The sequence below is a fragment of the Sebastes fasciatus genome, chromosome 11 (genome assembly GCF_043250625.1).
Source record: "Sebastes fasciatus isolate fSebFas1 chromosome 11, fSebFas1.pri, whole genome shotgun sequence".
NCBI classification, from domain to species: Eukaryota; Metazoa; Chordata; class Actinopteri; order Perciformes; family Sebastidae; genus Sebastes; species Sebastes fasciatus.
Window position 1 is genome coordinate 9,327,909 of NC_133805.1, and position 58,839 is coordinate 9,386,747.

At 40.3% G+C, this 58,839-nt stretch overlaps 5 protein-coding genes across 5 annotated transcripts; all 5 read left to right on the plus strand.

Annotated features, from left to right (window-relative positions):
* The first annotated feature begins 4,115 nt into the window (after window positions 1–4,115).
* Window positions 4,116–9,384, plus strand: LOC141776660 (solute carrier family 22 member 13-like). The gene is made up of 10 exons (XM_074650397.1): window positions 4,116–4,329; window positions 4,431–4,534; window positions 4,680–4,834; window positions 5,700–5,868; window positions 5,954–6,074; window positions 6,346–6,440; window positions 6,558–6,772; window positions 7,121–7,229; window positions 7,511–7,717; window positions 8,825–9,384. The coding sequence occupies exons 1-10, from the start codon at window positions 4,207–4,209 to the stop codon at window positions 8,892–8,894; spliced, it is 1,368 nt and encodes a 455-aa protein (XP_074506498.1). The 5' UTR covers window positions 4,116–4,206; the 3' UTR covers window positions 8,895–9,384.
* Window positions 9,385–14,365: 4,981 nt separating this feature from the next.
* Window positions 14,366–19,634, plus strand: LOC141776647 (solute carrier family 22 member 13-like). The gene is made up of 10 exons (XM_074650372.1): window positions 14,366–14,579; window positions 14,681–14,784; window positions 14,930–15,084; window positions 15,950–16,118; window positions 16,204–16,324; window positions 16,596–16,690; window positions 16,808–17,022; window positions 17,371–17,479; window positions 17,761–17,967; window positions 19,075–19,634. Exons 1-10 carry the CDS (start codon window positions 14,457–14,459, stop codon window positions 19,142–19,144), a joined length of 1,368 nt encoding a protein of 455 aa, XP_074506473.1. The 5' UTR covers window positions 14,366–14,456; the 3' UTR covers window positions 19,145–19,634.
* Window positions 19,635–24,081: 4,447 nt separating this feature from the next.
* Window positions 24,082–29,351, plus strand: LOC141776648 (solute carrier family 22 member 13-like). The gene is made up of 10 exons (XM_074650373.1): window positions 24,082–24,295; window positions 24,397–24,500; window positions 24,646–24,800; window positions 25,666–25,834; window positions 25,920–26,040; window positions 26,312–26,406; window positions 26,524–26,738; window positions 27,088–27,196; window positions 27,478–27,684; window positions 28,792–29,351. The coding sequence occupies exons 1-10, from the start codon at window positions 24,173–24,175 to the stop codon at window positions 28,859–28,861; spliced, it is 1,368 nt and encodes a 455-aa protein (XP_074506474.1). The 5' UTR covers window positions 24,082–24,172; the 3' UTR covers window positions 28,862–29,351.
* Window positions 29,352–38,753: 9,402 nt separating this feature from the next.
* Window positions 38,754–45,551, plus strand: LOC141776664 (solute carrier family 22 member 13-like). Its single transcript, XM_074650405.1, has 11 exons — window positions 38,754–39,383; window positions 39,471–39,574; window positions 39,683–39,837; window positions 40,097–40,265; window positions 41,379–41,505; window positions 41,889–41,983; window positions 42,108–42,322; window positions 42,642–42,750; window positions 43,249–43,455; window positions 43,900–45,169; window positions 45,386–45,551. Exons 1-10 carry the CDS (start codon window positions 39,009–39,011, stop codon window positions 43,976–43,978), a joined length of 1,635 nt encoding a protein of 544 aa, XP_074506506.1. The 5' UTR covers window positions 38,754–39,008; the 3' UTR covers window positions 43,979–45,169; window positions 45,386–45,551.
* A 199-nt stretch (window positions 45,552–45,750) lies between these two features.
* On the plus strand, window positions 45,751–54,885 carry LOC141776665 (solute carrier family 22 member 13-like). The gene is made up of 10 exons (XM_074650406.1): window positions 45,751–46,487; window positions 46,576–46,679; window positions 48,404–48,558; window positions 48,941–49,109; window positions 49,192–49,306; window positions 51,811–51,905; window positions 52,198–52,412; window positions 52,505–52,613; window positions 53,618–53,824; window positions 53,945–54,885. Exons 1-10 carry the CDS (start codon window positions 46,113–46,115, stop codon window positions 53,997–53,999), a joined length of 1,599 nt encoding a protein of 532 aa, XP_074506507.1. The 5' UTR covers window positions 45,751–46,112; the 3' UTR covers window positions 54,000–54,885.
* The last annotated feature ends 3,954 nt before the right edge of the window (window positions 54,886–58,839 follow it).

Here is a 58,839-nt window from a genome sequence, read left to right on the forward strand (position 1 = left end):
TTGACATAACTATACAAGTAAAGTAAAATTTAAGCATCACAAGATCTTGACTGTTACAGTAAACACATCTACAGATATGTTTATTTTGATATTTTTTGCCGATCTCGTGAACGTGATATCTCAGGAACGCCTGGTGGGAATTTCTTCAAATTTTTACACATTCTTGGACTCGAGGTTGATTAGATTTTGGTGGTCAAAGGTCAAGTCACTGTGACCTCACGTCCGTTGTTAAGAAGGTTTGCAGTTCACCTGGGGTACGTCCCAAAGCTCTTAATTTTCGTTTCCTCGCTCCTCGATCCTCGCTTGAACCGGAAGTAGTTCTGGTGCGCCATCTTGAAGACCGTCCCAAAGCCCTTATTTGTGCATCGAGGAGCGAGGATCGAGGATCGAGGAGGCTTGCCGGAGGAGCTATGAGCGAGGATACACTAGTGTATCCTGCACGGAAGTCTTTTACCGACCGACACGCCCCCTTATTGGATATCAGTTACTGATTGGACGCTGCTGATCAGATTGATCTGATAACTTTACCTCTCAACATCACTGGAGTTTTATACCGGAGTGAAAACAGATCACAGAGTAACGTTTTATAGTTTAGTTGTCTTCTGATTCACCATCTAGTTATAATCTGTGTTAACTGAAGCTCTGAGCAGCAGCAGAAGGACCTGCAGTAGCTCTCCTTCACACACCGTCAGTGAAGCAGCCTGACAGTCAGAGGGGTTTATAAGACCTGACAAACTGACTTAAAATCACTCTGCATTTTTTAGAATGATTTTTCTTTTCATGATCTGTTATTTCCCCCGTTTACTTTATTAATGAAACTATTAAAGTCAGAGAGAAAAGGAGAATATGTCTGTCAGCAACAAACACCTTTTACATCATTTATCCTCATTCAGTCACATGAGGCTGATGATTCCTGAATGTCGGGTTTGATATGAGTTACATCATTTACATTTTCCCTTTAGCCTAATAAATAATGTCCAGTGTTCAAAAAACACCACAGTCATATTCTGGGTTATGAAATAATTAACTCACAATCAGAATATCAATAACTACAGACGCTAATAATGAATAAATAATATAAAGTTATTGATCCAGTAGAGATGGTTCCTGAGCCTCTAAGCAGTCCACAGCAGAAATACAGACTGCAGCTTGCACTTGTCTTTATTAGTATTAGTACAGTTCAGACACAAACAGCTGTTAAAGCTGACTGACAGCTGATCCAGATGTGATCAGCTGCTGCTGTCATCAGAAACGGACGTCGCTTCACGTGACGCTTCAGAGGAAACGACCGTCTCATGTCTCTTAAATCGTATTTCCTCGTTTCCTCTCTCCTCGCATGGTTTCCTTGCGTCTCTCCATGCTTCCCTGGTGGGAGGGACTAAGACGCAAGGAAAAGACGCAAGTGAGGGAAACAGGGATGCAATTAAGAGCTTTGGGATGCAGCCCTGGGCTGCGTTCCAAAGCTCTTAATTTTCGTTTCCTCGCTCCTCGATCCTCGCTTGAACCGGAAGTTGTTCTGGTGCGCCATCTTGAAGACCGTCCCAAAGCTCTTATTTGTGCATCGAGGAGCGAGGATCGAGGATCGAGGAGGCTTGCCGGAGGAGCTATGAGCGAGGATACACCAGTGTATCCTGCACGGAAGTCTTTTACCGACCGACACGCCCCCTTATTGGAGATCAGTTACTGATTGGACGCTGCTGCCGATCAGACTGATCTGATAACTTTACCTCTCAACATCACTGAGTTTCATACCGGAGTGAAAACAGATCACAGATTAAACGTTTTATATTTTAGTTGTCTTCTGATTCACCATCTAGTTATAATCTGTGTTAACTGAAGCTCTGAGCAGCAGCAGAAGGACCTGCAGTATCTCTCCTTCACACACCGTCAGTGAAGCAGCCTGACAGTCAGAGGGGTTTATAATCAGCTGCTGCTGTCATCAGAAACGGACGTCGCTTCACGTGACGCTTCAGAGGAAACGACCGTCCCATGTCGCTTAAATCGTATTTCCTCGTTTCCTCTGGACTGAAGGCCACTTCATCACTCTAGATACTGTAGATTTAACAGATACCTGCTGTCTTCAGGTGGCTGTAAAGGAAAGGCCTTCAGTACAGTTCTATTGTCATGACAGACAGAGCTTTATTCTGTCTAGCTGGCATTAATGTCATAACCACTGGTTGAAAAATCAGCATTATCATGATGTCGAACAAATTAACTAAATTACATATTATACCAAATAGACTAGAAATTATTGAAAAGCCTCATAAACCACCAAAAAGAATACAGAAAGTTAGTGATTTCAGTTTTTTAGTGAACTGTTGGATTTATTATGTACAAAAGTGCTTACAATGACCTGAAATAACCTGCTTATAAGGGAAGCTGAAAACTGTTGTATTGTTTCATGATTGCTCAATAACTGTCTCTCAATTATTAGCTTCTCAGGGCATAACTCAGGGTGAAGGAATGAAGGACTTGGGGCTGTTCAGTTGTTGTTGCACTGTTTTGTTCCTTGAGGAGGTGATTCGGTGATTGTAGATTTCTATATAGTCACATTGTAATAATCTTGTAAAGGCTTTGAACTACTCAAGGGCGAGGACAGGGGGGAGGCACACAGGACTGCATGTTCTGTTCTTTTCACAAGGTCACGGGAGGATGGAGTCAGAAGAAGAAACAAAAAAGAAGATATGCAGCAAAAACATCACGTGCCATAAGCTCATGACTATTGATATTGTGTAAACCATAAAAACGCTGGATCAGGGATAGCTCGGGGTTCAGACTTCGCGAACTGACCCATGCATTGTATGTTGTCAGGGACACGTTGATTGGATCCAGAATTCTGTAAACTCTGTTATCTTACTTATGCAACATTAATTGTTCGGAATAAATTGTATTATTATGCTTTAACCCGTCTGTTTGGAAAATCTCTTTGTCACACAAGATTAACCAACACGTAACTGTGCCCTGACCTCTTGGAGGTAGAGGGCCGGTTCCTTCAGAACTCAGGCTGATTAATCCTCATATTAGACTATGATGTCTGAAGGTTGGCAAACATGCTGATCAACCATACTTCTCTATCATTGACCATGTTTATTGACTTGACTTTTCATCTATAAATGCGTCAAAATTGAAAATTTGACTGAAAAGAAAATCCGTGGGGATTGAGGAGTGGTGACCTCTGACCCCTACGGTGGGTAACGTCACAGAAGGCCCACTCATAAAATGCACTGACTTCACTGGTACCGAATCTCCCTCCAAACTAAATTGTAAAGCTGACGGCCCCTCAATATGAACTGATCAATACAATCAAACTTTATTGTCCACCAGGGTGGATTTTTCTCTTCGGCTCACAAAACACAGAAAACAACAGACAGCAGTTAGTAAAAAACAGAGACAGGTTATGTTACACATTAAAAACAGTTCATGTCAGTGTCTGTGGCTCAGCTCTGCTCAGTCACTGTGTTGAGTTAAGAGTATTGATGGCATTTGGGATGAAAGACTTTTTAAACACATGTATAGTTGCCAGAGGGGCTCTATAGCGCCTCCCGACTGGCTGCAGAGAGGATGGGAGCTCTCTGCCAGGATGCTCCTCGCCTTCTTCCTCGTCCTTTCTGTAAAAAGTTGAGTCAAGGGCTTTTGGGGTTTACCACCTATTTTGCCTGCCATTGACACGATCCTAGACAGTTTATTCTTCTATCTACAGTGTAGGTGACCGTACCAGGCAGGAAGGTTAAAGGTTAAAATCCTCTCAACAATAGTTTTGTACACTAATTCTAAAATCTGCCGGCTGACACCGAGGCCACTGAGTTTCCTTAGAAGATAAAGTCGCTGTGAGCATCTCTTGAAGATATACTCTGTATTTTCAGAGAAGCTCACCTGGGTGTCCAGGACTGTACCGAGGTATTTAAAGTGTTCCACAGTTTCAACATGTTGGCCATCAAGTGAAACTGGCTCTGTGATCAAATGTTGTTTTGTGCAGCACATGATTAATTCTTTCGTCTCGGCCACATTGATTTCTAGCTGGTTAGTGTGACACCGTGTTTGAAGGGCTGTAGTGTGGGCCAGATAGGCAGCTTCACCTAGTGGGTCTGTTTCCTGTAAAAGACCAACTAAGACTGGATCCTTCAGGCTGACTCTAACCTGACCACAGAGGAGCAGCTGAACCTGACTCTGCCCCGGGAGGAGGATGGGACCTTCAGCAGGTGTCGGATGTTTGTCCCTGTGGACTGGGACATTGGTGCCATCAGGGAGTACGGACTCAATGAGACCACAGGGTGCCAGAATGGATGGGTGTACTTCAACACGCTGTATGAAGCCACCATAGCCACTGATGTAAGTCATAGACCTGTCTCATAGTCATTTATAATATACAAATATCAAATCATCTTTATAAAATTCTCCTTTACTAACCATTTTGTTTCATATTTCTACAGTTTGATCTAGTTTGTGACCGGGCTAATTTGTTGGAAGTGGCACGAGCCATGTTGATGGCTGGCATTCTTCTTGGTTGTCTCTTATTTGGACCTTTTGCTGAATCGTAAGTATACTTGACATTGTACAGAATATGTGTTCTTGACGTTGCATCATGTTGTTCAAACAAAATCCCATCACACACTTCCACTCAGAAAAAGGAGGTTATAGGCTATCACATATGCTGATCGGAGGGGTTTTATCTGTTACAGGTTTGGTCGTAAACGAGCAGCTCAGATTCCAGTCATTTTGATGCTCATATTTAGTTTAACAACTGGATTATGTCCAAACGTCTATTTATATTTTGCATCCCAGTTCATGGTGGGAATTGGCTACGGAGGTTATCGGCTGAACTCCGTCATATTGGGTACAGTATGCTCCTTCATCTCACTCTCCTTCAACTTTTACAACAATTCAGGGTTTTATGATTCATAATTTGAGATGTTCATTATAGATTTTGATATTAATTAATGATTGATTATTAAAGCTGAAGTAGGTGAGATTGGAACAAATATGATTTTAAAAAAGTTATTTTTATAAAACGGTCGCTATATCCTGACGGTAGTGCATGGGAAAGGGTAACCTGAAAAAAAATCATGTGCCTCTGTGTCCTCCGGTGCTCCTAATGGCGTCTGCAAGATTTCACAGGCCGGAGGAAAACAAGCAGTCAGAGCTGATCTGAGATCTGCTCTCTATGAGAGCCAGCTGTCAATCACTCACGAATTCCGACCAAACGGTCAAACTAGGCAGCGCTGATCAAATATGAATCAATATTCTGTTACTGCCTATTTCTCGCCTCAAATGTTTTCAGAAACATCTTGTAGTGTACGGTTTAGCTGTAAAATGAGAAAGTTTGTGACCCGACAGCCATGTTGAGATATCTTGAAGGAACGCCAAGCATGGGTCACATGACAATAGGAACGCTCTCTCAATGAAATTACCTGTGATTGGTCAAAGTCTTCCATCACGGGCTAGATTTTCTAAAGCCTGAAAACAGAGCAATGAGGAGGTGCAGAAGTCTAGTTTTCTCTCAGAACACTTAAATTACAATATGCAGAAAGATTATTATGGAATTTTACTATTATAATTTATTGATGTGTTCAGGTTTCTTTTTTTTTTACTTGTCTAATAACCTTTTACAATGTTTTGTAAATTTTGGGCCACCATAATTCTTGGTAGGGATGTTCGTGTACGGAATTCAGGGTTAACTGTCATCGATTTCCTGTTTCTAGCCACTGAGTGGACCGGAACGTCCAAAAGATCATGGGGATCATGTGTGGCTCAGCTATTTGGTGCACTTGGACAGTGCGTCCTCGCTGGTGTGATCTACTTCATCAGAGACTGGAGAATGGCTCAACTAATCGCAGCAGCTCCTCTTGCAGTTACTGCTATTTACATATGGTGTGTGCATTGACTCTCTTTTTATTAGCCTCCTTTGTTTTAAAAGTAAATTATTGATAAGTGTCACTGCCCTTGCCTCTGACAGGTTTATTCCAGAGTCAGCCAGGTGGTTGTTGGACAGAGGAAGGACAGAAGAGGCAAAACAGCTGATTACCAAAGTGGCAGCCATAAACAAACGCACTGTTCCAGAGTCTCTGCTGGAAAAGGTACTGATTCTACACAAACATTTTTATATTTTATATTTATGGTGAAAATATTATTACATAAGAAACACTACAACCAATTGACTGTGTAAGTTTTTAGGACAACATTACAAAACAACTTACATGAAGAGTTAACAATATAACAGAGTTCATCACCTTTCTGACACAGTGTGAACAAAAACTGAATACTTTTTGAAAGGCTGTTGGATGACATGATTTGCAAATACAAGATAATGTAAGCATGATATTGTGTCCGCCCCCCTGTGCATTACAGATTGTTGAGAAAGAAACTGAGAAAAGGGGAGGCATAATAAGTCTTATGCAATCATCTGTGCTTAGGAAGTATTTCTTTACCCTAACATTGGCATGGTAAGTTACGTTTTATGATACACATAACAACTCTGAGCCTATAAATTATGCATTGAGATGCTTAAGTAATAATACATTTTGCAATTCATATTTCAAATTGTTTTTGTTTTTCTTCAGGTTCTCACTGAATGTTGCCTACTTCTGCATTTCATTCAATGTGGGAAATTTTGGCTTGGACATCTTCCTGACGCAGTTTATGTTTGGTCTGACTGAACTACCAGCTCATATACTTTGCATCTGGCTGTTAGAAGCAGTGGGGAGAAAAGTGTCACTGATGTCAACTCTTCTGATTGGGGGCTTCGTGTGCATCTCAATCCTAGCTGTTCCTAAAGGTAAAGCACTTCAGATGGTGTTTCTCTGGTTTCTGTCTGTTTTTAGATACAACAGCAGCTAGTGGCTAGGGAGGCAACGGTTGTTAGTTAGTTAACGGATTGGTTTGCCTTAAAATGTAGTACAGATATTCATGTTTACCAGATGGTGTATGCTAATGATGTAAGTGGCATCCTCATTTTTCTTCTAGCTCAACTAGTAGGTTGACATTTTTTGGTTCAGAGTAAAATCTCAAAAAATATGGATGGATTGCCTAATTCTAAAAACAACCTCACAGGGTCGCTAGCATGTTTGCTTGTTCTACAGTATTTTTTTTTTTATTTATCCGACACTGTGTTGTTCTCTTCAAGGTAATGCTGTTGCTGTTACCACGTTAGCAATCTCAGGACGTTTTTTCTTAAACTGGGCAGGATCCGTATGCAATGTGTACGTTCAGGAGCTGTTCCCAACATCTTTTCGGTAAGCCGTCCCCATCTCCATCCAACACGTTTCTATTCAAGATAAAAGCATTGATTAATGGCAATACAACCACTATTGTATGTTTGTGAAGATTCTCAGTCATCCAGGTCACGGTATCCGAGTAAGGATGAGAAGTGAAACGTCTTGAAGTCCAGTTGCTGCTGATTTAACCCTTACTCGAACCCCTATTGTACACTTTTATTATTTGTACTGTACTTAAACTTATTTTAACTATGAAGGTTTATGAGATTTAATTAAGTTTAGTATGATACATGTTTCAGACAAACAGCGTCTGGTTTGGGCTCCATTGCGAGCAGAGCTGGTGGTTTGATGTCCCCGTTGCTCAACATGTTGGCCGTGTACCACTGGTCCATACCCACCATCGTTTTCAGCAGCCTTACACTGATCAGTGGAGCTCTGAGCTTCGTGCTTCCTGAGACCAGGAGAAAAGAGCTTCCCGATTCAACCGAAGAGGCCGAGGGCAACAGGTAAAGCTGCATGCGTGACTTAGATAAATCAAGACAGCATTTAGTGTAGGTTTTAAATGAAAAGGTGAAAATGACAAATATTTTGTAGGAATTGAGATTTTTTTATTTTTAGTTCAGTATGAATAACTGTCTGTTGACATTTCAAAATTAGAACAGAGCTACTTTTAATCAATCTTAAAGGTGCAGTGTGTAGGATCTGGCGGCATCTAGTGGCGAGGTTGCAAGCGTGCAGGAGAACTATTCGGTGGCCGAAGTGGAAACATGAAAATGCGAATGGCCCCATCTAGAGCCGGTGTTTGGTTCATCCGTTCTGGGCTACTGTAGAAACATGGCGGCCGGCTCTGTGAAGAGGACCAAGGCCCCAGGAAGAGCGCCGGTCGTTGAGCCCAATTTTCGTAGTGGCCAAACGGCGGTACTGGAACTTCCGTGTCCGTCACGTGAGGCCATTGGGCCCAAAAATACTTTTTCCCATAGACTTACATTGGGAAAGAGACGTCTGTAACTCAGAGGATAATTTCTTTTGAGGTCAATCAATTTCCCAGTTGTAAAACGCACTAATAGCCGAATCCAGAGTTATTTCCCTTCCTCCGTTCATGTGAATGAGACCCAGACCGAGGCTGGAGCGAGGGCTGGGAGGTGGAGTTAGCAAGCCGTGACAACAGCGTGACGGCTGCGACCCCATGACCAAGCGGACGCTACTCACCTGCTCCATGGGCCCAATGGATGTATAAGATCGCCGGAAGATCCAGGGACTTTTCCAGTTGGAAATCGAGCCATTTTGGCATCATGCGCCACTGAGCAACTTTCATAGGAATGAACGGGGCCCCACCTCCAAATACATCTTCGAATAGATCCCCCTAAATGTTACACACTGTTCCTTTAAGTCATCGAAAATGAAAACTTGAACCAGATTCCCTTTTATCATTTGGGCTCAAGAAGGACGGTCAAACAACTCATTTTGTTTCCGTAGTTTTTTTTATAAATAAAAAAGTTACTTTGACAAACAAAATACATTACAGAAAAGGTAACATGTAACAAAACGCCCCACATTGGGACACCAATCCAACTGAACTAACATACTCTTCTGTGTATTCCTTTCTCCCACAGAAACAAGACAAGCCTGAAGAACCAAAGTGAATTAAACAAGCCTGCACAAAGCAAATCTACCAAACTGTAGTCTGAATACTTCAATTACTTAACGTTCGTTGTTGCTCTGTTAGCAGCAGAGACTCAGGATAGTAAATGTTTATTGGTCAGCTGGTCTGTCGGTCCACTTTGGTCCATCATCATCACACATTGCTGTAGATATTCATGTTTTGGTGCCTCCATTTTGTACACAAGAAATATCAAATTCTAATTGGAAGATTGGCATGAAACTTACGAGTACTTTCATGCTTTCCATTTTGGACACTCCATTGGTTTTCTTGTTGTGCCACCTACATGCCAAATGTCAGCACACAAGATATCTCAAATCTTAAGAGCTGATAGCTGTGGAAGTTACCGACAAGGTAACAAAACCCTTTTATTTTTAATGAAATGATGTCTTTACCTCTTGTGCCAGACTCAGGACAAAGTAGCATGTTACTTAAAATATTTGCTGTTTTCTGAGATCAACTTTCTACTGAAATACGATTGCAGAAGCTGTCAATAAAAAAATCTTCACACTGATGGTCTGTGGATTTTTCTGAATGAGAGAAAATCATACTATTATTGAGTTTCCCAAATGTAATCGTTTAATCCTTTTGGGAGGCACAAACCAAATACCATTCACCTGTTGTATTAGGATGACGGAAGAGGTCTAAACAGCGGAAATCTGAAACATCTGCAAATAAAATGGAAACTATCTGCAAGGAGGTAAATGGTAAAATGTGTTTTTTTGTGAACCAAACAGCTGCTAAGAGCTTGATTCAAGCGGAATAGTACAAGTCTATTTTAAAGAGAGTTGACAGCAACCTGAACTATTTGAAATGCTACTGCGATAGCACCACCTCCTGGTCCGTTGACATAACTATACAAGTAAAGTAAAATTTAAGCATCACAAGATCTTGACTGTTACAGTAAACACATCTACAGATATGTTTATTTTGATATTTTTTGCCGATCTCGTGAACGTGATATCTCAGGAACGCCTGGTGGGAATTTCTTCAAATTTTTACACATTCTTGGACTCGAGGTTGATTAGATTTTGGTGGTCAAAGGTCAAGTCACTGTGACCTCACGTCCGTTGTTAAGAAGGTTTGCAGTTCACCTGGGGTACGTCCCAAAGCTCTTAATTTTCGTTTCCTCGCTCCTCGATCCTCGCTTGAACCGGAAGTAGTTCTGGTGCGCCATCTTGAAGACCGTCCCAAAGCCCTTATTTGTGCATCGAGGAGCGAGGATCGAGGATCGAGGAGGCTTGCCGGAGGAGCTATGAGCGAGGATACACTAGTGTATCCTGCACGGAAGTCTTTTACCGACCGACACGCCCCCTTATTGGATATCAGTTACTGATTGGACGCTGCTGATCAGATTGATCTGATAACTTTACCTCTCAACATCACTGGAGTTTTATACCGGAGTGAAAACAGATCACAGAGTAACGTTTTATAGTTTAGTTGTCTTCTGATTCACCATCTAGTTATAATCTGTGTTAACTGAAGCTCTGAGCAGCAGCAGAAGGACCTGCAGTAGCTCTCCTTCACACACCGTCAGTGAAGCAGCCTGACAGTCAGAGGGGTTTATAAGACCTGACAAACTGACTTTAAATCACTCTGCATTTTTTAGAATGATTTTTCTTTTCATGATCTGTTATTTCCCCCGTTTACTTTATTAATGAAACTATTAAAGTCAGAGAGAAAAGGAGAATATGTCTGTCAGCAACAAACACCTTTTACATCATTTATCCTCATTCAGTCACATGAGGCTGATGATTCCTGAATGTCGGGTTTGATATGAGTTACATCATTTACATTTTCCCTTTAGCCTAATAAATAATGTCCAGTGTTCAAAAAACACCACAGTCATATTCTGGGTTATGAAATAATTAACTCACAATCAGAATATCAATAACTACAGACGCTAATAATGAATAAATAATATAAAGTTATTGATCCAGTAGAGATGGTTCCTGAGCCTCTAAGCAGTCCACAGCAGAAATACAGACTGCAGCTTGCACTTGTCTTTATTAGTATTAGTACAGTTCAGACACAAACAGCTGTTAAAGCTGACTGACAGCTGATCCAGATGTGATCAGCTGCTGCTGTCATCAGAAACGGACGTCGCTTCACGTGACGCTTCAGAGGAAACGACCGTCTCATGTCTCTTAAATCGTATTTCCTCGTTTCCTCTCTCCTCGCATGGTTTCCTTGCGTCTCTCCATGCTTCCCTGGTGGGAGGGACTAAGACGCAAGGATGAGACGCAAGTGAGGGAAACAGGGATGCAATTAAGAGCTTTGGGATGCAGCCCTGGGCTGCGTTCCAAAGCTCTTAATTTTCGTTTCCTCGCTCCTCGATCCTCGCTTGAACCGGAAGTTGTTCTGGTGCGCCATCTTGAAGACCGTCCCAAAGCTCTTATTTGTGCATCGAGGAGCGAGGATCGAGGATCGAGGAGGCTTGCCGGAGGAGCTATGAGCGAGGATACACCAGTGTATCCTGCACGGAAGTCTTTTACCGACCGACACGCCCCCTTATTGGAGATCAGTTACTGATTGGACGCTGCTGCCGATCAGACTGATCTGATAACTTTACCTCTCAACATCACTGAGTTTCATACCGGAGTGAAAACAGATCACAGATTAAACGTTTTATATTTTAGTTGTCTTCTGATTCACCATCTAGTTATAATCTGTGTTAACTGAAGCTCTGAGCAGCAGCAGAAGGACCTGCAGTATCTCTCCTTCACACACCGTCAGTGAAGCAGCCTGACAGTCAGAGGGGTTTATAATACCTGACAAACTGACTTAAAATAACTTTATTTATTTATTAGAATGATTTGTCTTTTCATGATCTGTTATTTCCCCCGTTAACTTTTATTAATGAAACTATTAAAGTCAGAGCGAAAAGGAGAGTCTGTCTGTCTGTCAGCAACAAACACCTTTTACATCATTTATCCTCATTTCCATTCAGTCACATGAGGCTGATGATTCCTGAACGTCGGTTTGATATGAGTTACATCATTTACATTTTCCCTTTAGCCTAATAAATAATGTCCAGTGTTCAAAAAACACCACAGTCATATTCTGGGTTATGAAATAATTAACTCACAATCAGAATATCAATAACTACAGACGCTAATAATAAATAAATAATATAAAGTTATTGATCCAGTAGAGATGGTTCCTGGGCCTCTAAGCAGTCCACAGTAGAAATACAGGCTGCAGCTTGCACTTGTCTTTATTAGTATTAGTACAGTTCAGACACAAACAGCTGTTAAAGCTGACTGACAGCTGATCCAGATGTGATCAGCTGCTGCTGTCATCAGAAACGGACGTCGCTTCACGTGACGCTTCAGAGGAAACGACCGTCCCATGTCGCTTAAATCGTATTTCCTCGTTTCCTCTGGACTGAAGGCCACTTCATCACTCTAGATACTGTAGATTTAACAGATACCTGCTGTCTTCAGGTGGCTGTAAAGAGTCACCCGAGTAAAGGAAAGGCCTTCAGTACAGTTCTATTGTCATGACAGACAGAGCTTTATTCTGTCTAGCTGGCATTAATGTCATAACCACTGGTTGAAAAATCAGCATTATCATGATGTCGAACAAATTAACTAAATTACATATTATACCAAATAGACTAGAAATTATTGAAAAGCCTCATAAACCACCAAAAAGAATACAGAAAGTTAGTGATTTCAGTTTTTTAGTGAACTGTTGGATTTATTATGTACAAAAGTGCTTACAATGACCTGAAATAACCTGCTTATAAGGGAAGCTGAAAACTGTTGTATTGTTTCATGATTGCTCAATAACTGTCTCTCAATTATTAGCTTCTCAGGGCATAACTCAGGGTGAAGGAATGAAGGACTTGGGGCTGTTCAGTTGTTGTTGCACTGTTTTGTTCCTTGAGGAGGTGATTCGGTGATTGTAGATTTCTATATAGTCACATTGTAATAATCTTGTAAAGGCTTTGAACTACTCAAGGGCGAGGACAGGGGGGAGGCACACAGGACTGCATGTTCTGTTCTTTTCACAAGGTCACGGGAGGATGGAGTCAGAAGAAGAAACAAAAAAGAAGATATGCAGCAAAAACATCACGTGCCATAAGCTCATGACTATTGATATTGTGTAAACCATAAAAACGCTGGATCAGGGATAGCTCGGGGTTCAGACTTCGCGAACTGACCCATGCATTGTATGTTGTCAGGGACACGTTGATTGGATCCAGAATTCTGTAAACTCTGTTATCTTACTTATGCAACATTAATTGTTCGGAATAAATTGTATTATTATGCTTTAACCCGTCTGTTTGGAAAATCTCTTTGTCACACAAGATTAACCAACACGTAACTGTGCCCTGACCTCTTGGAGGTAGAGGGCCGGTTCCTTCAGAACTCAGGCTGATTAATCCTCATATTAGACTATGATGTCTGAAGGTTGGCAAACATGCTGATCAACCATACTTCTCTATCATTGACCATGTTTATTGACTTGACTTTTCATCTATAAATGCGTCAAAATTGAAAATTTGACTGAAAAGAAAATCCGTGGGGATTGAGGAGTGGTGACCTCTGACCCCTACGGTGGGTAACGTCACAGAAGGCCCACTCATAAAATGCACTGACTTCACTGGTACCGAATCTCCCTCCAAACTAAATTGTAAAGCTGACGGCCCCTCAATATGAACTGATCAATACAATCAAACTTTATTGTCCACCAGGGTGGATTTTTCTCTTCGGCTCACAAAACACAGAAAACAACAGACAGCAGTTAGTAAAAAACAGAGACAGGTTATGTTACACATTAAAAACAGTTCATGTCAGTGTCTGTGGCTCAGCTCTGCTCAGTCACTGTGTTGAGTTAAGAGTATTGATGGCATTTGGGATGAAAGACTTTTTAAACACATGTATAGTTGCCAGAGGGGCTCTATAGCGCCTCCCGACTGGCTGCAGAGAGGATGGGAGCTCTCTGCCAGGATGCTCCTCGCCTTCTTCCTCGTCCTTTCTGTAAAAAGTTGAGTCAAGGGCTTTTGGGGTTTACCACCTATTTTGCCTGCCATTGACACGATCCTAGACAGTTTATTCTTCTATCTACAGTGTAGGTGACCGTACCAGGCAGGAAGGTTAAAGGTTAAAATCCTCTCAACAATAGTTTTGTACACTAATTCTAAAATCTGCCGGCTGACACCGAGGCCACTGAGTTTCCTTAGAAGATAAAGGTCACTGTGAGCATCTCTTGAAGATATACTCTGTATTTTCAGAGAAGCTCACCTGGGTGTCCAGGACTGTACCGAGGTATTTAAAGTGTTCCACAGTTTCAACATGTTGGCCATCAAGTGAAACTGGCTCTGTGATCAAATGTTGTTTTGTGCAGCACATGATTAATTCTTTCGTCTCGGCCACATTGATTTCTAGCTGGTTAGTGTGACACCGTGTTTGAAGGGCTGTAGTGTGGGCCAGATAGGCAGCTTCACCTAGTGGGCCTGTTTCCTGTAAAAGACCAACTAAGACTGGATCCTTCAGGCTGACTCTAACCTGACCACAGAGGAGCAGCTGAACCTGACTCTGCCCCGGGAGGAGGATGGGACCTTCAGCAGGTGTCGGATGTTTGTCCCTGTGGACTGGGACATTGGTGCCATCAGGGAGTACGGACTCAATGAGACCACAGGGTGCCAGAATGGATGGGTGTACTTCAACACGCTGTATGAAGCCACCATAGCCACTGATGTAAGTCATAGACCTGTCTCATAGTCATTTATAATATACAAATATCAAATCATCTTTATAAAATTCTCCTTTACTAACCATTTTGTTTCATATTTCTACAGTTTGATCTAGTTTGTGACCGGGCTAATTTGTTGGAAGTGGCACGAGCCATGTTGATGGCTGGCATTCTTCTTGGTTGTCTCTTATTTGGACCTTTTGCTGAATCGTAAGTATACTTGACATTGTACAGAATATGTGTTCTTGACGTTGCATCATGTTGTTCAAACAAAATCCCATCACACACTTCCACTCAGAAAAAGGAGGTTATAGGCTATCACATATGCTGATCGGAGGGGTTTTATCTGTTACAGGTTTGGTCGTAAACGAGCAGCTCAGATTCCAGTCATTTTGATGCTCATATTTAGTTTAACAACTGGATTATGTCCAAACGTCTATTTATATTTTGCATCCCAGTTCATGGTGGGAATTGGCTACGGAGGTTATCGGCTGAACTCCGTCATATTGGGTACAGTATGCTCCTTCATCTCACTCTCCTTCAACTTTTACAACAATTCAGGGTTTTATGATTCATAATTTGAGATGTTCATTATAGATTTTGATATTAATTAATGATTGATTATTAAAGCTGAAGTAGGTGAGATTGGAACAAATATGATTTTAAAAAAGTTATTTTTATAAAACGGTCGCTATATCCTGACGGTAGTGCATGGGAAAGGGTAACCTGAAAAAAAATCATGTGCCTCTGTGTCCTCCGGTGCTCCTAATGGCGTCTGCAAGATTTCACAGGCCGGAGGAAAACAAGCAGTCAGAGCTGATCTGAGATCTGCTCTCTATGAGAGCCAGCTGTCAATCACTCACGAATTCCGACCAAACGGTCAAACTAGGCAGCGCTGATCAAATATGAATCAATATTCTGTTACTGCCTATTTCTCGCCTCAAATGTTTTCAGAAACATCTTGTAGTGTACGGTTTAGCTGTAAAATGAGAAAGTTTGTGACCCGACAGCCATGTTGAGATATCTTGAAGGAACGCCAAGCATGGGTCACATGACAATAGGAACGCTCTCTCAATGAAATTACCTGTGATTGGTCAAAGTCTTCCATCACGGGCTAGATTTTCTAAAGCCTGAAAACAGAGCAATGAGGAGGTGCAGAAGTCTAGTTTTCTCTCAGAACACTTAAATTACAATATGCAGAAAGATTATTATGGAATTTTACTATTATAATTTATTGATGTGTTCAGGTTTCTTTTTTTTTTACTTGTCTAATAACCTTTTACAATGTTTTGTAAATTTTGGGCCACCATAATTCTTGGTAGGGATGTTCGTGTACGGAATTCAGGGTTAACTGTCATCGATTTCCTGTTTCTAGCCACTGAGTGGACCGGAACGTCCAAAAGATCATGGGGATCATGTGTGGCTCAGCTATTTGGTGCACTTGGACAGTGCGTCCTCGCTGGTGTGATCTACTTCATCAGAGACTGGAGAATGGCTCAACTAATCGCAGCAGCTCCTCTTGCAGTTACTGCTATTTACATATGGTGTGTGCATTGACTCTCTTTTTATTAGCCTCCTTTGTTTTAAAAGTAAATTATTGATAAGTGTCACTGCCCTTGCCTCTGACAGGTTTATTCCAGAGTCAGCCAGGTGGTTGTTGGACAGAGGAAGGACAGAAGAGGCAAAACAGCTGATTACCAAAGTGGCAGCCATAAACAAACGCACTGTTCCAGAGTCTCTGCTGGAAAAGGTACTGATTCTACACAAACATTTTTATATTTTATATTTATGGTGAAAATATTATTACATAAGAAACACTACAACCAATTGACTGTGTAAGTTTTTAGGACAACATTACAAAACAACTTACATGAAGAGTTAACAATATAACAGAGTTCATCACCTTTCTGACACAGTGTGAACAAAAACTGAATACTTTTTGAAAGGCTGTTGGATGACATGATTTGCAAATACAAGATAATGTAAGCATGATATTGTGTCCGCCCCCCTGTGCATTACAGATTGTTGAGAAAGAAACTGAGAAAAGGGGAGGCATAATAAGTCTTATGCAATCATCTGTGCTTAGGAAGTATTTCTTTACCCTAACATTGGCATGGTAAGTTACGTTTTATGATACACATAACAACTCTGAGCCTATAAATTATGCATTGAGATGCTTAAGTAATAATACATTTTGCAATTCATATTTCAAATTGTTTTTGTTTTTCTTCAGGTTCTCACTGAATGTTGCCTACTTCTGCATTTCATTCAATGTGGGAAATTTTGGCTTGGACATCTTCCTGACGCAGTTTATGTTTGGTCTGACTGAACTACCAGCTCATATACTTTGCATCTGGCTGTTAGAAGCAGTGGGGAGAAAAGTGTCACTGATGTCAACTCTTCTGATTGGGGGCTTCGTGTGCATCTCAATCCTAGCTGTTCCTAAAGGTAAAGCACTTCAGATGGTGTTTCTCTGGTTTCTGTCTGTTTTTAGATACAACAGCAGCTAGTGGCTAGGGAGGCAACGGTTGTTAGTTAGTTAACGGATTGGTTTGCCTTAAAATGTAGTACAGATATTCATGTTTACCAGATGGTGTATGCTAATGATGTAAGTGGCATCCTCATTTTTCTTCTAGCTCAACTAGTAGGTTGACATTTTTTGGTTCAGAGTAAAATCTCAAAAAATATGGATGGATTGCCTAATTCTAAAAACAACCTCACAGGGTCGCTAGCATGTTTGCTTGTTCTACAGTATTTTTTTTTTTATTTATCCGACACTGTGTTGTTCTCTTCAAGGTAATGCTGTTGCTGTTACCACGTTAGCAATCTCAGGACGTTTTTTCTTAAACTGGGCAGGATCCGTATGCAATGTGTACGTTCAGGAGCTGTTCCCAACATCTTTTCGGTAAGCCGTCCCCATCTCCATCCAACACGTTTCTATTCAAGATAAAAGCATTGATTAATGGCAATACAACCACTATTGTATGTTTGTGAAGATTCTCAGTCATCCAGGTCACGGTATCCGAGTAAGGATGAGAAGTGAAACGTCTTGAAGTCCAGTTGCTGCTGATTTAACCCTTACTCGAACCCCTATTGTACACTTTTATTATTTGTACTGTACTTAAACTTATTTTAACTATGAAGGTTTATGAGATTTAATTAAGTTTAGTATGATACATGTTTCAGACAAACAGCGTCTGGTTTGGGCTCCATTGCGAGCAGAGCTGGTGGTTTGATGTCCCCGTTGCTCAACATGTTGGCCGTGTACCACTGGTCCATACCCACCATCGTTTTCAGCAGCCTTACACTGATCAGTGGAGCTCTGAGCTTCGTGCTTCCTGAGACCAGGAGAAAAGAGCTTCCCGATTCAACCGAAGAGGCCGAGGGCAACAGGTAAAGCTGCATGCGTGACTTAGATAAATCAAGACAGCATTTAGTGTAGGTTTTAAATGAAAAGGTGAAAATGACAAATATTTTGTAGGAATTGAGATTTTTTTATTTTTAGTTCAGTATGAATAACTGTCTGTTGACATTTCAAAATTAGAACAGAGCTACTTTTAATCAATCTTAAAGGTGCAGTGTGTAGGATCTGGCGGCATCTAGTGGCGAGGTTGCAAGCGTGCAGGAGAACTATTCGGTGGCCGAAGTGGAAACATGAAAATGCGAATGGCCCCATCTAGAGCCGGTGTTTGGTTCATCCGTTCTGGGCTACTGTAGAAACATGGCGGCCGGCTCTGTGAAGAGGACCAAGGCCCCAGGAAGAGCGCCGGTCGTTGAGCCCAATTTTCGTAGTGGCCAAACGGCGGTACTGGAACTTCCGTGTCCGTCACGTGAGGCCATTGGGCCCAAAAATACTTTTTCCCATAGACTTACATTGGGAAAGAGACGTCTGTAACTCAGAGGATAATTTCTTTTGAGGTCAATCAATTTCCCAGTTGTAAAACGCACTAATAGCCGAATCCAGAGTTATTTCCCTTCCTCCGTTCATGTGAATGAGACCCAGACCGAGGCTGGAGCGAGGGCTGGGAGGTGGAGTTAGCAAGCCGTGACAACAGCGTGACGGCTGCGACCCCATGACCAAGCGGACGCTACTCACCTGCTCCATGGGCCCAATGGATGTATAAGATCGCCGGAAGATCCAGGGACTTTTCCAGTTGGAAATCGAGCCATTTTGGCATCATGCGCCACTGAGCAACTTTCATAGGAATGAACGGGGCCCCACCTCCAAATACATCTTCGAATAGATCCCCCTAAATGTTACACACTGTTCCTTTAAGTCATCGAAAATGAAAACTTGAACCAGATTCCCTTTTATCATTTGGGCTCAAGAAGGACGGTCAAACAACTCATTTTGTTTCCGTAGTTTTTTTTATAAATAAAAAAGTTACTTTGACAAACAAAATACATTACAGAAAAGGTAACATGTAACAAAACGCCCCACATTGGGACACCAATCCAACTGAACTAACATACTCTTCTGTGTATTCCTTTCTCCCACAGAAACAAGACAAGCCTGAAGAACCAAAGTGAATTAAACAAGCCTGCACAAAGCAAATCTACCAAACTGTAGTCTGAATACTTCAATTACTTAACGTTCGTTGTTGCTCTGTTAGCAGCAGAGACTCAGGATAGTAAATGTTTATTGGTCAGCTGGTCTGTCGGTCCACTTTGGTCCATCATCATCACACATTGCTGTAGATATTCATGTTTTGGTGCCTCCATTTTGTACACAAGAAATATCAAATTCTAATTGGAAGATTGGCATGAAACTTACGAGTACTTTCATGCTTTCCATTTTGGACACTCCATTGGTTTTCTTGTTGTGCCACCTACATGCCAAATGTCAGCACACAAGATATCTCAAATCTTAAGAGCTGATAGCTGTGGAAGTTACCGACAAGGTAACAAAACCCTTTTATTTTTAATGAAATGATGTCTTTACCTCTTGTGCCAGACTCAGGACAAAGTAGCATGTTACTTAAAATATTTGCTGTTTTCTGAGATCAACTTTCTACTGAAATACGATTGCAGAAGCTGTCAATAAAAAAATCTTCACACTGATGGTCTGTGGATTTTTCTGAATGAGAGAAAATCATACTATTATTGAGTTTCCCAAATGTAATCGTTTAATCCTTTTGGGAGGCACAAACCAAATACCATTCACCTGTTGTATTAGGATGACGGAAGAGGTCTAAACAGCGGAAATCTGAAACATCTGCAAATAAAATGGAAACTATCTGCAAGGAGGTAAATGGTAAAATGTGTTTTTTTGTGAACCAAACAGCTGCTAAGAGCTTGATTCAAGCGGAATAGTACAAGTCTATTTTAAAGAGAGTTGACAGCAACCTGAACTATTTGAAATGCTACTGCGATAGCACCATCTCCTGGTCCGTTGACATAACTATACAAGTAAAGTAAAATTTAAGCATCACAAGATCTTGACTGTTACAGTAAACACATCTACAGATATGTTTATTTTGATATTTTTTGCCGATCTCGTGAACGTGATATCTCAGGAACGCCTGGTGGGAATTTCTTCAAATTTTTACACATTCTTGGACTCGAGGTTGATTAGATTTTGGTGGTCAAAGGTCAAGTCACTGTGACCTCACGTCCGTTGTTAAGAAGGTTTGCAGTTCACCTGGGGTACGTCCCAAAGCTCTTAATTTTCGTTTCCTCGCTCCTCGATCCTCGCTTGAACCGGAAGTAGTTCTGGTGCGCCATCTTGAAGACCGTCCCAAAGCCCTTATTTGTGCATCGAGGAGCGAGGATCGAGGATCGAGGAGGCTTGCCGGAGGAGCTATGAGCGAGGATACACTAGTGTATCCTGCACGGAAGTCTTTTACCGACCGACACGCCCCCTTATTGGATATCAGTTACTGATTGGACGCTGCTGATCAGATTGATCTGATAACTTTACCTCTCAACATCACTGGAGTTTTATACCGGAGTGAAAACAGATCACAGAGTAACGTTTTATAGTTTAGTTGTCTTCTGATTCACCATCTAGTTATAATCTGTGTTAACTGAAGCTCTGAGCAGCAGCAGAAGGACCTGCAGTAGCTCTCCTTCACACACCGTCAGTGAAGCAGCCTGACAGTCAGAGGGGTTTATAAGACCTGACAAACTGACTTAAAATCACTCTGCATTTTTTAGAATGATTTTTCTTTTCATGATCTGTTATTTCCCCCGTTTACTTTATTAATGAAACTATTAAAGTCAGAGAGAAAAGGAGAATATGTCTGTCAGCAACAAACACCTTTTACATCATTTATCCTCATTCAGTCACATGAGGCTGATGATTCCTGAATGTCGGGTTTGATATGAGTTACATCATTTACATTTTCCCTTTAGCCTAATAAATAATGTCCAGTGTTCAAAAAACACCACAGTCATATTCTGGGTTATGAAATAATTAACTCACAATCAGAATATCAATAACTACAGACGCTAATAATGAATAAATAATATAAAGTTATTGATCCAGTAGAGATGGTTCCTGAGCCTCTAAGCAGTCCACAGCAGAAATACAGACTGCAGCTTGCACTTGTCTTTATTAGTATTAGTACAGTTCAGACACAAACAGCTGTTAAAGCTGACTGACAGCTGATCCAGATGTGATCAGCTGCTGCTGTCATCAGAAACGGACGTCGCTTCACGTGACGCTTCAGAGGAAACGACCGTCTCATGTCTCTTAAATCGTATTTCCTCGTTTCCTCTCTCCTCGCATGGTTTCCTTGCGTCTCTCCATGCTTCCCTGGTGGGAGGGACTAAGACGCAAGGAAAAGACGCAAGTGAGGGAAACAGGGATGCAATTAAGAGCTTTGGGATGCAGCCCTGGGCTGCGTTCCAAAGCTCTTAATTTTCGTTTCCTCGCTCCTCGATCCTCGCTTGAACCGGAAGTTGTTCTGGTGCGCCATCTTGAAGACCGTCCCAAAGCTCTTATTTGTGCATCGAGGAGCGAGGATCGAGGATCGAGGAGGCTTGCCGGAGGAGCTATGAGCGAGGATACACCAGTGTATCCTGCACGGAAGTCTTTTACCGACCGACACGCCCCCTTATTGGAGATCAGTTACTGATTGGACGCTGCTGCCGATCAGACTGATCTGATAACTTTACCTCTCAACATCACTGAGTTTCATACCGGAGTGAAAACAGATCACAGATTAAACGTTTTATATTTTAGTTGTCTTCTGATTCACCATCTAGTTATAATCTGTGTTAACTGAAGCTCTGAGCAGCAGCAGAAGGACCTGCAGTATCTCTCCTTCACACACCGTCAGTGAAGCAGCCTGACAGTCAGAGGGGTTTATAATCAGCTGCTGCTGTCATCAGATACGGACGTCGCTTCACGTGACGCTTCAGAGGAAACGACCGTCCCATGTCGCTTAAATCGTATTTCCTCGTTTCCTCTGGACTGAAGGCCACTTCATCACTCTAGATACTGTAGATTTAACAGATACCTGCTGTCTTCAGGTGGCTGTAAAGGAAAGGCCTTCAGTACAGTTCTATTGTCATGACAGACAGAGCTTTATTCTGTCTAGCTGGCATTAATGTCATAACCACTGGTTGAAAAATCAGCATTATCATGATGTCGAACAAATTAACTAAATTACATATTATACCAAATAGACTAGAAATTATTGAAAAGCCTCATAAACCACCAAAAAGAATACAGAAAGTTAGTGATTTCAGTTTTTTAGTGAACTGTTGGATTTATTATGTACAAAAGTGCTTACAATGACCTGAAATAACCTGCTTATAAGGGAAGCTGAAAACTGTTGTATTGTTTCATGATTGCTCAATAACTGTCTCTCAATTATTAGCTTCTCAGGGCATAACTCAGGGTGAAGGAATGAAGGACTTGGGGCTGTTCAGTTGTTGTTGCACTGTTTTGTTCCTTGAGGAGGTGATTCGGTGATTGTAGATTTCTATATAGTCACATTGTAATAATCTTGTAAAGGCTTTGAACTACTCAAGGGCGAGGACAGGGGGGAGGCACACAGGACTGCATGTTCTGTTCTTTTCACAAGGTCACGGGAGGATGGAGTCAGAAGAAGAAACAAAAAAGAAGATATGCAGCAAAAACATCACGTGCCATAAGCTCATGACTATTGATATTGTGTAAACCATAAAAACGCTGGATCAGGGATAGCTCGGGGTTCAGACTTCGCGAACTGACCCATGCATTGTATGTTGTCAGGGACACGTTGATTGGATCCAGAATTCTGTAAACTCTGTTATCTTACTTATGCAACATTAATTGTTCGGAATAAATTGTATTATTATGCTTTAACCCGTCTGTTTGGAAAATCTCTTTGTCACACAAGATTAACCAACACGTAACTGTGCCCTGACCTCTTGGAGGTAGAGGGCCGGTTCCTTCAGAACTCAGGCTGATTAATCCTCATATTAGACTATGATGTCTGAAGGTTGGCAAACATGCTGATCAACCATACTTCTCTATCATTGACCATGTTTATTGACTTGACTTTTCATCTATAAATGCGTCAAAATTGAAAATTTGACTGAAAAGAAAATCCGTGGGGATTGAGGAGTGGTGACCTCTGACCCCTACGGTGGGTAACGTCACAGAAGGCCCACTCATAAAATGCACTGACTTCACTGGTACCGAATCTCCCTCCAAACTAAATTGTAAAGCTGACGGCCCCTCAATATGAACTGATCAATACAATCAAACTTTATTGTCCACCAGGGTGGATTTTTCTCTTCGGCTCACAAAACACAGAAAACAACAGACAGCAGTTAGTAAAAAACAGAGACAGGTTATGTTACACATTAAAAACAGTTCATGTCAGTGTCTGTGGCTCAGCTCTGCTCAGTCACTGTGTTGAGTTAAGAGTATTGATGGCATTTGGGATGAAAGACTTTTTAAACACATGTATAGTTGCCAGAGGGGCTCTATAGCGCCTCCCGACTGGCTGCAGAGAGGATGGGAGCTCTCTGCCAGGATGCTCCTCGCCTTCTTCCTCGTCCTTTCTGTAAAAAGTTGAGTCAAGGGCTTTTGGGGTTTACCACCTATTTTGCCTGCCATTGACACGATCCTAGACAGTTTATTCTTCTATCTACAGTGTAGGTGACCGTACCAGGCAGGAAGGTTAAAGGTTAAAATCCTCTCAACAATAGTTTTGTACACTAATTCTAAAATCTGCCGGCTGACACCGAGGCCACTGAGTTTCCTTAGAAGATAAAGTCGCTGTGAGCATCTCTTGAAGATATACTCTGTATTTTCAGAGAAGCTCACCTGGGTGTCCAGGACTGTACCGAGGTATTTAAAGTGTTCCACAGTTTCAACATGTTGGCCATCAAGTGAAACTGGCTCTGTGATCAAATGTTGTTTTGTGCAGCACATGATTAATTCTTTCGTCTCGGCCACATTGATTTCTAGCTGGTTAGTGTGACACCGTGTTTGAAGGGCTGTAGTGTGGGCCAGATAGGCAGCTTCACCTAGTGGGTCTGTTTCCTGTAAAAGACCAACTAAGACTGGATCCTTCAGGCTGACTCTAACCTGACCACAGAGGAGCAGCTGAACCTGACTCTGCCCCGGGAGGAGGATGGGACCTTCAGCAGGTGTCGGATGTTTGTCCCTGTGGACTGGGACATTGGTGCCATCAGGGAGTACGGACTCAATGAGACCACAGGGTGCCAGAATGGATGGGTGTACTTCAACACGCTGTATGAAGCCACCATAGCCACTGATGTAAGTCATAGACCTGTCTCATAGTCATTTATAATATACAAATATCAAATCATCTTTATAAAATTCTCCTTTACTAACCATTTTGTTTCATATTTCTACAGTTTGATCTAGTTTGTGACCGGGCTAATTTGTTGGAAGTGGCACGAGCCATGTTGATGGCTGGCATTCTTCTTGGTTGTCTCTTATTTGGACCTTTTGCTGAATCGTAAGTATACTTGACATTGTACAGAATATGTGTTCTTGACGTTGCATCATGTTGTTCAAACAAAATCCCATCACACACTTCCACTCAGAAAAAGGAGGTTATAGGCTATCACATATGCTGATCGGAGGGGTTTTATCTGTTACAGGTTTGGTCGTAAACGAGCAGCTCAGATTCCAGTCATTTTGATGCTCATATTTAGTTTAACAACTGGATTATGTCCAAACGTCTATTTATATTTTGCATCCCAGTTCATGGTGGGAATTGGCTACGGAGGTTATCGGCTGAACTCCGTCATATTGGGTACAGTATGCTCCTTCATCTCACTCTCCTTCAACTTTTACAACAATTCAGGGTTTTATGATTCATAATTTGAGATGTTCATTATAGATTTTGATATTAATTAATGATTGATTATTAAAGCTGAAGTAGGTGAGATTGGAACAAATATGATTTTAAAAAAGTTATTTTTATAAAACGGTCGCTATATCCTGACGGTAGTGCATGGGAAAGGGTAACCTGAAAAAAAATCATGTGCCTCTGTGTCCTCCGGTGCTCCTAATGGCGTCTGCAAGATTTCACAGGCCGGAGGAAAACAAGCAGTCAGAGCTGATCTGAGATCTGCTCTCTATGAGAGCCAGCTGTCAATCACTCACGAATTCCGACCAAACGGTCAAACTAGGCAGCGCTGATCAAATATGAATCAATATTCTGTTACTGCCTATTTCTCGCCTCAAATGTTTTCAGAAACATCTTGTAGTGTACGGTTTAGCTGTAAAATGAGAAAGTTTGTGACCCGACAGCCATGTTGAGATATCTTGAAGGAACGCCAAGCATGGGTCACATGACAATAGGAACGCTCTCTCAATGAAATTACCTGTGATTGGTCAAAGTCTTCCATCACGGGCTAGATTTTCTAAAGCCTGAAAACAGAGCAATGAGGAGGTGCAGAAGTCTAGTTTTCTCTCAGAACACTTAAATTACAATATGCAGAAAGATTATTATGGAATTTTACTATTATAATTTATTGATGTGTTCAGGTTTCTTTTTTTTTTACTTGTCTAATAACCTTTTACAATGTTTTGTAAATTTTGGGCCACCATAATTCTTGGTAGGGATGTTCGTGTACGGAATTCAGGGTTAACTGTCATCGATTTCCTGTTTCTAGCCACTGAGTGGACCGGAACGTCCAAAAGATCATGGGGATCATGTGTGGCTCAGCTATTTGGTGCACTTGGACAGTGCGTCCTCGCTGGTGTGATCTACTTCATCAGAGACTGGAGAATGGCTCAACTAATCGCAGCAGCTCCTCTTGCAGTTACTGCTATTTACATATGGTGTGTGCATTGACTCTCTTTTTATTAGCCTCCTTTGTTTTAAAAGTAAATTATTGATAAGTGTCACTGCCCTTGCCTCTGACAGGTTTATTCCAGAGTCAGCCAGGTGGTTGTTGGACAGAGGAAGGACAGAAGAGGCAAAACAGCTGATTACCAAAGTGGCAGCCATAAACAAACGCACTGTTCCAGAGTCTCTGCTGGAAAAGGTACTGATTCTACACAAACATTTTTATATTTTATATTTATGGTGAAAATATTATTACATAAGAAACACTACAACCAATTGACTGTGTAAGTTTTTAGGACAACATTACAAAACAACTTACATGAAGAGTTAACAATATAACAGAGTTCATCACCTTTCTGACACAGTGTGAACAAAAACTGAATACTTTTTGAAAGGCTGTTGGATGACATGATTTGCAAATACAAGATAATGTAAGCATGATATTGTGTCCGCCCCCCTGTGCATTACAGATTGTTGAGAAAGAAACTGAGAAAAGGGGAGGCATAATAAGTCTTATGCAATCATCTGTGCTTAGGAAGTATTTCTTTACCCTAACATTGGCATGGTAAGTTACGTTTTATGATACACATAACAACTCTGAGCCTATAAATTATGCATTGAGATGCTTAAGTAATAATACATTTTGCAATTCATATTTCAAATTGTTTTTGTTTTTCTTCAGGTTCTCACTGAATGTTGCCTACTTCTGCATTTCATTCAATGTGGGAAATTTTGGCTTGGACATCTTCCTGACGCAGTTTATGTTTGGTCTGACTGAACTACCAGCTCATATACTTTGCATCTGGCTGTTAGAAGCAGTGGGGAGAAAAGTGTCACTGATGTCAACTCTTCTGATTGGGGGCTTCGTGTGCATCTCAATCCTAGCTGTTCCTAAAGGTAAAGCACTTCAGATGGTGTTTCTCTGGTTTCTGTCTGTTTTTAGATACAACAGCAGCTAGTGGCTAGGTATGGCAACGGTTGTTAGTTAGTTAACGGATTGGTTTGCCTTAAAATGTAGTACAGATATTCATGTTTACCAGATGGTGTATGCTAATGATGTAAGTGGCATCCTCATTTTTCTTCTAGCTCAACTAGTAGGTTGACATTTTTTGGTTCAGAGTAAAATCTCAAAAAATATGGATGGATTGCCTAATTCTAAAAACAACCTCACAGGGTCGCTAGCATGTTTGCTTGTTCTACAGTATTTTTTTTTTTATTTATCCGACACTGTGTTGTTCTCTTCAAGGTAATGCTGTTGCTGTTACCACGTTAGCAATCTCAGGACGTTTTTTCTTAAACTGGGCAGGATCCGTATGCAATGTGTACGTTCAGGAGCTGTTCCCAACATCTTTTCGGTAAGCCGTCCCCATCTCCATCCAACACGTTTCTATTCAAGATAAAAGCATTGATTAATGGCAATACAACCACTATTGTATGTTTGTGAAGATTCTCAGTCATCCAGGTCACGGTATCCGAGTAAGGATGAGAAGTGAAACGTCTTGAAGTCCAGTTGCTGCTGATTTAACCCTTACTCGAACCCCTATTGTACACTTTTATTATTTGTACTGTACTTAAACTTATTTTAACTATGAAGGTTTATGAGATTTAATTAAGTTTAGTATGATACATGTTTCAGACAAACAGCGTCTGGTTTGGGCTCCATTGCGAGCAGAGCTGGTGGTTTGATGTCCCCGTTGCTCAACATGTTGGCCGTGTACCACTGGTCCATACCCACCATCGTTTTCAGCAGCCTTACACTGATCAGTGGAGCTCTGAGCTTCGTGCTTCCTGAGACCAGGAGAAAAGAGCTTCCCGATTCAACCGAAGAGGCCGAGGGCAACAGGTAAAGCTGCATGCGTGACTTAGATAAATCAAGACAGCATTTAGTGTAGGTTTTAAATGAAAAGGTGAAAATGACAAATATTTTGTAGGAATTGAGATTTTTTTATTTTTAGTTCAGTATGAATAACTGTCTGTTGACATTTCAAAATTAGAACAGAGCTACTTTTAATCAATCTTAAAGGTGCAGTGTGTAGGATCTGGCGGCATCTAGTGGCGAGGTTGCAAGCGTGCAGGAGAACTATTCGGTGGCCGAAGTGGAAACATGAAAATGCGAATGGCCCCATCTAGAGCCGGTGTTTGGTTCATCCGTTCTGGGCTACTGTAGAAACATGGCGGCCGGCTCTGTGAAGAGGACCAAGGCCCCAGGAAGAGCGCCGGTCGTTGAGCCCAATTTTCGTAGTGGCCAAACGGCGGTACTGGAACTTCCGTGTCCGTCACGTGAGGCCATTGGGCCCAAAAATACTTTTTCCCATAGACTTACATTGGGAAAGAGACGTCTGTAACTCAGAGGATAATTTCTTTTGAGGTGAATCAATTTCCCAGTTGTAAAACGCACTAATAGCCGAATCCAGAGTTATTTCCCTTCCTCCGTTCATGTGAATGAGACCCAGACCGAGGCTGGAGCGAGGGCTGGGAGGTGGAGTTAGCAAGCCGTGACAACAGCGTGACGGCTGCGACCCCATGACCAAGCGGACGCTACTCACCTGCTCCATGGGCCCAATGGATGTATAAGATCGCCGGAAGATCCAGGGACTTTTCCAGTTGGAAATCGAGCCATTTTGGCATCATGCGCCACTGAGCAACTTTCATAGGAATGAACGGGGCCCCACCTCCAAATACATCTTCGAATAGATCCCCCTAAATGTTACACACTGTTCCTTTAAGTCATCGAAAATGAAAACTTGAACCAGATTCCCTTTTATCATTTGGGCTCAAGAAGGACGGTCAAACAACTCATTTTGTTTCCGTAGTTTTTTTTATAAATAAAAAAGTTACTTTGACAAACAAAATACATTACAGAAAAGGTAACATGTAACAAAACGCCCCACATTGGGACACCAATCCAACTGAACTAACATACTCTTCTGTGTATTCCTTTCTCCCACAGAAACAAGACAAGCCTGAAGAACCAAAGTGAATCAAACAAGCCTGCACAAAGCAAATCTACCAAACTGTAGTCTGAATACTTCAATTACTTAACGTTCGTTGTTGCTCTGTTAGCAGCAGAGACTCAGGATAGTAAATGTTTATTGGTCAGCTGGTCTGTCGGTCCACTTTGGTCCATCATCATCACACATTGCTGTAGATATTCATGTTTTGGTGCCTCCATTTTGTACACAAGAAATATCAAATTCTAATTGGAAGATTGGCATGAAACTTACGAGTACTTTCATGCTTTCCATTTTGGACACTCCATTGGTTTTCTTGTTGTGCCACCTACATGCCAAATGTCAGCACACAAGATATCTCAAATCTTAAGAGCTGATAGCTGTGGAAGTTACCGACAAGGTAACAAAACCCTTTTATTTTTAATGAAATGATGTCTTTACCTCTTGTGCCAGACTCAGGACAAAGTAGCATGTTACTTAAAATATTTGCTGTTTTCTGAGATCAACTTTCTACTGAAATACGATTGCAGAAGCTGTCAATAAAAAAATCTTCACACTGATGGTCTGTGGATTTTTCTGAATGAGAGAAAATCATACTATTATTGAGTTTCCCAAATGTAATCGTTTAATCCTTTTGGGAGGCACAAACCAAATACCATTCACCTGTTGTATTAGGATGACGGAAGAGGTCTAAACAGCGGAAATCTGAAACATCTGCAAATAAAATGGAAACTATCTGCAAGGAGGTAAATGGTAAAATGTGTTTTTTTGTGAACCAAACAGCTGCTAAGAGCTTGATTCAAGCGGAATAGTACAACAGTCTATTTTAAAGAGAGTTGACAGCAACCTGAACTATTTGAAATGCTACTGCGATAGCACCACCTCCTGGTCCGTTGACATAACTATACAAGTAAAGTAAAATTTAAGCATCCCAAGATCTTGACTGTTACAGTAAACACATCTACAGATATGTTTATTTTGATATTTTTTGCCGATCTCGTGAACGTGATATCTCAGGAACGCCTGGTGGGAATTTCTTCAAATTTTTACACATTCTTGGACTCGAGGTTGATTAGATTTTGGTGGTCAAAGGTCAAGTCACTGTGACCTCACGTCCGTTGTTAAGAAGGTTTGCAGTTCACCTGGGCTGCGTTCCAAAGCTCTTAATTGCATCCCTGTTTCCCTCACTTGCGTCTCATCCTTGCGTCTTAGTCCCTCCCACCAGGGAAGCATGGAGAGACGCAAGGAAACCATGCGAGGAGAGAGGAAACGAGGAAATACGATTTAAGCGACATGAGACGGTCGTTTCCTCTGAAGCGTCACGTGAAGCGACGTCCGTTTCTGATGACAGCAGCAGCTGATCACATCTGGATCAGCTGTCAGTCAACTTTAACAGCTGTTTGTGTCTGAACTGTACTAATACTAATAAAGACAAGTGCAAGCTGCAGTCTGTATTTCTACTGTGGACTGCTTAGATGCTCAGGAACCATCTCTACTGGCACAATAACTTTATATTATTTATTTATTATTAGCGTCTGTAGTTATTGATATTCTGATTGTGAGTTAATTATTTCATAACCCAGAATATGACTACGGTGTTTTTTGAACACTGGACATTATTTATTAGGCTAAAGGGAAAATGTAAATGATGTAACTCATATCAAACCCGACATTCAGGAATTATCAGCCTCATGTGACTGAATGAGGATAAATGATGTAAAAGGTGTTTGTTGCTGACAGACAGACAGACAGACTCTCCTTTTCGCTCTGACTTTAATAGTTTCATTAATAAAAGTTAACGGGGGAAATAACAGATCATGAAAAGACAAATCATTCTAAAAAATGCAGAAAGTTATTTTAAGTCAGTTTGTCAGGTATTATAAACCCCTCTGACTGTCAGGCTGCTTCACTGACGGTGTGTGAAGCAGAGCTACTGCAGGTCCTTCTGCTGCTGCTCAGAGCTTCAATTAACACAGATTATAACTAGATGGTGAATCAGAAGACAACTAAACTATAAAACGTTACTCTGTGATCTGTTTTCACTCCGGTATGAAACTCAGTGATGTTGAGAGGTAAAGTTATCAGATCAGTCTGATCGGCAGCAGCGTCCAATCAGTAACTGATATCCAATAAAGGGGGCGTGTCGGTCGGTAAAAGACTTCCGTGCAGGATACACTGGTGTATCCTCGCTCATAGCTCCTCCGGCAAGCCTCCTCGATCCTCGATCCTCGCTCCTCAGAAATCGAATCCTTCATTTCCTCGCTCCTCGATCCTCGCTTGAACCGGAAGTTGTTCTGGTGTGCCATCTTGAAGACCGTCCCAAAGCTCTTATTTGTGCATCGAGGAGCGAGGAGGCTTGCCGGAGGAGCTATGAGCGAGGATACACCAGTGTATCCTGCACGGAAGTCTTTTACCGACCGACACGCCCCCTTATTGGATATCAGTTACTGATTGGACGCTGCTGCTGATCAGACTGATCTGATAACTTTACCTCTCAGCATCACTGGAGTTTTATACCGGAGTGAAAACAGATCACAGATTAAACGTTTTATATTTTAGTTGTCTTCTGATTCACCATCTAGTTATAATCTGTGTTAACTGAAGCTCTGAGCAGCAGCAGAAGGACCTGCAGTATCTCTCCTTCACACACCGTCAGTGAAGCAGCCTGACAGTCAGAGGGGTTTATAATACCTGACAAACTGACTTAAAATAACTTTATTTATTTATTAGAATGATTTGTCTTTTCATGATCTGTTATTTCCCCCGTTAACTTTTATTAATGAAACTATTAAAGTCAGAGCGAAAAGGAGAGTCTGTCTGTCTGTCAGCAACAAACACCTTTTACATCATTATCCTCATTTCCATTCAGTCACATGAGGCTGATGATTCCTGAATGTCGGGTTTGATATGAGTTACATCATTTACATTTTCCCTTTAGCCTAATAAATAATGTCCAGTGTTCAAAAAACACCACAGTCATATTCTGGGTTATGAAATAATTAACTCACAATCAGAATATCAATAACTACAGACGCTAATAATGAATAAATAATATAAAGTTATTGTGCCAGTAGAGATGGTTCCTGGGCCTCTAAGCAGTCCACAGTAGAAATACAGGCTGCAGCTTGCACTTGTCTTTATTAGTATTAGTACAGTTCAGACACAAACAGCTGTTAAAGCTGACTGACAGCTGATCCAGATGTGATCAGCTGCTGCTGTCATCAGAAACGGACGTCGCTTCACGTGACGCTTCAGAGGAAACGACCGTCCCATGTCGCTTAAATCGTATTTCCTCGTTTCCTCTGGACTGAAGGCCACTTCATCACTCTAGATACTGTAGATTTAACAGATACCTGCTGTCTTCAGGTGGCTGTAAAGAGTCACCCGAGTAAAGGAAAGGCCTTCAGTACAGTTCTATTGTCATGACAGACAGAGCTTTATTCTGTCTAGCTGGCATTAATGTCATAACCACTGGTTGAAAAATCAGCATTATCATGATGTCGAACAAATTAACTAAATTACATATTATACCAAATAGACTAGAAATTATTGAAAAGCCTCATAAACCACCAAACAGAATACAGAAAGTTAGTGATTTCAGTTTTTTAGTGAACTGTTGGATTTATTATGTACAAAAGTGCTTACAATGACCTGAAATAACCTGCTTATAAGGGAAGCTGAAAACTGTTGTATTGTTTCATGATTGCTCAATAACTGTCTCTCAATTATTAGCTTCTCAGGGCATAACTCAGGGTGAAGGAATGAAGGACTTTGGGCTGTTCAGTTGTTGTTGCACTGTTTTGTTCCTTGAGGAGGTGATTCGGTGACTGTAGATTGGTGACACATTGTAATAATCTCCGGCAGCATTTGGAGAGGCTTTGAACTACTCAAGGGCGAGGACAGGGGGGAGGTACACGGGACTGCATGTTCTGTTCTTTTCACAAGGTCACGGGAGGATGGAGTCAGAAGAAGAAACAAAAAAGAAGATATGCAGCAAAAACATCACGTGCCATAAGCTCATGACTATTGATATTGTGTAAACCATAAAAACGCTGGATCAGGGATAGCTCGGGGTTCAGACTTCGCGAACTGACCCATGCATTGTATGTTGTCAGGGACACGTTGATTGGATCCAGAATTCTGTAAACTCTGTTATCTTACTTATGCAACATTAATTGTTCGGAATAAATTGTATTATTATGCTTTAACCCGTCTGTTTGGAAAATCTCTTTGTCACACAAGATTAACCAACACGTAACTGTGCCCTGACCTCTTGGAGGTAGAGGGCCGGTTCCTTCAGAACTCAGGCTGATTAATCCTCATATTAGACTATGATGTCTGAAGGTTGGCAAACATGCTGATCAACCATGCTTCTCTATCATTGACCATGTTTATTGACTTGACTTTTCATCTATAAATGCGTCAAAATTGAAAATTTGACTGAAAAGAAAATCCGTGGGGATTGAGGAGTGGTGACCTCTGACCCCTACGGTGGGTAACGTCACAGAAGGCCCACTCATAAAATGCACTGACTTCACTGGTACCGAATCTCCCTCCAAACTAAATTGTAAAGCTGACGGCCCCTCAATATGAACTGATCAATACAATCAAACTTTATTGTCCACCAGGGTGGATTTTTCTCTTCGGCTCACAAAACACAGAAAACAACAGACAGCAGTTAGTAAAAAACAGAGACAGGTTATGTTACACATTAAAAACAGTTCATGTCAGTGTCTGTGGCTCAGCTCTGCTCAGTCACTGTGTTGAGTTAAGAGTATTGATGGCATTTGGGATGAAAGACTTTTTAAACACATGTTTAGTTGCCAGAGGGGCTCTATAGCGCCTCCCAACTGGCTGCAGAGAGGATGGGAGCTCTCTGCCAGGATGCTCCTCGCTTTCTTCCTCGTCCTTTCTGTAAAAAGTTGAGTCAAGGGCTTTTGGGGTTTACCACCTATTTTGCCTGCCATTGACACAATCCTAGACAGTTTATTCTTCTATCTACAGTGTAGGTGACCGTACCAGGCAGGAAGGTTAAAGGTTAAAATCCTCTCAACAATAGTTTTGTACACTAATTCTAAAATCTGCCGGCTGACACCGAGGCCACTGAGTTTCCTTAGAAGATAAAGTCGCTGTGAGCATCTCTTGAAGATATACTCTGTATTTTCAGAGAAGCTCACCTGGGTGTCCAGGACTGTACCGAGGTATTTAAAGTGTTCCACAGTTTCAACATGTTGGCCATCAAGTGAAACTGGCTCTGTGATCAAATGTTGTTTTGTGCAGCACATGATTAATTCTTTCGTCTCGGCCACATTGATTTCTAGCTGGTTAGTGTGACACCATGTCTGAAGGGCTGTAGCGTGGGCCAGATAGGCAGCTTCACCTAGTGGGCCTGTTTCCTGTAAAAGACCAACTAAGGCCATGTCATCCGCATACTTAAACAGTCTAAAATGTTTCTCATTGGTCATAAATTCATTAGTAAAAAGAGAGAATAGCACAGAGGAAAGAACACAGCCCTGTGGGCAGCCTGTCTGACATGTTCTCCCTGACACAGACCCTCTGATCCACACAACTAACCCTGTGTTGATGTTGAGATCAAGGAGCCTTTTCAGGAGAATATGCGTCTTCATTGAGTTAAAAGCTGAGCTAAAATCCACAAATAAAGCTCTGGCATAACCTTTAGGATGCATAAGGTGTTTTGTGGACGGTGTTAAGCAGTCAGCACAGCGTCGTCTGGGACTCTGTCGCTCTTATTTAAGCGAACTGGAGCAGATCTAGCTTAGTAGCCACTGTGCTGGTCAGGTGGCTGGCAAGAACTCGTTCCATGGTTTTACACAATATGGAGGTTATTGCGATGTTACGTGCCTGCAGGGCCAGACAGGCCTGCAGAGTTTTCTCCTGTGTTGTTCTGCCCCTCCTCCTTGTCTTGCAGGTGCTTCCAGGATAAAGAGTTAATGGAGGTGATTGGAGTCCACCTGTGCAGAGTTTGCCAGCTGCAATTAGCTCACACTAATTCCATCCAGCCAATCGCTGTCGTGGGCTGCCCATAAAAGAGGCACACTCTGGGCTCTCTCGCTCTCTCTCTAACTCATTTGTAATGAGGTATTTGTATGTTGAAGTCTCTTGTTTCCAGTGGGAAAGGACAGATAAGGTTTGTGGTAAGGAGGTAGAGGGCATAGGTAAGTCTGGGGTACCCTGTACACTTGCACGTAGGTTGTTTCATGTCTAGAAACACTAGGTTTAGTGGTTGTTGCCATCCCATGTATGTTTTGTAAAACTGCTGTTAGTAGAGAAGTTAGTCAGCCTTTTTGTTTGTTGTGTTTAAGAAGACAGATTTAGTTAGGCCTAGTTTTGGTTTCTTAATTTTGATTATTTGGCAAAACTATATTGTCCCTACCTCCCCCACATTTGTGAACCTTCCGTTGTACTGAAATAAACTTACAGTTTGAAACTTCACGTTGACTCTGTTTTAATTTGGTTGTTGTTTAGTTATTGTTCCACTTTGTGGACGTAACAACACTAATTCTAAAATCTGCCGGCTGACACCGAGGCCACTGAGTTTCCTTAGAAGATAAAGTCGCTGTGAGCATCTCTTGAAGATATACTCTGTATTTTCAGAGAAGCTCACCTGGGTGTCCAGGACTGTACCGAGGTATTTAAAGTGTTCCACAGTTTCAACATGTTGGCCATCAAGTGAAACTGGCTCTGTGATCAAATGTTGTTTTGTGCAGCACATGATTAATTCTTTCGTCTCGGCCACATTGATTTCTAGCTGGTTAGTGTGACACCGTGTTTGAAGGGCTGTAGTGTGGGCCAGATAGGCAGCTTCACCTAGTGGGCCTGTTTCCTGTAAAAGACCAACTAAGGCCATGTCATCCGCATACTTAAACAGTCTAAAATGTTTCTCATTGGTCATAAATTCATTAGTAAAAAGAGAGAATTAGCACAGAGGAAAGGACACAGCCTTGTGGGCAGCCTGTCTGACATGTTCTCCCTGACACAGACCCTCTGATCCACACAACTAACCCTGTGTTGATGTTGAGATCAAGGAGCCTTTTCAGGAGAATATGCGTCTTCATTGAGTTAAAAGCTGAGCTAAAATCCACAAATGAAGCTCTGGCATAACCTTTAGGATGCATAAGGTGTTTTGTGGACGGTGTTAAGCAGTCAGCACAGCGTCGTCTGGGACTCTGTCGCTCTTATTTAAGCGAACTGGAGCAGATCTAGCTTAGTAGCCACTGTGCTGGTCAGGTGGCTGGCAAGAACTCGTTCCATGGTTTTACACAATATGGAGGTTATTGCGATGGGCCAAAGATCATTTGGCTTACTTGCGCCTGGCTTTTTTAGCACAGGCCTAATTATTGTGAATTTCCATGATTTTGGCACAGTGCATGTGTCTAGGATATATAATTAATTAGGCTTTTTTAGGTACAGTATGTATTTATTTAGCCTATTTATCTTCTGTTACCTCGATCATGTGCTTAAATAATGTTACACTTTTATAATATGACCACACTATCTTCTTGGCTTTTATTTTGACATGTTTGCCTTCACTTCCTGGTCACGTGACTGCCGTTCTCCGCTCCTCGATTCAGAAGAGAAAATGACAGAAAGAAACTTGAAGAAACTAAATCGGATCGTTTTTTTAATTTGTTTTTTTCGTTTTTCGTTTGGAAACAAAAACAAAACAGAGCACCACGTGATTCCGTTTTTGGTTTAAAACGAAAAAACGAAAAACCCACGTGACTTCCGTTCTTCAATTCAAAACGAATAATGAGAAAAGGAATTCGCAAAAACAAACAAACGACCCGGTTTGGGTTCGTTTTTCATTTTTTGATTCAGAAACGAAAAAATAAAAAAACGTTTTTTCCTTTCTGAATTCGAGGAGCGAGGAAACGAAAATTAAGAGCTTTGGACGTACCCTTGGAGTTCAGGCACAGCAGCCCCTTCATTTCATTGGACAGCATGTGAACGAGCATGTCAGGAGCCAATCAGCTACTTGGAGCGGTTAAGTGGTACATTGGCTCGTTCAGTTTTTGTAGTCTGGTCTGCTAGTTCACTGCAGTGAGTTCGATGCACATGTGTGTGATGAAGGTTGTCTTGCTGGCTGTATAAGAGGTTATGTGCATCAATTAAGATGTAAGTATGCTTTATATTTGTGCCTTCAATGTACATGTAAGATTAGTGAGTGTTTTATTGTGTGTATTTTGATATATTTCGGGTTCAACCCCCCAGAACCCTATCCCTAGTCCCGTAAACCGCAACACACATCAGACATCACAATGGTTTTAAGACAAAAATTCAGATTTTTATTTTCAGAAATAAATTTATTTATTGTAATATAAATAAACATTCTTTCTTTCTTTTTTCTTTGTTCATTTGTTAACCTTAATTCAGAAAATGAGGAAGGCACTGGTATTTATTTATTTTTTAATAATTTTTAATTATTTTATTTATTTATTTATATTTTTTGAGGGCGACCAGGGCCCCACAGAAGGTGGCACCTTAGGCGCCCGCCTATATGGCCTATGCCTAAAGCCGGCCCTGAGTCATATGCTAATTATGACAATTTCACACAAATAGGATAAAAATGATGAAGTGATGACATTTTGGTCAGACAATGATGTAAACTGGAACTTTACTGGTTGGCGGAGGCATACAGCAACGAGGTGGTAATTCTAGTGTTTTGGCGGAGGACAGCGGTTGGGAATGGAGCGACGATGAGCTGGACGAAGAGAGCGAGGAGGGTTTAACTGCTGTGACAGCTCTGCGGGAGAGACTCTGCATGCCTGTGTCTTCAAACAGTTTAGTTTATAAACTCACTATACTATGTTTCTTACTGCACACAGCATCCTTGGTGCCAGCAGATGGTAATGTTGGGTGGTCAGTCTGAACATTTCTTAGTTTAGCTGGAGTGTGCTTTTGTTTAAACCTCCTGCCATTGTACCTGTGTAAATTACACAACAGGTATAATGAGGATGCACTTGTTGAGCAAATCTGATAATGATTTATCAAACGCACAGAGAGCTGCAGAAGTCATTGGGTTTGTTAATTTTTGATATTTTGGTTTCTTTTGAGCACGGAGTAATGTGATCTCAATGCAAACCAAACTGTCTTCTCTTATATAAAAAAATATCCAACACACCTTTAGTGTTTGACTTCTTCATGAACAATCTATCAATTCTGCTTTAGGACTTAATCAAAAAGAAAGTGCTAGCAGAAAGGTTTGATAAGTCCGCATATTGTAAAAGCACTTTCTATGAGAGATAAGAAAAGTTATGGTAGACTGTCTGCAGAGAATCATCATTCATTGTGCATGTGATTATATTATTAGCTGTGCAGAAAATATCAGACTATACTGAGTTAAGACACCCTAACATTCAAAAAAACTGTTTGGGAATTTTGCAAGATTGCTAAAATGTTTGTAATACGACCATTATGAAAAAACGTTGTTGATCAATGAATGCTGAGGTCAATTTAACTGTGGGCTTCCGGCCAAAGCACACATATGGTACATAAGCATTTCACTGCGCATAATACTTGTATAATTGTGTATGTGACGAATAAACTTTAAACTACAAACATATGTTATGAAGATATCACAAGGTACACAAGTGACATAATCATAACACCACCTCTTTATGTAATTAAATATCCACTGTAATGGCAATTGTCATATCTGCAGTTGACATTCCAACACCCCGAGGAGTAGGCCAAAGTTTAACACTGTACCTTTAGATAATCTCGGGGCCTCACATGTTCAACCTTGTCACCATAAGCATTAAAACAGTGACCCAACGGTTTTATCTTCTGTGACTATAAACAACAGAGGGCTGAAGTATGTGTTATGTCTTGTGATGCTCTGTTGTCTGTTCTGTGCTGACGTAATGATACACTTTCTATTTTTCTCTTCTTTATGTATGTATAAATCCTGACTACTCTTTGTGTTCGGGGCTCACTTGCCACAGTCCACTCAGGTGGCTGTGCTCGTGAGTCCATCTGCAGATGCTTTTCTTATTAATATATGCTTTTTTATTACATTTACTTGAAAGACAAGTTGTTACCTTGGTTTGTGTCTTGAAACCACAGAAACTGCCACCACAGCACTTAAATGATGTCTCGTCATTCCTGAAACACAGTTCAGGGTTTAAACATTAATGGCCATCGTTTAAAGTTCATCCTCCGGCAACATATCTAACTGAAAGTCATCCCTCTGAACATGGCTGATTTTGGAGAGATTCTCAGGAATATAGGAGAGTTTGGATTATTTCAGAAGATCACTCTTTTTGCTCTTTCCTTCCCAAATGTCATTTTTGCTTTTCTCTTATCCAGTGTATTTTTCATTCAGTCCGATCCAGAGCGACACTGTAAGACAGACTGGATCCTTCAGACTGACTCTAACCTGACCACAGAGGAGCAGCTGAACCTGACTCTGCCCCGGGAGGAGGATGGGACCTTCAGCAGGTGTCGGATGTTTGTCCCTGTGGACTGGGACATTGGTGCCATCAGGGAGTACGGACTCAATGACACCACAGGGTGCCAGAATGGATGGGTGTACTTCAACACGCTGTATGAAGCCACCATAGTCACTGATGTAAGTCATAGACCTGTCTCATAGTCATTTATAATATACAAATATTAAATTATCCGTAATTAACCATTTTGTTTCATATTTCTACAGTTTGATCTAGTTTGTGACCGGGCTAATTTGTTGGAAGTGGCACGAGCCATGTTGATGGCTGGCATTCTTCTTGGTTGTCTCTTATTTGGACCTTTTGCTGAATCGTAAGTGTAGCCTACTTGAAAGTGTTCTTGATGCTGTATCATCAATGAAAATCCATCACATAAAGAAAGAGATGGTTATGCTGACTGAAGGAATTTTATCTGTTACAGGTTTGGTCGTAAACGAGCAACTCAGATTCCAGTCATTTTGATGCTCATATTTACTGTAACAACTGGATTATGTCCCAACTTCTATTTATATTTGGCATCCCAGTTCATGGTGGGAATTGGCTATGGAGGTTTTCGAGTGAACTGCGTCATATTAGGTAGTGTACTCCATTATCTTACATTTGAAGACTGTTTCTTTAGCCAGTTTCTGAAGCTACCTTTCATCTTAAAGATAATGGTCATCATCCATATACTGTACTGTATACTGCTGTAACATCACTGTAATTCTTGTGACAGTAGCTAAAGCATTTTAGCCAGCAAGTTTTTGTCAGTTTTGAGGCTCCATAATTCTTGGCAGGGGTAGAGGTGTCAGCGTAATGAATTCAAGTTTGACTGTCATTGATTTACTGTTTCTAGTCACTGAGTGGATCGGGCCGGCCAAAAGATCATTGGGTACATGCGTGACTCAGCTATTTACTGCAGTTGGACAGTGCATCCTCGCTGGTGTGATCTACTTCATCAGAGACTGGAGACTGGCTCAACCAATCGCAGCAGCTATTCTTGCAGTTGTTGCTATTTACATATGGTGTGTGCATTAACTATTTTACTGTTGTTTTTAAAGTAAATTACAGATTACTGATAAATCACTGTCACAAAGGCTCCACACTTTACTGGACTCTGTGGGTAATACTCTCCTCCTATCACAAGCACGCATTCGCCCACTAAACATTTGCATAAGCACAGCCTGGCAATCAGGTCTTGCCTATCCGAATATGTATGGAGTAGGCTGGATCCCGTGTCCTGTGCAGTTGGGTCTATTCTCTCTTTTTTTGCAGCATTTGATGGATAGAAGGCTGTCTCCTGCAACTGTTAAAGTGTATGAATTTCGTCCTGCCACGAGGGTTTTGGCGACAGACCGGTCATTGGTCACCCTCTTGTGAAGCAGTCCTTGCAGTGGGCCAGGAGATGCGTGCCTCCTCCCTGCAGTAGGAACTACCATTGGTGCTCAAGGCCTTGGTGAAGGGTCCCTTTGAGCCTTTGGAGCGCTCCTCTCCGGAGGCGTTGTCATTCAAGACAGCTTTGCTGCTTGCATTGAGCTCAGCAAAGAGAGTGTGTGAACTAACCGCCCTGTTAGTTCACCCCAGTTGCTTGCTCCTTTGTGGTGACCGCAGTGGGGCTACCTTCAGACCAAAGACCTGCCCTCTTTTTGACCCCAGCAGGGCTAGGCCATAACTAAACCCATTTAATTTGTGTTCTACCTGGGTTGGGTGCGGCCCCCTACTTCTCCTCTGTGGCGGCATAGATTATAAAGAAGCTGGGCTGCTGTGACTAACCTCTAGCCGGTTGGGATCAGTGTGGTTGTGTCAATGATATGTTGCGGCAGGGCTTGCATTCATCACTGTTTCCATAGAGTCCAGTAGAGGGCGGAGCCTACAAGTTTAAGATATTGTAACCCTAGTTCTATAAGCACAGGCGGAGCCCTTTACCAAGGGGGCCCTGCCGCTCCTATGCCACTTGCTGAGGAGGGAATAGGATGGCACGTAATTGTGTAGGCACATCCTGATTGGCCGGATATGCTTATGCATGAGCGAATGCATGCTCGTGATTGGAGGAGAGTATTACCCATAGAGTCCAGAAGAGGGCTCTGCCTGTGCTTATAGAACTAGGGTTAAAATATCGTAACCTTCATTTCTGACAGGTTTATTCCAGAGTCAGCCAGGTGGTTGTTGGACAGAGGAAGGACAGAAGAGGCTAAACAGCTGATTACCAAAGTGGCAGCCATCAACAAACGCACTGTTCCAGAGTCTCTGCTGGAATCTCTGCTGGTACTGATCCTTCACAAAAAAAATGTTTTTTTTTGCCATTGTATCAACACTTAAATTGAATATTACATATACCGGTAATAGCAAACACATGATGTGTATTTATGGTGAAAATACTATTATATATGAACATGTCTAAAATATAATGAACAGTCTCTGAACTGTGCCAGAGAGGTCTTGACTCAACTTTTGAGGCAAACGTTGTATTGGATTATCATGGTTTGGAAACATTACAATCAATTCGACTGTACTGGATTGCAGTGTGTCACCTCTCTGACATAGTGTGAACAAAAACTGAATACTTTTTGAAAGGCTGTTGGATGACATGATTTGCAAATACAAGATAATGTAAGCATGATATTGTGTCCGCCCCCTGTGCATTACAGATTGTTGAGAAAAAAACGGAGAAAAGGGGAGGCATAATAGTTCTCATGCAATCATCTGTGCTAAGAAAGTATTTCTTTACCATAATATTGGCATGGTAAGTTACATTTTATGATACACATAACAACTCTGAGCCTATAAATTATGCATTGAGATGCTTAAGTAATAATACATTTTGCAATTCATATTTCAAATGGTTTAATTCTTGTTCTGTTTTTCAGGTTCTCATTGAATGTTGCCTTCTACAGCCTTTCATTCAATGTGGGAAAGTTTGGCTTGGACGTCTTCCTGACGCAGTTTATGTTTGGTCTGACTGAACTACCAGCTCATATACTTTGCATCTGGCTGTTAGAAGCAGTGGGGAGAAAAGTGTCACTGATGTCAACTCTTCTGATTGGGGGCTTCGTGTGCATCTCAATCCTAGCTGTTCCTAAAGGTAAAGCACTTCAGATGGTGTTTCTCTGGTTTCTGTCTGTTTTTAGATACAACAGCAGCTAGTGGCTAGGGAGGCAACGGTTGTTAGTCAGTGCACCTCTTTGGTGCACACAGGTGAAATATCTCTGGATGGGTTGCCATAAAATTTAGTAGGCTATACAGATATTCATGGTTCCCAGATGGTTTACCCTGATGATGTTAGTGTTTTTTCCTCTAGCTCAACCAGCAAGTTGACATTTTCAACCTCATAGGGTCGCTAGCATGGTTGTTTGTTCTGCAGTATTTTTTCATTTATCCGACACTGTGTTATTCTCTTCAAGGTAATGCTGTTGCTGTTACCACGTTAGCAACCTCAGGACGTTTTTTCTCAATCTGGGCAGGATCCGTATGCAATGTGTATGTACAGGAACTGTTCCCAACATCTTTTCGGTAAGCCGTCCCCATCTCCATCTGAGTTTCTCCATCTCACTGTTCTCACTGTGTTCATAAGAGTGATATATACAATAAGATAGTAATATAGCACTTGCCTCTGATTCGTTGTGACACCAATGTGTTTACTGTTGGCTTGTCTGCTAACAAAGGGAGAGCTGTGTCCGTATGCTCGGCACAAAGTCAAACATGTTTCCGGTGGGTTTTGGCCTTTGCCAGGGTTGTCCCTTGTCACCGATCCACAAATTATTTCATATTACACAAACATATGATAAAATAACAGAAATTATAGCATTACTAGTAATTAGTAAACATTACTAATTATCATTTCATTGTTTGTTAATAGTAAAATAACTATTTACTAAGTTTAATTAATTATCAATTCACCATTTATAAAATATGGTTATTATAAAGTGTTACCGAAAAGAAGGTTGCTAACACCATGATGGAATACTTTAAAGTATGTGCACGTCTGAGCTCTGTAAGTTTCTGTTTCAGACAAACAGCGTCTGGTTTGGGCTCCATTGCAAGCAGAGCTGGTGGTTTGACGTCCCCGTTGCTCAACATGTTGGCCGTGTACCACTGGTCCATACCCACCATCATTTTCAGCAGCCTTACACTGGTCAGTGGAGCTCTCAGCTTCGTGCTTCCTGAGACCAGGAGAAAAGAGCTTCCCGATTCAACCGATGAGGCCGAGGGCAACAGGTAAAGCTGAAAGCCGGCGGCGTCTCCCGATAACATCTTCATCAAGACTCTGTACAGTCATACACTTGTCCTTGTTAGTGTGCAGTATAACAACTGCATGTGTGAATTACTGTAGATAAGTCTGTTTGTAAATCTATTTATTGTGTATGCTTCAGTGGTTAAGCAGGAAACACTTTGACTTAATCCAGTTCTTAGTATAAAGACAAGACAGCTTTTATTATAGGTTTTAAGGGGGAAAATGACAAACAGTGCAAACATTTTGTAGGAATTTAAATTTTACTTTAGGGAGGACTGTCAAACAACTCATTTTGTTTCTGTAGTTTTTTGTTTTTTTTAAAGATTCAAATGAAATACAGAAAAGGTAACATGTAACAGAACGCCCCACATTGGGACACCAACCCAACCGAACTAACATACTCTTCTGTGTATTCCTTTCTCCCACAGAAACAAGACAAGCCTGAAGAACCAAAGGGAATCAAACAAGCCTGCACAAAGGGAATCTAGTTCATATTTACTCTGCTAGCAGCAGAGACTCAGGATGGTAAATGTTTATTATACCCCCGCGACAACATAGTCGGGGGTATATAGCACTCCGCGTGCCCGTCCGTCCGTCCTTCCATCCATCCTTCTGTCCGTCTTTCTGGCCGTCCGTCCATTCGAGTGTCACACTTTTGTTTCCGGAGTAGAACTCGGAAACTATTTAACTTAGGAACTTCTAATTTGGTATGGTGGTTGACAGTGTGGTCTAGTTGTGTCTTTTGGGGGTTAGAAGTCCAGGATGCCCAACATTTTTGACATTTTGGCCAAAAAAATAGATTTTTTTCGACTTCAATTTGGTTACCGGAGTAGAACTCGAAAACTATTTTGCTTAGGAACTTCAAATTTGGTATGATGGTTGACGGTGTGGTCTAGTTGTGCCTTTTGGGGGTTAAAAGTCCGGGGTGCCTATTTGTTAATTAGTTCATGCCCATTTATTCCATTAGTTCCAAAAGGGCAAAACCTTTGGCCCTACTTTAGTGGGGGTCAAGCAGTGAGCGGGGGTATGTGAGCCATGCTTACTTTTGCCTTGTTGGTCAGCTGGTCTGTCAGTCCACATTGGCCCATTGTCATGCAACTACTGGCCACATTGCTGTAGATATCATTGTTTTGGTGCCTCCCCTGAGCATTCCTCGAGCCACCAAATTTCCACCTGTACACAAGACAAATCAAATTCTAATTAGAAGATTGGCATAAAACTTATGTAGTACTTTCATGCTTTCCATTTTGGACACTCCATTGGTTTTCTTGTTGTGCCACCCTCAGGCCAAATGTCAGCACACAAGATATCTCAGATCTCAAGATCTCACTTGAGAAGTCAAAGATCTCAAATCGTAAGCGCTGATAGCTCTTGATGTTACTGACAACATTCATGCTCACAAGGTAACAAACCCTTTAAAGTAAAATTACTGTTTTTTTAAACGTACTTTAAAATAGTACAAGTACAAAAAATGTAATCCGTTACTTCCTCCCCTGACTTTGCATACATGATATTATGATGCTTTAACTACTGATACTATTGTCAACAACAGTTGTCTGAACTGAACTTTAAGAGCATGTGTTTTGTGCCACAGATTTTATCTTTTCTTCACATGTAGGCTATAACCAATAATAACAGACTATATGATAGCCTGTAACTACAGAGAGGTGTAATAGCCTTCAAAGATCAATCTCTTGGGTGCCTGGGTTAGCTCAGTTGGTAGAGCGGGCGTCCATGTATTAAGGCTTGGTCCTGACCGCGGCGGCCCGGGTTCGAATCCGGCCTGTGGCCCTTTCCGCATCCACTCTCTCTCTCCCCCCTTTCAAGACTCTATCCACTGTCCTGTCATAAAAAAAATGGAAAAATGCCCCCAAAAAAAGAATAAAAAAAAAAAAAAAGATCAATCTCTTCAAGCACCAATAAAATGTAGGCTGATACTGTTGTTAGCAAGGTGTCATTTCAGGTCAATCATTTTTCTTTTTTGCAACACACATAGCTGTTAAAAGCCTTGTAACTCAATCTATGATGACTTTTATAATTGTTGCTTCAATAAAAAATATTTCATGGTGCTGGTTGAAAACTTTCAGAAACACATGGCTCTGTTTTTTCAACAATTGTCAAGGTCAAGATGTGTTTTAAGCTCATAAAAAATTCAACATCTTCGGAAAACGAGGGCAACATTTTCAAATCAGGGGTTAATGCTTTTTATTTTGCCAGATATGTTGCACACAACACATCGCAGATTTAATTTATAAGCATCTTAATTTGGATATCTAGGATGTCTGCATGTTACAATTAATACACATTTGTGATGGCAATGATTTCAGAGAAACATCTCCACCGCAAATGAGTCATCTTTTAAAGTAGACATCTCATAAATTTGCTAGCAATTAGTCACAGATGTGACGGCAACAGTCTGGAGTTTAGTTCAGGTTAAAACAAAAAGACACATGATGAGTAACATCACAATGCCTTCAGAGAATAATAAATCTCTAGTGTACGCCAGGTGTTCACAGTTGAATGAAATAATAAGTCATCGGTTTGCATATATAGTTCAATTTGGTTATACATTAATGGATATTATTATAAGCTGTGCTGCAGCCCTTTCCAACCAACACAAAGTGAAATAACTGACATCAACATGGCAGACTTTGGAGAGATCCTGAGGAACATTGGAGAATTTGGATTATTCCAGAAGCTCACTCTGATTGCGGTTTGCTTTCCAAATTTTGTTGAGTCTTTTGTCTTTGCAAGCTTTATTTTCATCCAGTCTGATCCAGAGCGACACTGTAAGACAGACTGGATCCTTCAGACCGACTCTAACCTGACCACAGAGGAGCAGCTGAACCTGACTCTGCCCCGGGAGGAGGACGGGACCTTCAGCAGGTGTCGGATGTTTGTCCCTGTGGACTGGGACATTAATGCCATCAGGGAGTACGGACTCAATGAGACCACAGGGTGCCAGAATGGATGGGAGTACTACAACCTGATGTATGAAGCCACCATAATCACTGATGTAAGTAATGAGTGTAGAAACTGGAGAAAATACCTTCATGAAATCCTTCATTCAGTAAATAATTGTTTTGTTTGTTCTTTCTTTACAGTTTGATCTCATTTGTGACAAAGCTATCTTGGTGCAGGTGATGCAAGCAGTGTTCATGGTCGGTGTTATTGTTGGCTCTGTCGTATTTGGACTTTTTGCTGATTCGTAAGTGTATTTTATGTAGTAAAATATTGTGTTTTTGATCTACGCCGTGAAGATAAAGAAATAATCTATAACGTCACACACAGCTCTAATGAATAAATATTGTGGAAGCAAATAGTATATGAATTTTAACAGCCACTGAATACTTAACATTGAAATTTAAACACCACTGAATTCATAGCATTGAAATAATTTGTTGCCAACAGTAACTAAATACTAGCAGGGTATCTGCATGTCTTGAAAAGTCATTGCATTTAGTTTCTTCACAAAAAGGTCTTAGATGGTATAAAAAGTCTTATAGTTTTTCTTATCAACTTTTTTTATTGTTTAATATGGTAACAAACAACCGCCACCCCTGGCGGCACCCCAATCAACATTAAAAGTCTTAAATTTAATTAACAAAAGTCTTAAATATTGCGTCTTGTCTGCCATAGGACGTAATGTTAGTTATAAATTGTTTTTTGAATGTGATTGCAGGCTGTCGGGAAACGATAAACACCTATAAACTACAGTTTCCGTCAGCACCATCAGACCTGTAGCAAACACTTTAACTGCAGCTCGCGGCAGTAGCAAGGGAGCTTGATTTTATTTGTCAATTTTTTAAGACTTAAATGCTTTTCAACTGATTTTCATGCATTTCTTGCTGCTTATCCAGATCCAATTAATTTAATGAATTGTATCATTAGGAATAATTGTTATAAAATACTGAAAAATGTGCCATATAATGATATAATAAGAAATAATTCTATGCCATATTCCGACTGGCTTTCCATCATACTTTGGCCGGTATGATCGTAAAACGGGTATTAAACTGCGCTTATGTGGCATTTAAAAATGGTAAATGGACTTGCATTTATATAACGCTTTTCTAGTCTTCCGACCACTCAAAGCACTTTACACTACATGTCAGTATTCACCCATTCATACACTGATGGCAGAGGCTACTAAGGTGCCAACTTTGCCCATCAGGATCTAATCTAAATACTCATTCACACATATGCCTGCAGGAGCAATTTGGGGTTAAGTCTTGCTCAAGGACAAATCAACATGTGACCTGGAGCAGCCGGGGATCGAACCACCGACCTTCCGATTGGTGGACACATTGTGGCTCTACACTCTGAGCCACAGCCGCCTCATAAAAAAACTCATAAAAAGTCTTAAATTTAACTTAGTGAACCATGCAGAAACCCCAACTAAACACGTAATGATCTAAACTAAATGTATTTCTTTTAAATCAATAACTATAACTATTGTGGGGACCAGCGCTTGTAGTCCCAGGTCAGGTGGGAGGTGAGTATCTCCGACGTAGCTGTGAAGGTGTACAAAGATCTTTTGGCTGTGCGAGTCCATTTTTTGTCTCCACAATGTGATGAATACCAAGTACATGAACACAAATACACACAAACAAACCTAAAAATATAGACCGTATATACCAGGAGTTGTTAAGGCTGTTGTGTTGAATTAATTTAGTGCATATAAAGCTGCGGCCAATTCTAGTGTTCATTCATATTCCCCATGTGTTCATATTAAATCCCTATTGTTCACTAAATAAACCTTCCATTTAGTAGATTAAATTACGTGCTTATTAATTGGAGCATATGGTTATAGCTATTTCTGTCTTTTTCTTCATTAGCACCATTAACTGTTTTATTTCTCTGTGTTGACCATAACAGAAGCTGGTCTTTTTTTCTATACCGTATCATTTTGTTCATCTCTTTCTGTTGCAGGTTTGGTCGCAAACGAGCAACTCAAATTACACTAGTTATATTGTTAACATTTACTGTAACAACAGCACTATGCCCCAATGTCTACTTATACTTAGCATCCCAGTTCATGGTGGGAGTTGGAGGCGGAGGCTATCGAATCAACTCTGTCATACTGGGTATGTATTGTATACAGGTAAAATTATGTATTATGTGTGGCATCAATTTTTTATCAGAAACTTCAGGTTATCCAAATCAAACTAACATGGGACTACAGACAATACACATAATAAAGACATTGGCATAACAACAAATTGATAGCAATGATATTATTGTTTGAAGTTTTTGCAAATATTGATGATACAAAGTGATCGACAGGTTTATATATGTATAACAAAAGATATAACAGACCACCAATTGGTTAGTTAATGTTAAAAATGTGTATATCATTATAGCATAATTCCAATCATTCTTATGGCATATGTTTGTTGAAAAATAAAACAATCCAAGCAAAAAACTGGTAACTTAAAAATATTAAATTGTATATTTCCCTGATTGCAGCCACTGAGTGGATCGGACCGTCCAAAAGATCATGGGGATCATGTGCGCCTACGCTATTTGGAGCAGTTGGACAGTGCGCCCTCGCTGGTTTGATCTACGCCATCCGGCACTGGAGAGTGGCTCAACTGATCGCAGCAGCTCCAGCTGCAGTGGCTGCTCTCTACATATGGTGTGCATTAACCATTTTTCCATTGTTTCATTTGGAATTTATAGACTATTTGAACGGTCACTGTCACGGTTGTTTCTATCAGGTTTATTCCAGAGTCAGCCAGATGGTTGTTAAGCAGAGGAAGAACAGAAGAGGCTAAACAGCTGATTGTCAAGGCTGCGGCCATCAACAAACGCACTGTTCCAGACTCTCTGTTGGTAGAGGTACTGAAACTTAAAGCTGCCACATATAACATGTGAAGCATCAGTTTTTCTACCAGATTGGTATGACACATGTATAATAACTGAAAACAAATGATATTGCTTGTTAATCAACCAAGCGGGAACATGATTAGATGCAGTCACTCGACAGACACTCAGACAATGTCCTTGGTTTCACCGTCCAGGGCCTCATGTGTAAAGTTTACTGAAAGAGTGCAGCCATTTTCAAAATGGCAGTACAACATGCAGCATTTCTGTGACATAAATATGACAAGAACAAGGCAAAAGTGAGCATCACATACCCCAGCTCACTGCATGACCCCTACTAAAGTAGGGCCAAAGGTTTTGCACTTTTGGAACTAATGGAATTAATGGGCATTAACTAATTAACTAATGGGCACCCTGGACTTCTAACCACCAAAGGCACAACTAAACCACACTGTCAACCATCATACCAAATTTGAAGTTCCTAAGTTAAATACTTTCCGAGTTCTACTCCGGAAACGAAATTGAAGTTGGAAAAATCCCAGTTTTTGGCCAAATTTAAAAAATGTTGGGCACCCTGGACTTCTAAACCACAAAAGGCACAACTAGACCACACCGTCAACCATCATACCAAATTAGAAGTTCCTAATGTGAAATAGTTTCCAAGTAGTACTCCGGAAACTAAGGACACGCGGCGCGCTATATACCCCCGACTACATTGTCGCGGGGGTATAATAACAGTAACTTTGTTAAAAATCATTTAACGATATAACTTTAATAGTTAAAATCACCAACGTTGGGTTCTTCATCTAATGAACATGTGGTCCTTTCCGCAAAAGACTCCACTCTGTTCTTTTTCCATGTTCAGTTGAGTTACTGACTGATCGCCAGACCAGTGATGATTTTACATGCTATCTACGAGTGTTACTACATCGTTTTTATACCCCGGCGACAACGTAGTCGTAGTCGGGGGGTATATAGCGCTTGTTGAGCCTGGAAATCTCAAGCCTTGGGCCTGGAACGGCTGAGACCCCAGTTCAATGTTCTTCAATGTTCAATTTTAAAGGTGTCAGAAAGTCAACACAGGTTACTCAAATGAATCTCTTAATGCTGTACAAGTATGGTGCAAGAAGCAGAGTTTTATTGTGTTTCAAATCCGCAGACAAAAACACAACCAAACCTGAGCCGTTCCGGACGCAACTGTTCGCGGGCTCCACATCACAACCCTATATACTAAATCAAAGAACTTATCCCACCTCTCCTGCCATATATCTTCGTATCCTCCATTTGTACTGGTCTCTGTCAAAATATCCACTAATCAACATATACTATACATATGCTCTAGGAGCCTCCCCGACATCCATTATGTCAGAGACAGATTCCCTGTTTTGGGCCCTTTCAGTGGCAACCTTGTCCACGCAGCTGCGAGGTGATTTGGAGTTCGTTTGCATTACATCACTTAGAGCTGTGAGTTACAGCATTGGGGGTCTAATAAAAATACAGTAGCACTGTGATTGTATGCTGTTTCAGTAATGAACACAGGGTTATAGGATTAATACTTTTATCATTGTTTATCACATTTTATATAGTTAAAAAGGGATTACTTCTACACGCTCCGCGTGTCCATCCTTCAGTGTGTTCGTGTGTCACACTTTTGTTGCCGGAGCAGAACTCGGAAACTATTTAACTTAGGAACTTCAAATTTGGTATGATGGTTGACGGCGTGGTTTAGTTGTATCTTTTGGGGGTTAGAAGTCCAGGGTGCCCCCAAAATCTTTGAAATTCTGGCCAAAAAATTCGATTTTTTCGACTGCAATTGCGTTTCCGGAGTAGAACTCGAAAACTCTTTCACTTATTTTTTTCTGAATCTCTGCTGAGCGACAGAGAAACCAATCATAATTGTGAATTCCGCCTACAGAGGTTGATTGACAAGCAAGTGTCTTCCTGAAATAAATAAAAGAGGCCTTTGCAGGAGAATAAAACTCAGCCATAAATTAGATACTCATGATTCATGAAATAATGTAGAATAGAGTTGGAATGAGTTTTAAAATAATTGATAACTGGATACTGATTTATTTGGATATATATATATTTCATTACTTATTAATTTATTTCATTGGCTGCTTATTATTAAAATTTAGTTTCTATTTCTTAATTTGATATTGATTTATTTAATTTATTTTTAATATATTCAATCACTTTTTTATTCATTTCATTGTCTTTTAATGTGTATTTTATTAATATAACTATAGTGATACAATTATATGTAATCGTATCACTATATTATGTATAACATAGTCATACTAATAATTATAGTCATACTAGTCTTCGATAGTCATACTGTTTTCCGTATGACAAATGATTTATACCGAAATACCTATTGCTATTAGTTTGAGGTTGCATCTTAATTTGGCCAGAGTTTCAAGTATGAATTACCTCATATTGAAAAGTATACATCCTGTATGTGTGTAGTTGACACATTTTCAATGTTACAATAAATCATATTTCTGCCACAGATTTCAATCAAAGATGCGGTGAAGAAAGGAGGTATAAACATTATTTTCAGATCGCCTCTGCTGACCAGATATTTATTCATCGTAGCATTGGGATGGTAAGTTCTAAAACATCTTTACTAAGTACTTAATAACAGTGAGATGGATAATATATTAAACATTAAAATGATTACAGTTCTGTATTACTACTGAACATTATATATATTATAACCTTTAGTCATTTTATAGTAGCAGACATTCATCATGTTCACATAGCAAAGGTGGTTATTGGATGATAATTTACTGTAAATAAATTACCACAAATCTGGAACAATGAAGCAACTGTTCAGAAAACATTGTACATGTGTCGTGAATCTTAAATATAATGCAGGACATCTTCTGTTTTTTAAGGTTTTCATTGTGCATCGCCTTCCTCGCCTTGTATTTGAATATGGGAACCTTCGGCTTGGACATCTTCTTGACTCAGTTCGTGTTTGGCTTTAGTGAAATACCATCTATTTTCCTCGCCATATGGCTGTTGGAGGTTTTGGGGAGAAGAATATTATTCATATCAACACTTCTGATAGGAGGTCTCTCTTGCATATTGATCCTAGCTGTTCCTCAAGGTAAACCATTTGGTTTGCAAAATGACGATTTCATGCTTACGTCCTTGTTTGTCAAGTTTAATAGATTATTTTTTTTTTTGTATGTTTTTTAGGATATTCCATCGCTGTGACATCTTTAGCTGTCATAGCTCGTTTTTTCCTGATCTGGGCTGGTTCTATATGCATCATCTTTATACAGGAGTTGTTTCCAACATCTGTTAGGTTCGTGTTCACAGTTTATTTTCAGCCTCCTGTCTTTTTGTGCACACTTTCCAAACCAGGGTGAAGCAGCATTAAAAAAATACAGTAAATTACTTGGTAACACTTTATAAAAAAACATCATTTATAAATGGTAAATTGACATTTAATTAAACCTTAGTTATTTTACTGTCACCAAACAATGAAATGATAATAAATCATGACTAATTATGAGTAGTGTTATAATTTATGTTATTTTATCAGTAGTTTGTGTAATATGTAATATGTAATATGATATATTTACTTTATAAATGAGATATTGTATCATAGCTGACAATTACATTCTGATTACATTATTAAAGAATTTATTGTTTCACACATTATACATTTTATATACTATATTAAGTATTTGTTAATGACTACCAAATGATTTGTAAACCTTTAAGAAATGGTTTGTAAAACATCTATAAATAAGATGGATGGACCAAGTATTAACTATCTAAATAATGTTTATAGATGCTTTACAAAGTATTTATTAACCATCTAACAAGGTATTATAATCATCAGTTGCAACTTTATAATAGCCATCCAAATAATGTTTATAGATGTTTTACAAAAAATTTCATAAAAGGCTTACAAATCGTTTCATAATCATTAACAAATACTTAATATAGCATATAAAATGTTATGTGTGCAACAATAAACTGTTTACATAAATTATAGCATTACTAATAATTATAATATAATTATAATTTCAGGGTTTGTTAACAGTAAAATAACTATTTTCTAAATTTTAATTAACTATCAATTTACTATTTATAAATGATGGTTATTATAAAGAGTTACCAATGACTTTATTAACCTGTCTTGACAAATTAGACATTAAGTACTGGAAGGTTAAAACATTAAAAGTATATTTTGTATGTTTTTTCTAGTGTGTGTTTAAACCAACTCAGAGTTGCCAAATGTGCTATTTGACCAATTTGTGGAAGTGTTATAACTGTTGTATAACCCCCCCCCCCTTTCAGGCAAACAGCCACAGCTTTCGGAGCTATGGCAGCGAGAGCAGGTGGAGCACTGGCTCCACTGCTCAACATGTTGGCCGTGTACCACTGGTCCATACCCACCGCAGTCTTCAGCAGCCTTATACTGATCAGTGGAGCTCTCGGCTTCCTGCTTCCTGAGACCAGGAGCAAAGAGCTTCCCGAGTCAGCGGATGAGGCCAAGAACTACAGGTGACTGTCGCAAATATGTTCCATCATTATTATCATTAGACAAGTCGATATCTCTTATTTCCCTCATTTCATTGGGGATAACTCGTAGTTGTGCGTCTGTTTCTGTCTTGTGTTTTTCAGAAATGTTACCTCCACGAGAACAGAAGGTCTCAACCAAGAATCAACCAAGTTCTAGACGTGTGTCTGATGGTTTATTCTTTATAACTGAGTAATGCATTGGCACAACACACCTGTGTGTCGTGCCAAAAAGTTACTTTGACCCCAGTTACTTCCAACCCTGACTGTGCAAACATGATTATTTGCACAATACTGAGGGTACTATGATCAACACCAGTTGTCCTTAACTGAACTATACGTTACGAACATGTGTTTTATGCCACGGACTTTATCTTTTCTTCACATGTAGGCTATAATCAGTAGCAACAGACTATATGGTAGCCTGTAACTAGAACTACAAAAATCTCCAAAGGTCAATCTACTCAAGCACCAATCAAATATAGGTTGATACTGTTGTTAGCAAGGTGACATTTATCAGGTCATATCAAACTTTCAAAACACACGGCTCTATGAAAACCTTTTTACCTTTTTTAACTATATTGAGAAAATACAAAATAACGGTCAAGATGTGTTTTAGGCTCATAAGAATTCAACATCTTTGGAAAATGAGGGCAAAGTTTTCAGATCACAGGTTAATGCTTGTATTGTTGCACCCAACACATCAAAGATTTAATTCATAAGCATCAGAATTTGGATATCTAGGATGTCTCCATGTTACAGTTTCTACACATTAGTGATGGCAATTATTTCAGAGACTTTGAGTCGTCTTTTAAAGTAGACATTTCATAAAATTGCTAGCAATGAGTCAAACATGTGGAGGTAACAGTCTGGAGTTTAATTCAGGTGAAAACAAAAAGACACATGATGAGTAACATATTCACCACAATGCCTTTAGTGAATAATAAAGCTCTAGTGCACGTCAGGTCTTCACCAGTTGTAAGTATATTGTAAATTGTACACAATTGTTTGTTTTTTTCAAAAAGTACATTAAACAAATTTACCTTTATAAAGTGTTATTATTTCCAAGTTCTTTGTTATACACTATTAGTATGCTTTATCAAATTATACTTTAATGTCACTTCATTAGAAGTGCATTTAAGTATATTTATAAAATTTCACTTTAATGTAAATTAATTTTAAGCTGTATTACAGCGTACTTTTAAAAAGTAAATACTAAAAATACTAAATTGCAAATACTTATAGTAGTAATTTAGTTTAGTTGTAAAATTCATTATGCTACAAGTGTATTATAGTATACTTACATGAGTATAACTTATAAGTTAACTTCAAATACATGTAGGCTACTTAATCTCAAATACTTATAGTAGTATTTTAGTATATGTATAATAAGTGTACTTTATTTGCATGCTTGGATATCATATTATTAGTACACTTCTAGAATGTTTACTTTAATTAAGGTGCACTTAAATATAACTAGTATGCTTTAAAAAAAACAAAAAAAAACATATCATATCTATTATTACCTTCATGTGTCTGTGATCTGTTTTTAGTCTTTGTTTGGTTATTGATGTCCAATAAGTTGGACTTGTTTGACTGTGCTCGTGGCATATTTGAATAATTATTGTTGACTAGCTCCAACGACGAGCTCCCAGATAAGAAGAAGAAGTTTCAATAAAGGGTGAGAGAGTCCAGACGAGAAGGATACTCGGAACAAATGGAGATAAGGTGTGGGAAACTCAGAGAGGGTTAATAGATTTCTGAACAGAATTTTTTTTTTTTCTATATTTTCCTTTATTTATTTATTATTTTTTTATTTTTTTATTACAGACTAATGTAAACAAATACCTGCTCTGCACACTCTTGTCAGGTAGATTAGTGGTATGCACCTAAAAGTTGGTATGAAATCTGCCAAAAAAAGGTTCCCACATCCAATCACTGTGCTTGTCAATGCGGTTATAGCTAGAAAGGATCTGTCTAATGTAAATATGACGTCACGTTCTCGTTGTAAAATCTGAGCAATTTACTACAACTTCCGTGTCCGTCACGTGATGCCATTGGGCCCAAAAAGACTTTTCCCCATAGACTTACATTGGGAAAGAGACGTCTGTAACTCAGCGGCTAATTTTTCAACAAAAAAACGTCTTATAGCAATAATAGGCCTGCATTATCAAGGTCCCATATCGTGCTCATTTTCAGGTTCATATTTGTATTTTATGTTTCTACTAGAACATGTTTACATGCTGTAATGTTAAAAATATATATCATATAGTCTGCCTGAATATACCTGTATTTACTCTCTGTCTGAAACACTCCGTTTTAGTACATTTCAATGGAATTACGTTGCTAGGCAACAGCCTGGGTCCATGTTTACTTCCTGTCAGCTGATGTCATTCACATACACTGCAGCGGGAAATAAACTGGGTCACATTTAGAAGGCTTACCTTCAAAACTGTGAAATGGTCTAAATATTGTAGATTTGTGACATCACAAATGGACAAATATCCTGACAGCTTGTTTCAAAAGCACAGTTTCTGAATACGGGCTGTGTGTATTTATCTGTGGATTGAGTGTGTTGATACTTTCACAGTATTTATACAGCAGTTAAACCTACTTTATTAAATAAAAGACATGGAAATCTCACTTTTTACTATATGGGACCTTTAAGGTAAATGGCATTACTACAAGTTACTCACTTGGATAAATTTGATTATTTATTCACATATCAAGCTAACGTTAAGTTTAAAACAGAGTTATAACGGTTTATGGTTAAAACCATTAGCAACCTGTCACAGGATACTGCACTAATGACTAGTGGCTATTACGCTAAATTTGAATTACAGTGGCAAGCTAAGGTAGCCCACTAATTAACCCTAAGACACCCGACCGACTTTACTGTCTTTCAGAGGCTTCAGAGCAGGTATCACTGTAAAGCTGAGACTCTTGTGGATCCAATGAGCCCAACTGTATTCATGTGTGATGATGTTAGTCCCCATAGAGGCCATTTCATTGTAGTGAGACCATTTGAAACTTGACATCACTGTATAAAATGACCTGTGGTGACCTCTAGGATAATCACAGCCTCATGCAACTTTACAGCCACAAACTAGAGACCTAGAGCATTCAGAGGATGGATGGCTTTCCTAGGTATATTAACAATAAGGGGGTTTCTGAGCAGTTTACACAACAGAAGTGATCGCCATCCAATCGCCGAAAAATGAAATTCCTGCAGAAATCTCCAAATGTCAAAAGTTTTTTCAACGAAATCACAGCATGGCTTTTTCTATGGTGTTCCTCAAGGTCTTGGTGTCCTAATGTGGTATTTTGGAGGTTTTATCGATCATTTTTATTAATTCTCGAGTTGTAAAAAACGGTTAAATTTAGCACCAAATCTGTGTAACAAATGGTATCAACCCAAAAATTGCAGCAACAACTTATGAGACATAATAGAGCATGGGGGGGATCATCATATACTTCTATAATCATGTTCTAAACCCTTACACACTTTTACAATTAATTTTAAATAATTAATTAATCTGTTTATTTCTGATTTATGACTAGAACAACTTGTCACACAGTGCTGAGCTGCATCTCAAATTGATCTTCATGTTCCCAGCTTTCAGATGATGTTCACCACTTCTATGTGACATCTGCTGTTGACCTGCTATCTCCCCCTAAAGACCCCTTATAAAAAAGACAAAAAGGGGTCTCAGAGGGTTAACTTACCTGCACATGCTTGCTCAGATTGGATGCTCCCTTTTCAGGCCACTATCTCAACATTTCCTGGCAAACACAGTTGGCAATGACATAGCTTTGAAAGGTTTTTCGACTTGAAGGTGAAATGCTTCTGTAATTTGTTGGATTTATTATGTACAAAAGTGTGTACAATGACCTGCAATAACCTGATTGTTGGATTTGTTGTGCATGAAGTGTTTGCGAGGACAGGGAGGATGTACGTTCTGTTCTTTTGCAAGGTCAAGGAGAGAAGATATGCAGCAAAAACATCACGTGCCATAACTCATGAATATTAATATTGTGTAAACCATAAAACGCTGGATCAGGGATAGCTCGGGGTTCAGACTTCACAAACTGACCCATGCACTGTATGTTGTCAGGGACACGTAGACTGGATCCAGATATCTGTATACTCTTTTATTTTACTTATGCAACATTGATTGTTCGGAATAAATTGTATTATTATGCTTTAACCCGTCTGTTTGGAAAATCTCTTTGTCATACAAGATTAACCAGCACGTAACTGGGCCTTGACCTCTTGGAGGTAGAAGGCCAGTTCCTTCAATTGGTGACCCCGACGTGATCTTCGGCATTGAGAAGCGTGTCCAAGGGACGGACAGACCGGCGAGAGAGAGAAAGGGATCCCTGAAATCTTAAAGGTGAGCAGAACCTGTTGTATCGAACTCTGCATATTGGCTTACTCTAAATTATCTCTCTTGTCGTGCTGAATCTCCTTTGTAGTGATAGATGTTGCAGAAGTAAAGACTTTTAGTAAAAACTGGAAGGAGGAAAAGCTGCCCTTTAGTGAAGCTTAAAGGATTAAAGCTGCCCTTTTAGTGAAACTGAAAGGAGGAAAGCTGCCCCTTTGGTAAAACTGAAGGGAGGAAAGCTGCCCTTTTGGTGGAACTGAAAGGAGGAAAGCTGCCCTCTTGGTGGAACTGAAAGGAGGAAAGCTGCCCTTTTGGTAACAACTGGAAGGATTAAAGCTGCCCTTTTAGTAGCGTGTAAAACTATAAGGATTAAAGCTGCCCTTTTAGTGAAAACTAGGAGGAGGAAAGCTGCCCTTTTAGTAGCGTGTAAAACTAAGAGGAGGAAAGCTGCCCTTTTGGTAACAACTGGAAGGATTAAAGCTGCCCTTTTAGTAGCGTGTAAAACTATAAGGATTAAAGCTGCCCTTTTAGTGAAAACTAGGAGGAGGAAAGCTGCCCTTTTAGTAGCGTGTAAAACTAAGAGGAGGAAAGCTGCCCTTTTAGTGGCGTATAAAA

Bases quoted from the DNA above. Each gene is read 5' to 3' on its own strand.
- LOC141776647 (XM_074650372.1), top strand. From the start codon at position 14,457: ATGTTTGTCCCTGTGGACTGGGACATTGGTGCCATCAGGGAGTACGGA. The intron at 14,580-14,680 runs GTAAGTCATAGA...ATATTTCTACAG, and splicing joins AAGCCACCATAGCCACTGAT to TTTGATCTAGTTTGTGACCG. The intron at 15,085-15,949 runs GTACAGTATGCT...TCCTGTTTCTAG, and splicing joins GCTGAACTCCGTCATATTGG to CCACTGAGTGGACCGGAACG.
- LOC141776660 (XM_074650397.1), top strand. From the start codon at position 4,207: ATGTTTGTCCCTGTGGACTGGGACATTGGTGCCATCAGGGAGTACGGA. The intron at 4,535-4,679 runs GTAAGTATACTT...TATCTGTTACAG, and splicing joins TTTGGACCTTTTGCTGAATC to GTTTGGTCGTAAACGAGCAG. The intron at 7,230-7,510 runs GTAAGCCGTCCC...TACATGTTTCAG, and splicing joins CTGTTCCCAACATCTTTTCG to ACAAACAGCGTCTGGTTTGG.
- LOC141776664 (XM_074650405.1), top strand. From the start codon at position 39,009: ATGGCTGATTTTGGAGAGATTCTCAGGAATATAGGAGAGTTTGGATTA. The intron at 41,506-41,888 runs GTACTGATCCTT...TGTGCATTACAG, and splicing joins CTCTGCTGGAATCTCTGCTG to ATTGTTGAGAAAAAAACGGA. The intron at 42,751-43,248 runs GTAAGCCGTCCC...TTTCTGTTTCAG, and splicing joins CTGTTCCCAACATCTTTTCG to ACAAACAGCGTCTGGTTTGG.
- LOC141776665 (XM_074650406.1), top strand. From the start codon at position 46,113: ATGGCAGACTTTGGAGAGATCCTGAGGAACATTGGAGAATTTGGATTA. The intron at 46,680-48,403 runs GTAAGTGTATTT...TTTCTGTTGCAG, and splicing joins TTTGGACTTTTTGCTGATTC to GTTTGGTCGCAAACGAGCAA. The intron at 49,307-51,810 runs GTAGAGGTACTG...TTTCTGCCACAG, and splicing joins CTGTTCCAGACTCTCTGTTG to ATTTCAATCAAAGATGCGGT.
- LOC141776648 (XM_074650373.1), top strand. From the start codon at position 24,173: ATGTTTGTCCCTGTGGACTGGGACATTGGTGCCATCAGGGAGTACGGA. The intron at 26,739-27,087 runs GTAAAGCACTTC...GTTCTCTTCAAG, and splicing joins AATCCTAGCTGTTCCTAAAG to GTAATGCTGTTGCTGTTACC. The intron at 27,197-27,477 runs GTAAGCCGTCCC...TACATGTTTCAG, and splicing joins CTGTTCCCAACATCTTTTCG to ACAAACAGCGTCTGGTTTGG.